Raw genomic sequence first — 72,089 nt, forward strand, 5'->3', positions numbered from 1 at the left:
CCCTCACTCATCCTGCATTCCTGACACTTTGCAGAGCTGCCACTTTATGAGGTAGGATGTGGAAAGACCCCTTCACAAGAGCAATAAATGCCTTATGGCGTTTCTGCAATGCTGGAAGTTTCGAGTTCATTTCTTAACTTTCTTCTTCCCTGGTGGGAATAGGAGACTGAGAACGGAAGGAAGTAGGAAATGGTTTTCAGAAGATCGAATAAAAATCAGCTCTTCAACAAGTGAAGAATGGAGGGGATATGTGGACTTTCCGTCGTGCGTACTTCTGCTCACAGGTGATGCCAGGTGGTTTCAGCTTCATTTCAGAGGGGAACCCAACCAGGAAGTTCTCGGCTGAGCCCCCACATCTCAGTTTTCTCTAGGCATGGAAGGAGAAAAATCTGCTAACAAAGACTGTACCCTGAACGGCTTATTAGTTCTATTGCCCAGACTCCAGTGGACACGTGACCAGGCAGGACTGGGTCGGGGCAGAGGCAGGGAGCGGAGTCCAAGGAAGGAAGAAAGAGAAGGGTCTGGGTAGCACAGAGACAGGATAATTTCCTCTTGCAAAACTCAGTGCTGGTTGTCGGCTCTGATTTCTCCAAATGAAATCTCCACATGATAACTGCAAAGAAAAAATGACTATCATCTCTCAAGACTGCCTTGAGTTATGATTTCAATAAACCCTGGATACCACGCTTTTATTAAATCACCAAATACCTGCAACTTTTGTTGGTACAATAGTGTTATTTCACTGTCATAAAAAAGAACTCTGAAATCAGAATCATGTCCATCTTAAGGCAGACCCAGGGAATTATATGCTTGAAAGTCTCCTTACCTGGAAGAGTTGAGACCATCTCCGTCAGTTGTTGAAAACCCTCCAAAGGAATTGTGTCATTGTTTTTAATTCCCATTTCCGGAGTTCCTAATGATACTGAGCACCTTATATTTACTGGTCATTTGTATTTTTCCCCGAGCCTTTGGCCCGCATCTCTTTCCTCAGCGCTCTCCTGGAACCATTTTGGAATTATTGGGGATTATTAAGGAAAAGATGAGAAGGGAGTGGTTGGGGATGATGCTGGGGGGTGGGCAGCGGGGATGAGAGGAGGAAGGTTCTGAAACCCAGTCTCCTCCCTCAGCAACCAATCACCTCCCACCCTTTTGGCTAATTCCTCCCCACCTTATTCCCATTTTTTCCTCCAAGGCCAAGTCCAGTCTCTTAGGGAAGATCTCTCTTCTCCTAAGATTTATTTTCCCAATGCCTTTCTTTCACAATCATTTGACCTGGAGAGAAAGGAACTTTAGTCCTGGATCCTGACTCCTGTCTTGGGTAGAACTCCGCTGAGGACACCTCATCACCAGGGCATGGTGATCCTGTCTCATTTAAAAAGTGAAATACTAGTATTTTAAATGATATGAAACAAAAGAGGTACCCAAATCCTGGCTTCATGATTTTTCCTTCCCACATGGGAATCACCAAGGCACCTAGAAATGGAGGAGAACCTTAGCAGCCTGGGCAAAAAAGTGAAAGCCGCAGATCAGGACTGTGACCTCTATAAGAAGATGGCCGAGGACTTGGGCAAAGAACTGGAGAGAACCACTTCCTCCCGTCAGAAGATCTGTATCCACGAGAAAAGAGCCCAGCGTGCCGGATGGCGGCTGTGGCGATGGGGAGAAAGCTGGAGGACCTGACAATGACCACAAGTGGCAGATGTTGGCCGGATGGGGTCCAAGTTCCAGCCTTTTCCCAAGGGTCCTTGTGCTCCAGCTGCTCCACCTGCAGCCCACAGCTGCGGGCAAGCGAGGGCGCTTCCTGGACCCCTGGGCCCCCAGGGAATTGGAGGGTTAGGGCCCCGCCGTGAGGGCTCAGGGATCTGGGGTCACCTGCAGGCTTCACTCATCGTCCACAGCGGCCGAGTCCTGAACACTCAGAACCGCAGCACAACATCCTCATGTTTCCTCTTTCAAGCAACCTTGATGTGACTCTAGTTTAGCTGCTGTTTTTTGATGCTACAGTTGCTCTTATTTAAGTAGATACAGCATTATAATCTTAAGATACTATTTTAAAATAAAGCTTAATTTTATACAATTTTTATGAATTCTTTGTCTCAAATTATTTTTAACATAATTCTTATGAATGCATTATTTTCACATCGGACCCTGTAGAATTAGTTAAGTACTACTGTAGTATTTTTACTTAAATAAAATGTTCACTATTACTTTGTCCTTCACTGAAGTTCAACTAACGTGGAAACAGAGATGATTTTAATAATAGAGATGATTTTTGTATGAGCTGTTATTAGAATTCTGTACAAGTAACATTTAACTGAACAAATTTTGATTGATTTTTTAAAAAAACAATTGGGAAAAAAACCCTAAACAGCAACAACACTCCATTCAAACTTTTTAATAATTTTAATAAATTAGTCCTAAAGTTGTAGACTAATCTCGAGGAGTTAAAATTTTGCTGCCATTTTTTTTGCAAGGTAAATTTTTAAACCTTTTCTGTTTTGTTTAAGATATTGTTTGTTCCTTAGAGGGTTCTAAATTTTGCAGTTATAATAAAAGTTCTCTCTTGATGTAACACACACACACACACACACACACACAATGTAGAAACAAGGCACACGTAGTTGTTAAGTCAATCATAGAGAATAATGTAAAAATAGTGTTGCCAAAATTTTTAAATGTTTTTAAAGAAAGAAAAATTATGCTCACATAATTTGTTTCCACACAAAAGATACTTAACTCATATTCGTAGAAAAGGAGAGTTGCCTGGGTTATCAGACAGGATTCCAGCAAGAAACACTTCATCCCGAATGGTGTAGATAAAGAGACTGTGATGAAGGCTCAATACCTGAGCCGGGCAGGGATAAGGGAAGGACCAAGGATGGGAGGGGGGCCCCAGGTGCTAACCAGAGGGGAAGCTGTCCCCACCCCTGGGCCTGGAGGGAGGAGGAAGAAGGTGGTGTCATCAGGGCCCAGTGAGGAGCGGCTGAGGGGACGAGGAGTGCTGCCCACTCTCTCCCCTCCCCTGCTCCACGGGCTGCCGGAGCAACAGCCACCAGCGTCCCAGAGGGCCTGGGTAGTGCAGGCAGCGGAGTCAGCCTCCCGCCACAAAGCAGCCCAGAAAAGGGCATGGAGGAATCTGGAGACTGACCAGCAGAGTTGAGTCTATTTGATCTAAAGCGTGCATGTATTTTGTTGCATTTCTTCGCATCCATCGCGTATGTTTCTTTCATAAGCGTCTATTGAGCTTCTCTGATGCTTTCAGCACTGTCGTAGGTGCCTGGGATGCAGCGATGGGAAAACCACCCAGCGAGGACTGTGGACCCACAGAGCTAATATTCCAGTGAGGAGCAGGGTCAGACAATTAAAACGAAGCAGAAGGCGGTGATGGTGGAGAACCGGGAAGAGGAGGAAGGGGTGGGAAGGTCACAGTCTTGTTCTGAAGCTGTAGCTGAGCTGCTCCACCCTCTGCAGGGACCTGACCCATGACAGAGCCCTCCTGGGCAGCAGCTTCAGAGCCCGGCACGCAGGGCTGAGGCTGTTTCCTTGCCCTGCTTGGTGCTGGAGCCCCGGCCTGGTGCGGAGAGGCTATGCTCCTGTCGGCGGGCAGTGGCGGCCGGAGTGGAAGCCTCACACCAGCCTCACCTGCGGGAGCCTCTCGCCCTCTTGCTCTACATGATCGCTCCCATCCTGAGGGTGTCATTTTGTGGCTGGACCTAGCCTCCTCTTTGCCTGACTCAGCATAGCGTGCCTAAGTCTTGGTACAATCACATGTCAGCTGTGTGCCCTTGGCCCAGTCTCTTAACTGCTCTGTGCATCAGTTTCTCATCTGTAGAATAAAAATGCCAATAAATAGTACCTGTTGTTGGCATGAAGTCACATGATGACAAAGCGCTTTAGATGGTAAAGTACTCAGAACAATTCCTGGCACGGAGCAGAACCTAAGCACACAGTTACAGCAGCAGCAGCAGCAGCAGTTTCCCCCTTGACTGAATGGCGCTCCGGGGTGGCGGGTGAGCCAGACCTGGAAACCAAACAGGCCATCCGTGGAGAGATAGGTGCGTGGGGATCCAGCTGATGGGGATGGGGATGAAGGAGGTGCAGCGAGCCTGGCCTGGGCTGGCTGAGCAGAGGGAGACGGCAGAGGGCAGGCTGGGCACTCAGGGTGCTCAGGCAAGTCTGCCGGAGGTAAAAGGGGGCCACGGGGAAGCTGCTGGGGGCCCCAGGCCACCATGATTCGCTCAGCCTTGGTATCCCAGCTTTTTCAGTAGTCCTCCCTCAGGCTCTCAAGGGTTGGGCAGGGCTGAGCCTGGAGGTTAAACTGCTCTTTGAGGCAGAGCTGGTCACCTGCAGATGGGGCACCGCCAGCCCAGGTGGGATTTGAATGAAGCTCATTCACCAGCGGTCAGGAAGAGTGAGACACACTCTCACAGGTGAGTGGACCCTTGGTGTTACTGGAAGTCTGGCGGGTTCTCTTTTCCAAGCTCTTGAACATCTCTTTTCCCTCATCCCCTGTGTGCCTGGGACTTCTACGCTGCCCTTAGGCTGGCTTCTAATGATCAGCCATTTAAGCCTGACCTCTCCCCACCCCGGGTCGATTTACAAGTCACAGTTTCTTCTCTTTCTTCCACTCCAGTAGCCTCATTCCTGAATACTTATCTGCGGGGCCTAAAAGATGAAACTTAACCATTGGACCCATTCTACACCTCGAGGGGCTGACGGCCAGGAACATTTGTAGTTTTTAAAATGCTGCTGGGTAGCCAAACGGCTGGGATTTGAAGTGTCAAGCAGGTTTTTTGTTTTTTGTTTTTTTCCTGATTCCAATACTTCTTGCTCCTTTTCTCTCCCCATTTTTTTCCTTCTCTCTCACCCCCTGCCATGGAAGGTGTTTCTGCTCCCTAAAGGTGTGCAGCAAGAGGGAAAAGGGGACAAAAGAATTTTTCTTTTTAAAAATCGCACTGCCCTTTCATTTCCACCTCCCTGAGCAGGAATGTTTTTTCAGGCCTTTTTTGTTGTTATTGTTCACTGTGAGCTTTTCTAAAGTTTTTTTAAAAGAAAATTTTCATTGCTAGCTAAGATACCTACATGCAACTGTACCTTACACACAGAAATGTCATACACGTACAATGCAGTGAGTTATCACAGATGGACACACGGATGAAGCCACGGTCCAGCTCAAGAGGTGGAAGCTAAGCAGGGTTTACAGGCCTCCTTCCCATGCCTGCGTCTGTGTTTAAAAATTTTCTATTTGTCTTCTTTTAAGCCTGGCTTCTTTCCCTCCACATTAAGTCAACTTCAGTCAATGCTGCCCAAGTTCTCCAAGGCCACGAGCAGGTTTACTTTCTGCTCAGCAGCCTAAGTGTTACACCTGCTCTGTATCTTTGCCACCAAATGACTTGGTCAGTCTTTCTCATTTTCACTTTTCTGGTGCGTGTCTGTGGTTTATCTTTCAACTTTAATCTGCACTTTTCTGGTGACAAATGAGACTGAGCACCTTTTTATGTATTTTCACTTATTTTTTCTTAACTAACTAAAAATCGTTTTGGCTGTGGCCTCAGCAGGGCCTGATCCACAGTAGATCCGTGACAGGGAACTTCAGATCTAAACGCATTTCCAAAATGTTCTGGGCATCTTTGTGAGTTTCTCTGAGTTGCCATAACAAATGACCACAAACTTTTTTTTTTTTTTGATTTGATTTTCGCTGCTCACTTGGATAGCCTCGTCTGTGGGGTGCCTGCCTATTCAAACCTCTTACTCATCATTTCCTCTGGGTTGTTTTTTGCTATTGTTGCTAAATTAGTAGAGATCTGTATATAGTCTGGATACAAGTCCTTTGTCAGTTAAGTAGAAGGCAGCTGTCTGGTCCCATTCTATGTTTTTTCCTTTCCACTCTCTTCATAGTGTCTTTTGATGAACAAAAGTTCTCCATTTTGGTGAAATCCAGTAAATCAGTATTTTCCACTATGGTTATTGTTTTATGTCCCTCGAAGACATCTTTGCTTCCTCCGATGTCATGAAGACATCCCCCTATTGTGTTTCTAGAATTGTTATTGTTCTGCTGTTCGCATTTAAACCTTCAGCTGCTCTGGAATTGATTTCTGTGTGTGGTGGGAGAGGGCTGGCCAGAGAAATATTTTTCCCTCTGGATAGCCAATTGACCCCGTACCATTTATTGAAAAGCCCCCATTTCTCCTCTGTTCTGCAGCACATATCTTTTGTTATAAATCAAAAACAAAAGTGTTCCTTTGTATGCGTCTCTGTTCCTGAAAACTTGATTGTGTTCCGTTGGTCTCTTTGTCTTTTTGTCAATAACACACTACGGTAATGACTAGCTTGGTAATAAGGCTCGATTCCCGGGGAAGGTAAGCGTTCTAGTGTCGCTGTTGTCCCTTGGATTGTCTTGTCTGTTCCTGAACTTTTGGACTCTCACACACATTTTAGAATCGGCTTATCCATTTTCACAAATATCAACCTAGATTTTCATTGTGGTTGCATTGACTCTACATTATGATTGCATTAATCCATTTGGAGAGAACTGATATCTTTATATTATGGAGGCTTCCAATCCATAAACTTTATATATACCTTCATTTATTAAGCCATTTATTTTCCTTAATAATATTTTGCTTTTTTTCTGTGTAGTGGTCTTGTATATCTTTCATTATATTTATTCCTAGGACATTTAACATAGTTGATCCTATTATAAATGGTAGAGTTTAAATCTTTTCTAATTATTTATTGATTGTTGATTTTTTATATTGATCTTCTATTCAATAAAATCTAAATTAACTTCCAAAAATATCCTTTGCAGTTAGCATCTGAATTTTGTTTCCCGGGGCTGCCATAACAAACTTCCACAAATTTGATAGCTTAAAACAATACAAATTTATTTTCTTATAGTCCTGGAGGCTGGACGTTCAAATATAAGATGTCAGAGGGCTATTTGTGCGCCGTCTGAAGTCTCTAGGAAAGAATTTCTCTTTGTCTCTTCCAGCTTCTGGTCAGCCCACGTGTTCTTTGGTTTGTGGCAACGTAACTCCAATGTCTGCCTCCCTTTCCATGTGGCCTTCTCTCTACGTGTCTCAAATCTCCCTCTCCTGTCTCTTATAAGGGCACTCATCATCAGATTTAGGACCCACCCTGAATCCAGGGAGACCTCATCCCAGGATCCTTAACTTGATAACATCTGCAAAGACTCTATTTCCCAGTAAGTCACATTCACAGATCCTGGGGGGTTAGGACTTGGACATAGCTTTTGGAGGGGATACAATTCAACCCACTATAGCATCCAAGCAAATACATATATTCAATCCTTTCTTCACCCAGGTGACGTTCTGCATCTCGCTTTCTTTTTCTGCTCTGCCGTGTGACTTGAAGATGCCCCCTCAGCCCTTCAAGAGTGGCCTCGTTCTCTCGAGGGCTGCGTGGTTCTGCCCTGTGGGGAACTCCCGCCATTTAAGGGACGCATCCTCTAGGGCTGGGCCTTAGAGCCCCCTCAGTCACAGTCTGGCAGGTGGCTCTGTCCGTCTCGGTCCTCAGAGGCCTCCTCTGAAAGATGGATGGTTGGAGGGGTGGTCGCAGGCTGCCCTCCAGCTGCCAGGCCTCGAGGTCTGCTCCCCTCGCCCCAGCCCCTCCTCCTGGATGCTCCAAAGTGGGGGTCTGGGGGAAGGAGCAGGTGCCCTGACTTCCCTGCTTCCTGCCCGGGCACAGACTGGTGGTGGTTGGTACCCGTGGGAAGGATGTGCAGGAGGAAGCAGGGGGTCTGACTCAGGCAAAGGAAGCTTCCTGAATGAGGTCCAGATGTCCGAACACTCGTACCCCATCCTTCATGTCAAAACCGGAGGCTTGGGGTGTTGGGCAGAATCAGATTGCCAGCTCGCCTCCCTATGCCCACGGCACTGCTTCTCCTTAGAGCACAAACAGGAGGTCCCCCAGCCTTCACGGGGTCCAGGCTACTTGTCACCTTCTTGCCTTTGTTTTATAATCCTCGGGGCCATTCCCAGGCCTTATTATGGTTTGAGTTTCCGAAATCAAAACCAGATGCTTTATGGTCCTGTGAATGCTTTTCTAAAACTGCTTCTGAGTGCCTCATCTCAGACAGTAACCGGCTGTCTCAAGCAGTGTGGCTGTCGGTGGCTCTGGGATGCTCAAGAGCCTGCTGCAAAAATCATGTGTCATAATATTATTCTTTAGCATGAGTTAATTATAGTCATTTTTCTCAGCTGGCAGCGGCTAGAAAAATCCTCTGTGACGTGCGAGGATCCGGGTTGCTGGGATCTGGGTGCAGCTTGCGTTTAATTCCTACTTGCCTCGGCTCACCCGGCCTTGGGTCAGCCTCTAGGTCACCTTGGTCAAGGTCTGTGCAGAGGCTGGTCACACAGTGTAAGCCGGTCTGCCTTCACCCACTGGCAAGTGAGTTCCAGAGCTTTAATAGGGGTCGATGGTCATGGGCGCAGCAACACGTGTCTAAACTGCCTTCCCCTGTTTGTCCTTTTCACCTTAAATGGTTCCCATTTATTGGTAAGAGTCAAGTCTTCAACTGCCGAAACCAAAGCCGAGGCTTCGGGGCCTACGTGGCATGAGTGTGGGTAGATGGCTTGGGGTTAGGACAGACTGGTCTGCTGCCTCTGCTCCAGCGTGAAAGTTCTTGACCTTGGGCTCTACCATTACAGACGCTGAGTGCCTGAGCCTCAGTTTACCTGTGTGTGCATTCAACCAGGCGCCGAGGCTACAGATCAGGCACAATCCAAGCTCTCAAGGGGCTTACAAGCTAAGATGGGAGACAAACATGAAAACCAGGACTGGAGGGCATTTTAGGGGCTTTGATGGGAGTACGTAGGGGTGGCCATGAGGACATGATGGAGGGATAGCTCAAATCTCCCCACGCCGCACAGATGCACAAGACAGGGCTGCACTGAATGTTGAAACATGAGGGGGCATTTCCCCATTAGGCAGGAGGGCACGGGGGTGGGGAAGGTCTGGGGTGCCTGGCTCGGCGTGGCTAGAGCTTGGGGAGTGTGAGGGGCCATGGGGAGTAGGGGCAGGGTCAAGTCTGGGAGGACCTTGTGTGCGCTGCAGGGATCCCGGGCTTTACTCCCAGGGCCCGGGTTCTCAACCAGGGTCATCTTGCAATATCTGAAGACATTCTTGATTGTCATCACCAGGGAGGTAAGGATGCTACCGGCGTCTCCTGGGTAGAGGCTAGGGTTACTGCTGAACATCTAAATGCATGGGACAGCCCCTCATCCCCCAACAAAGAATTACCCAGCCCCAAATACCAATAGTGCCAAGGTTGAGAAACCCTACTCTTACGTGAATGGGGGGGGCTGTTGGAGGGTTTTAAGCTGGAGAGTGGTGCTCACAGCCTCCTTCTTTGGACGATCTCTGCAGGAGCCCCGTGGGAAGCAGACTGATGGGGGAAATCCTGGAGGAAGAAGGATTGTTTCCAGAAAGAGATGCGACGTCCTAAGCGAGGAGGCAACAAACTACGGCCCATGGTCCAAATCTGGCTTGCCATCTGTTTTTGTATGGCCCAAGAGCTAAGAATGGATTTTACATTTTTAAATGGTTGAGAAAAATCAAAAGATGAATAATATATTGTCACATGTAAAAATTACATAAAATTCCAACTTCAGTGTCCACAAGTAGCTCTGTTGGAACACAGCACACTTATTTATTTATCTGTTATCTGGGACTCCTTTTGAGCTGCAGTGACAGAGTTGGGCAGTGGTGACGGAGACTAAATGGCCCACAAAGCTAAAATGTTTACTATTTGGCTCCTTATAGAAAAACTACATCAACTCCTGACTTAAACCAAGGCACTAAGGTGGAGATGGTAGAAAGAGGCCTAGAAATGATGTAAAAAGAGTGGAATTAATGAGCTTGGCCACCAACTGAATATGGGGACAGGGAAGGAGATAAATTTCTAGCTTGGGAGCTTTGGTAAGAAGGAAAAAGGGGAAGATAATGAATTGGGTTTTGGACATATTGAGTTTGCTACGAGACACATGGGAGTAACTGTAGGACATTTGGTCAGATACATAAGAGTGGAGCTTAAGAAAGATCTAGGGGCCAGAGATGAAGATTCACAAATCTTCAGCCTGTGGAGGGTCGATGAAGTCAGGACAGCAGGTGGAACGGCCTCAGACAATGGGTTTTCCTCTTTTATGGATCACAGCACTCTTGGGGAACCTACTAAAAGCTCTGGCCTTCCTACCTGAAAAACAGCACCCTCCAAAATCTTCATAGGGTTCCTGGTTCCAGAATCATAATGAAGTCCTGGGCTCAAGGTTAAGACTCTCCTGCCTGGAATAAACTTGAGAGAAGAGAAAGATGGTCAAAGATAGCCTTTTGGGGGCACATCAACATTGAAGGTGTGGGCAAAGAAAAAGGAGTCTGCGAAGGAGGCTGGTCTGAGAGATGGAAAGAGACTCAAGATGCTCTAAGAACTAAGCCGAGGAAAAGAATGCTCCAAGAAGAGACTGAAGCATCGAAGTGTCCTGTGCTGTGGAGAAGCTCAGCCACAGAGTTGAAGAGATTGTATGAGGCATTTGGTAGTTGTGGTCATGGGTGAGTTTGTCTGGACCTCTCAGGGGAAAGCGGAGATGAGGTGAGGGCTGGAGTTGGGCAAGGGCAGACAGTGAGTGCAGGCTCTTCTGTCGGGGGTTAGGTACCAGAAAAGAAGAAAGCTATGGCAGTAGTTATGGGCGGGGTACAAGGACCTGAGGGACATACAGTGTGTGTTGCTGGTACTGTCTTAATCTGAGATGGACCTGAATTTTATAATATTTTAGCAATGAACCAGAAGACAAGGAGAAGTTGAAAATACAGAAGAGAGCAGAGAAAGCTGAAGCAAGATTCTGGTCCTGGGAGAGACGGTGTAGGTGGCTGGGGTGGGGGCAGAGGGACGGGGAGGTCAAAATAATTCACTGCTGACCTTCCAGGTTTTCACACTCCCCTCCACCCACCGGGCAACACTCTCCCTGTTCGCTATAACCAGAGTCACTTCAGCTGAACGTCTCTAGCCTCTTTTAGTTCTTCCTGACAATCTGATAAACGCTCATCTGGGTGGAAATGTTTTGGGAATTTGTATCCAAAATACTTAGCCTAACTTGAATCTCACCAAAAAGAAGTCTGGAGCCAAAGCAGTATTGAGCTCAAATTTATTGATGCTATGAGCGGCTATTAAGGGAATGACAAGTAGATGTTGGTATCTGAAGAACAGTTATCTTGTTGAGTGGCATATATAAAAGTAGTCAGTTTAAAAACCAATCAAATACACACTATGTCAAATGAGAAGTGCAAATTAGTACTAATATATATATAGGGAACCATTCTTTCACAGGTATTGGTGAATTTCAGAATTCCTATATAGGGAAATATAAATTATATTAGTAATCAACCAGAGTATATTTCCAGATAAATTGCTGAAATATTCCTGTCAATGCTGAGTGTGGGAAATTGTTTCTTTGGTGGCCTCCAGTGAATACCAGACTATCCCAGGACTCCCTCGCCTTGAATCTGGGCTGGCCTAGACCTGCTTTAAAGGATAAAGTGGAGAATAGGGAACACACCCCACAGTGATAGCCAAGGCCCCAGACATACGATCCCAGCTGAAACAGTTCCGCCAGCCTTAGCTGCTCCAGCTACTAAGTTACTGCCATTCGGAGCAGAGACAAGCTCTTCCCCATCAGACGCTAAACAATTGGTAACATCTTGAGCATATAATAAAATGGTGACTCTTTAAGCCACTAAATTTTGGGTATAATATTTTGCAGCCAAAGACACAGAAGCATGGAGCTTTTTGGTACAGTTAAGATTATATATAAAATGAGAGGAAGTCATGCAGAGTAAACATTTGCAAAGAATAAGTCAATAGAGCCAGATCAGTTGATTAGCCTTGGGTGGGGAGGAGAGGGATAAAATTAGATCCTTCACTTCAACAAGAGGAAAATTAATTCCAAATGCTATTTGTATGACACTTCTGTAAGATATCAGAAGACATATCAGCAAGACTGTATGTTTATCGGCTTTTGGTCTACTTTGTCAGGGTGCAGGGGTAGGAAGGGAGCAGAGGCATAAATACTGTATATTCTTTGTATAAAAATCCTGAAGTCCAGATAAGCAAAAAAGGAGAAAATAAAAACTTTCCACAATCCCATCACACAGAGATAACCATTGTTGGCATTTTTGTTTTTATTTTTCTAGGAAATTTTAATGCACGCTAATAATCATAAAAAGTGGGCTCATACTGTGTAATTGTCATAATCTATTTTGTTTAACTCTACACCATATCATGAACATCTGTTCATGTCTATCAACAATGTATGTATTAGGGCCACATAATATAACATCCATGGATATCCAACAAATTTCTGATTGCTGGACATTGAGGCTGGTTGCAATTTTTCAATTACATGGTGAATGTTTCAGTGAACACCTGTGTAGCAAGATCTTTGTGCGCATATATAATATTTCTTAGAATAAATTCCAAAAAGTGGAATTGCTAACTGAATAAGTTTGCATTAGTAAAGGCTTTGCAATATGTGATTTCAAATTATAGTAAAGAACGAGATTAAAAATGTCCACCCTCCCCAGTAGTACCAGAGTAGTCCCTGCGTGTGTGTTCTCCCAAACCACAGGTAATATCACTCTTGTTAGTTTTCAAAAAAGGCACTACTTTTTGAAAATTGCTGCTAGTATTTGACTAACATGTACATAAGCTCCAACTGCAAATAAGTCAAATACCAAGTGGGGAAGAGCCAGCTGGTAAATAATTTAGGCTTTGTGGTCCAAGAGGTGAAATCGAAGATGTTATGTAGGTACTTAAATAATCATTGAAAAATATAAAAACTGTTCGTAGCTTGTGGCTGTACAAAACAGGAGGTGGGCTGGATTTGGCCCTTGGGCCAGAGTGTGCTGGTGGCTGCTCTAAACTGTTGCTCCCTAAGCCTGAGGCAATTCCTCTGATCATTTTTAGGAGTCAGAGAGGCGAGTCCACGTTGGGTAACTCTCAGGGGAGAATTTATCACAAAAGTGGAAGAATTTACCAGAATCCTACGTTGCCATCATTTTCTGTGGTCTATTGAAATACCCCAGCCATGGCTCTGGGATCTGGGTGGCCATGGCCATGATTGTGTAAGTGTGCACTCAATCAGCTAGCAAAGCCTGCGCCGTCACCCCTCTGTTACGAGACGGGGCTCAGTCTCACTGCATAATTTATAATATGCATGTGGGGTTTTTCTGATCACAGACATATTACATATTTGTTTAGAAAGTACAAAAAATTCTTAATTCACTCACCCTTCAGAGATAACCTCTATTAATGTTTTGGTTAATTTTGTTGTACTTGTGTGTGTATGTGTTTGTGTGTGTGTGTATCAGACAGAGAAATGGAGAGACACAGAGAGAGACAGAGAGACAGAGCCAGAAACAAAGACATGATGGAGAAGAAAGAGACACTCCACAACTGGGATTATATTTGAATATAACGTGGTATAGTTTTATTCATTTAGCATTGCGTTATGAGTGTCATATGAGTGTCATAGTTGATACTACATCACACGGATGTACCTTTTTCAAATGAATATCCAGCTGATGGACATTTGGGCTTTTTCCAATTTCCCGATGTTATAAATAATGCTGCAGGAAATATTTTAAAATGTAAGTCTTCGTCCATGTCTTATGTCTCTTATTGTTTCCTTAGAATAGATTCCAAAAGAAAGAATTGCCTTTCTAAGAGTAGGCATGTATTTAAAATCTTTTATACATACTTCTAGTTGCTTTTCCCAAAAAGTTGCACTAATTTATGGCAATATACTCATGTGATCAAAATCACATCCTCAGAATGACAGAATTTTCAAAATTTGTGTGATTTTGATAAGTCAAATGTTATTTTATTGTTGGTTTAAATGGTATTTATTTGATTTCCAGCTATTTTTTTTTACCATTTTGTATGTATAGTCTCCATTTGTATTTCTTCTATGAAATATATATATATATTTGCATTTCTTACCCACTTTGGTAATTTTTTCCACTTTCTTATTTTCTTTTGTTTTGTAAGAATTTTAAAAGTATTAATAATTATTAACCCTGTTGTATATGTTACAAATATTTTGTGATTTGCCCTTTAACTTTTTAGGGTGGTTTTCTGGTGTGGAGAAGCTTTGCGTCTTTATGTATTCATAGCCAGCAAGCCTTTCTTTGTGACTCCTGCTCTTGTTTTTATGTTTGGGAAATTCATCTGTGGGATCATCCTCTAACCCGCTGCACCTTTGAAGTTGTTTTTTTTTTTTAAAATGGCTCCATGTTTTATATTTAATTCTTTAAGCCATCTGGAATTAATTTTAGTCTAGGTTGAAGTGAAGGCTCTAACTTCATCCTCCATCCGCCTCCCCAAAGCTAACCATCTGATCTGGCTTTATGGACTAATCCTTTCCAAACATTCAATGCATGACTTTCTCCCACCCTGCAGTCTTGAGGGTAGGGGAGCGGGATGGGGAAGGAGGGAGGAAGGGAGGGAAAGACACAGAGAGCCTCTGAGCCACCCTCGGAAGCTGCCCGGTAAGTCCTGCGGGGGCTTTGCTCCCAGCAGCCAGTGACCATTTGTACGTCGTTTACTGAAGACCCCGTGCCCAGAACTGCAGTCCTCAGCAAGGACCAACAGCTGGTTGACCGAGGCCATCTCTGGCCCTGGCCCCACCTCGGAGGCCTCTGATACCAGTTTGGCTGATGCTAAATTCTCAGCCTGAGTCTAGGGGACAGCGTCTCCCCTCAGACATTCACATGTGCACCCACAAGCTTTGCTGAAACATTATACTAACTATCCAGGTGAAGACCCCCCTCCAGGCCCCTCTTCCATATGTGTATACATGTGTCCCATTACCCAGGGATTTTTCAGAAATTCGTCTGTCTGGTCATCTGTCTCCTGGAGGCCAGGCCCTTGGCCACACCAGTGGTTAGTTGTGTTCCCCTCACTGGCTGCCACTCTGCCATTTTATTTGTCTAAATATTTATTTTTATCATGTGGACAATGTGGGATGTCAACCAGGACACTTGCCACCTTTGTCACACCCATTTTGCAGACTGGAAAACTGAGACCAGAGAAATGAAAGAACGAGTTTAAAGCCACAGGGCTAGTCAGTGGCAGAGCTGGGGTTTGAACCAGGCTTCTTGGCTCCACGGTCTCCACCCTGGACCTGTAACACTAAGGCTCAGTTTACGGGACTATTGTCACGTGTCGGAAGCATGCCTGGCCGAACTCTAGTAGTGGTAGCTGTTAGCGCAGGCGTTTGTGTCTTCTTGTACGGCCGTCCCAGGCTGTGTCCTGATGGGGCCCTGGCACCTCCCCTTCACAGTTGGAGTCACATGTGGATGTCCACGTGTGGATGGTGTCCATGTTTGGATGCAGGCCCTGTCTTCATGAGCAATGCTAAGCTGAGAGCTGTTCCTGCAGATGGACAATGACCTCTTTCCTTTACCTTTGAGTTAATCCACTTCCAACACAGGCCTCCCTCCTCTTTCTACTCACCTCTGGCCTTCAGGTTGGGCTCCACCTTGGGCCCAGTTCTCCACCTTTTCCACCATGTGACCACCTGGTTCAGAGGCTTCCCAGACGTGGGGCTCTGCTCTTGCTGGCCCAGGGACTGAGGTGCTGCTTCCTTTGGACCTAGCCCTCTGCTTCCAGCAATTCTGTACATCACCTTCGTGACTGGGCCTGGGTCTGGCTGATTTGTCTGGAAGCATCCCCTGCCTGCAGGCCTCCAGGGATTTTTCAGAAATTTGTCTGTCTGGTCATCTGTCTCCTGGAGGCCAGGAGGCCAGGTCATCTGTCTCCATCAGCCTCTAGGACAATTTGGAGCCGAAATGTCCCCTTGGTCTGTTACCAAATCCAAGATTGTACTGCTCACCACACGACAAGCCAATAAATCGAGAGATGAGTTGTTGGGGAAAGGAATAGAGACTTTATTCAGAGAGCTAGCAGATTGAGAAATGATGGGCTAGTGTCCCAAAGAGCCATCTTGCCTGAGTTAGAATTCAGGCTTCTTTTATACTATAAGGCGAAGGAGTAAAGTCAAATATATCCTGGCTCGGGTCAGCCTCGGGAGGGGATGTGTTAATGTCTTCCGTCCTTTGGTCATTCACAAGTGGGCCTGGTCAGGCTGTTTCCTAGGAGCTAACTAAGGTATTTTAGCTTAATGCTTGTTACCTAGGAGGCAGGGTTCCCAGGATGGGCCCTTATGTATAATTTAAGCTCAGAGGCAAAATCCCTTTAATGATTAACTTGTAACAAAAGCAATAGAATACAAAGGTCAAAGTAAAAGAAAGAGATCCGATATGGAGTCAGACTTGTCCCCCTCTGTTGCAGGTCCTCTCTAACTTTGGCAGGGAAGGGCGACCACGGTGGAAAGCCCAAGAGAGAGAAGCCAGGACCAGAGAGAGGAGCTGGAGAGCAGAGGGTGGGAGAAGGCACCTGGGGAAGGGATCCTTAAGCAAGTGAGAAGCGGGTGCTGCGGTGTAGGGGGTGCTCGCGTGGCATGGGGCAGGGCTGGAGGGAACCACTGGCTGTGTTGGGATGCTTTGCCCATCATTGTGGTTCCCTCCGTGCTGCCAGGAAACATGAACTGCCATCCTGCCATCGCCGCAGCCCCGGGTGTGGAAGTGGCGTCTGCAGCTGTAACAGGTGCCTCTCGTACCTTCCTGGCTGAGAGGGCTGCTCTGAGCCAGGGCGGTGCCCAGCTGGTTTGCCAGTTGCACAGGCATTAGGGCTCAGAGGCTCACAGGTATTCCCGTGCATTGTGAGTGGTGATTTGCTGTGAACAGGCACATGCAGGTTAGTCCTGTGTTCACAGTACTGTGGATAACTGAACCTGCAAATAGAATCTCCAGGAGAGCTTATTAAAAAGGCCAATTCCTGGGCCTACCCTGGATGCTCCCAGCTTGATCAAATCTAACACATACTCTGTGCCAAAAGCGGCTCTACGCACTTTACATGTGTTAATTCACTTAGACCTCCCAGAACCATGAGGTAGGTGCTGCTGTTGCCAGCCCCGTTTTACACATGAGGAAACTGGCACAGAGAAGGCGAGTAATGTGCCCTGGCCACACAGCTCGTGAGTGGTAGAGCTGGTACCTGAACCCGGACTGCACAGCTCCAGAGCCCTCCGTCCTGCCGGTTTGCGAGCCTGCTATCTCAGGCAGAAAAGCCCTTCCACTCTCAGGAATAGCTTTTCCATCTACTGGTTTGATCAGTGTTCAAGTCCATCAAGAAAACCTCATGGATCTATAAAATTCATATTAATCCAGCAACAGTGTTCCTTTTAACCAAAGAAGTTGACAGCTTAGGTCCAGACAAATATATGCACATGGATATTTATAGCAGCTTAATTCATAATTGCCAAAACTTGAAAGCAACCAAGATGTCCTTCAGTAGATGAGTGAATAAGTAAACTGTGGTACCTGCAGACAATGGAATATTATTCAGCATGAAAAAGAAATGCACCATCAAACCATGAAAAGACATGAAGAACCTTAAATGCATATTACTAAGAGAAAGAAGCCAATCTGAAAAGGCTCCATACTGCATGGTTCCAACTGTGTGACGTGCTGGAAGAGGCAAAACTATGGAGACAGTAAAGAGATCAGTGGTTACTGGGGGTTAGAGTGGAGGGAGGGATGAAAAGACAGAGCACGGGAGTTTTAGAGCAGTGGAACCACTCTGTGTGATGCTCTGATGATGAACACCTGTCATACATTTATCCAAACAGCATGTACAGTACCAAGCACAAATCCTAATGTGAACTATGGACTTTGAGTGATAATCGTTTGTCAATGTCGGTTCATCGATTAGAAGAGATGTGCCACAGTGGTGGGGGATGCTGATAGCTGAGGGGGCTATATATTCATGGGGGTGGGGCGCACACAGGAAATCTCTGTACCTTCTATTCAGTTTGGCCGTAAGCCTAAAACTGCTCTAAAAATTCAAGTATATTTTTAAAAATCACATTATGTGGTTCTTGGTTGATCAGCCACCTCACTGTCCTCTAAACTAGGTGGAATTATCTTCCCAAATGCTGTGGGAAGGTTATGAATCTATCTGGGAGTCACCCTTTTGAGAATCTGATGAAAGGATGGCTTCTCTCCACATCCAAAAGGCACGCACAAACACATGTGCACATTTTATATGTACCAGCAGAGATTCGCAGGAAACCCACAGGCCCTGAGTTGAGAACCTCAACCTAGGCAAACATATTATTCTCCGTCAACCTTGTCCCCCTGCTCCAGCCCTTCTCACTGTCTCTTTTAAGTTTCTTGGTAAGAAAGAAAGAGTACCTAGGAAAGTTATTTGGTTGGAGGCAAAGAAATTAAGGCACAATTTTACTTTTCTTCGGTGCTTATAAACATTCATCTTAATTAAAGTGCTCATTCTGAGACCAGAGCTCATGTCTGCCAGGAGGCAGGATGAGACAGAATCCCTTGGGATTATGCAAGGCCATTGCTTGCTGAACCTGAGATTCTTGGTACTGAAGTGACCCTCTGCCTCTGGGTAGCTTAAAAAGATTCTATCTGGCAGTAGATGTGGGGTGTTTTTTTCTTTGAAGTCAGCTTTTGCCATAAATTGTAGAGTTATATTACTATGTATTGTTTAATATATGTTCTTTTCTTCCAATTCTACCTTGGGTAAATGTAAGTTAATTAAGAAATATCTGGTGATGGTTAGTTTTATATGTCAACTTGGCGAGACGATAGTGCCCAAGTGTTTAATCAAACACTAATCTAGGTGTTTCTGGGAAGGTATTTTGTAGAAGTGGTTACAACTTATGTAACCACTTATGTAACTGCTTCTACATAAATTGACTTTTAAGTAAAGGAGATTACCCTCAGTAAAGGGAATGAGCCTCATGCAATGAGTTGAAAAGCCTTAGAAGGAAAGAACTGATGCCTCTGGGAGAAGAATAAATTCTGTAGCATCATTTCCTGTCTGAATATTCAAGCTCCCGGCCTGAACTACAAATTTTGGACTTAACAGCCCCGATGACTACATGAGCCTATCTCTAAAAATAAACCCTGTAGATGACAGGTGGATAGATTTAGTGATCTACTGATCCATCCATCTATCATCTATTATCCATCCATTCATCTGCGTGTATTTCCCATTGGTTCTATTTCTCTAGAGAATCTGGAGAACCCTGATTGATACACATCCCAAAGAACCTAGTGATCCGTGTGAATACAGTTGCTCCCTAATAAGTGAAAGGTCTGTGTGTTGTCAGATGCTACCTGCTTATCCACACCCCACGCTCAGAGCGCCTGGCCTCTGCGAGGAGAGACGTGAAGTCCGGATGGTGAACTGGGAGGTGGGCAGTCAACGTGCTGCTCCTCCAGCTTTCCTGGGCAGCAGCCTCACCGAGGCCAGTGCGGGAGGTGACGGGTAGGGAGAGTTTGTTAAAAATGCAGATCCCCAGAGTCCCACCTCCCCAAGTTCTGAATCTGTGGGTCTGGGCACAGAACCCTGCATTTCAACAACTCCTCAGATTGACTCTTCGCAGGTGACCCTTTGAGAAACAGAGCTTACAGGATGGCCTCCCCAGCCCCCAGGCCAGACTGAAGTCCATTCTCCACTCCCAGGACTTCCCACCCCATCCGTCCCTCAGGTTCCAAAGCTGGAAGCAGAGGGTCCAGTTGTTTTTATCCTCTGGGTCTCTTGACAAGATTAGTGCTCTGCCTAGCTTTGCCTGTTGAAGTCCGAATGCTTAATGTTAGGGAAGGCACGTCTCGTGGCTCCCATGGTGCAGCGGATAAGGTTACAGACGCTAAGACCAGACTGCCTTGCGTTCACATCCCAGCCTGGTCTTTCACTGGTTCTTCTTCTTCGCCTTTTTTTTTTTTTTTAACTATTTTTATAGTTGCCTGTCACAGCATTTCTCTTGCCCTGCAGTCGTGATACCGACATATAGTGAACTTGCTTCAATTGCCAGTCCAATGGCAGTTTTGGCTTTTTCCCCCACCAAGTTTAAACAGTAAAATATGAAGGTTTTGGTCTTAATGCCCTGGTGGTTTCACAGTTTGATACTGACCTGCAGCCTATTTTACACTGCAAACCTCACTTAGTAAGAGAGAAAGGAAACTGGGACGCACAGCAGGCCCTGGCCCCACAACCACTGCCGCCTGGGCCTTCCTTCCTTTGCCCAGCCTCCTCCAGTGCACACAGGGTAGCTTGGTCCCTTCTGCAGCCCAGGGGGCTGGCCCATCCCTGCCCAGCCTCGGGGTACGTGTTCTCAGCAGATGATGGGAACGCTGTGGGCCTGCATTTGAGGGTGATGCATGGGGCTGACCTACCGCCTCCCCTTACTGGGAAGAGAGCGGTCAGGATGCTGGGTGGGTTACTGGAGCAGAGGGAGGAGGAGAGTGGGGGCGGCTCTGGTCATAAAACATGAAGGATAAGGAGGCACCGTGCTGGTTCAGGGGATGCAGATCTCCCTGCCCTCACCTGGTCCTGAGCCCCCGCTTGCTCCTCCAGCCCTAGCTTCCTCCCCGCCCTCCTCACCTCTGGCCCCTCCTAGACATGGGCCCCAAAACATCTGGAAAAACAGTGCTGGGCTGCCCTGGCCAGTGAAAGAGACCTGTGGAGTCTGTTTGGCTTTTAAGTCTCGATTTTATCTTGTTTATAAAATCCATCTGGAGAGAGAAGGGAATGGGAGCGAATGCGGGGAAACAAAAAACGTGAGGCTGTTACGGGAGTAGGTGCGCTCGGCAGCTGCGACATGTCTCCTGGGCCGGGGGTTGCTTTGCCTGTTGCGTTGCTCATGGCATCTCCTCGGGACAGCCTGTCTACTCATCTGAGAGCGACTCATAGGAAATCTTTAGTCAAAGAGGAAGCTGAAACTCAAGGTTTAAACTCCAGTGTTGGGACCGCTGCCAACTTCATCATCCAAGCTCGTCCTCTCCAATCAACTGAAGAGAACTGGGGTGTATCTATTCTGGGCTGGGCTCGAAGACTGGTGCTGATCTTTGCCACCTGCTGGTGTGTGACCCTGGGTGAGTTCATTAACTCTCTAAGTCTCCGTTTTCTCATCCAGAAAGTAGGAATGTTGCCTGCAAGGATGGCTCTATCCACCACAGAGTGAGGGCTCAAAAGACGTGAACTGTTTGGTGTCATTTGTGCCTCTGAGCAAACGCCACATTTCCTTTCCTGGCATCACCCTCCTTACCTCATAAGGTTGCTGGAGAATTGATTGTGACTAAAGTTAGGAACACACTTTGCAAACATGATTTGGACTCCAGATTAACCCAAGGATTATGATCATTACCTGCCCAACCTACCCCAGTGCTGTTGCTCATCTTTGCTTCTCTATCTGGAATGCCCTCCTTCTCCCCCATTTTCTGCTTAACAAATCCCTGCTTAACTAAATGTCACTCCCTCCAAGATGCCCTCTCCAGCTGCATCAGATTTTTGGCTATTTCTCTCATTGAACACATGGAGTTTGTAGTTCTAGGTTTACAACATGACCCCACCACTAGAATCCAAGCTCCTCTAAGGGCAGGAACTAGGTCTTATTCTTTCGTAAATCCTAAGGTCTAGCAGAATACTTTGCACAGAGTAAGGAACAGTGAATAAATGGATGGGTGAATGGATGAGTGGTTGGATGGACAGATGGATGGATAGATAAAAAGATGGATGGAAGAATGGATAGACAGATGGATGGATGGAGAGATGAACAGATGGGTAAGTGGTTGAATGGATGGAAAAGTTTTGTAGACATGCCTCAAGAACCACCAACAGTTGATCTCTCTCTTCCTCTCTCCCTCTCTTAACTGTCTCTGAATACTGGGCTAAAACGAGTCCCTTATCTTCAGCTAACACAATCAGTGATCTGTACAGTAAACATAGGACTGATGGACTTTTAGCAAGAGGTTAGTTCACTCAACTTCACACCTAAAATATGGTCCCAGGAGATTCCAGCCTGCATTTGCTCTCCCTCGGGGAAGTCTGCCCGCAGCAGTTTGGGTACTTGTCCCAGCGGGGAGTCACGGTATCTACCCCATTTTTCAAACTCGACAAAAGCTCTGCCATGGCAAACCTGAGCAAATACATCACAGCCTCAGCCATCTGAAAGCGTTTCACAGCATCCTTTATGAACCTCTCAGGCTGTGGAAGAAAATCACTCCCTCTTGTTACGATGGAACATGGTATTTAACAAAGATTGCTGGATTGGAAACCAGGACATCTGCTCGTGGCCTGGTTCTGCCACTAATTTGTTCTGGGATTTGGGGCCAGTCACTTCACCTCACTGGATCTCAGCCTCTTTGTGAAAAAAAAAGGGGACTGTATGAATGTCAAGGCCCTGTTCAGCTCTGCAGAACGTGGTTTTACATTCTGCAGGGCCAGCAGGCTCTGGAGGGACCTCCACCTTGCCCCTCACGACTCAGGGGCCTCTCCCAGCCCTCCTGGCCTGCCTGCTGTCTCCCTGTGGGGAGGACGTAGCCAAGGCAGACCCTGCTTAGCGTGGTGGTTACGAGCACAGAGCTGGGCTCCACCATTCGCTAGCTCTTGGGCAAGTTCCTTAGATCCTCGGGCCTCACTTTCCTTGTGTGAGAGATGGGCTAATGAACGACCCTCCCACCACCGCCACCACCACCACACACATACCCCGAACAGGTAGAGGACGAAAGACGCAGCACACACGAAGTGCACGTCGTAGTGCCTGATGGGGACTGTGCGCTGGGCAGATGCGAGTTGCTGTTACAGAGTCTCGGGAGCTGAGAGGGGACGGTGGATGCCCAGGTTCCTGGCCTTTCAGCCTAGGTCCTCCCGGAGGGATCGGCACCAGGATGCTGAGATCTGTGGGTTCTGGTTTTTAAAGGTGCATTCAGCCTACACACAGCTGGTGTGAACTTAGGCCAAGGGCAGAGCCCCGGTGGCTTGAATTGAACCGTTGTCAGGATAAAAGGAGCCCGTTCTAAAAGCAGGTCAATAGGAGGTGGCGGAGCAGGCTTTCTGGCTGCCCGGGCGCCTCTTTCTCTCTTTCCTCCCTTTGTCCTGTGGCCCCGTGGAGGCTTTAATCTGAGCTGAGGGGCTCTGACTGCTGGCAGGGGGATGGCCGCCCTCTCCCTGCATGATCATTCAAAACTTCAGCAGAGCGGCAGCCTTCTGCACCCGGGAGGCTGCTCTCGCAGGAGGGGCTCAGAGGAGGCGGCTGCCCCAAGGCTGATCCTTTAGAGAATGGCTTTGCCTCCAACCAGCAACCCTTCGGCTGCTGGACCCCCTGCATGCATTCGAAGAACAGGGAGGTAAGATGGGCTGCCACTCGCAGAGGAGGTGATGCGCGTGGCTGTCCCCGTGCAGCTGGGAAAGCAGCCCTGGGTTGGTGCTTCCCTCTGCTCGGGCTGCCCTGACAGAGCACCCCACGCTGGGGGCCGAGACGACACCCGTGTCCCTTCCACAGGTCTGGAGGCTGGACAATGTCGGCTGGGTTGCTGCCTCCCAAGCGCTGTTAGGGAGAAGCTGTTCCAGGCCGCTCCCCTGGCTTCTCATGTTTTCCTGGCACTCTTCTGTGTTCCTTAGAGACGTATCTGCTCCCTCTCTGCCTTCGTCCTGACGTGGTGCTCTCCCCATGTGTCTGTCTGTGTCCGGATGGCCCCCTTTATGAAGACACAGTCATGCTGGATCAGGGGCCACCTTGCTCCTGTATGACGTTGCCATCACGAATCACATCTGCAGTGCCCCTATTTCCAATTGTTGGTCACATTCTAAGGTACTGGGGTGAGGACTTCAACATGTGAATTTTGGGGGGACAGAAACCATTCAACCCATAACAGCTGGCTTTTCCAGAGGGAGGGGGTAGTCCTGGGTGCAGCTGTGCCTGAGTTTCAAAGCTCACGGGAGACCGTGTGTGTCCTAGGCCTCTATGTAGAAAGGAGCTGGGAGGTCAAGGTGTTCCCACCTCTGCCAACTGGTCGCCTCTCTGGCACCCATGCTGGTGACTGTCCATTCTGAGTCTGAATGCCTCTAGCAAGTGGAACTTACTACTACCTTCCCCTCTGTGGGCCACTCCTTAATAGAGCCGAAATCTTTCCCAGTAGCTCCACCCAACTGATCCCATTTCTTTCCTTTGGGTCACGAACAAATGAAGCACCTTTACCGCTGGCCTTCTTAATCCCAATAGCCAACATGTATTGAGCGCTTGCTCTGTGCATGGAACTCTTCCAAGCATTTCACACATCTTACCACAGTCTTACACAAGAGATATTCAAACTCAGAATGGACAGTCACCAGCATGAGTGTCAGAGAGGCGACCAGTCAACAGAGGCTGAAACAGCTTGACCTCCAAGCTCTTTTCTACACAGAGGCCTAGGAAGCACACGCTCTCCTGTGGGCTTCGAAAGTCAGGCACAGAGAAGTTCAGGAGCTTGCCGGCGGCAGCACAGCTGGACGGGAGCGGAGCAGTGTTCGCCCGGGGCTCGTGCCCTTACCTCGACCCCACGCACAGCAGGCCCGCTGGCTTCCCAGTAGGTGGAGGCCTCGGTGGCTCAGTTTTGGGGAAATATGTCAAAATGTTAACAGAGATTGTCTCTAGGGATGGAACTGAGGTGCATTTTCTTTCCTCTTTTTCCTTCTCTGTGTTTTTCATAAATGCGTTACAAAGTTTATGTAATATTATTGAAATAATGCAGGGTATTATTTTGTTTGCTTCACTTTTTATAAATTTTTTTAAAGGGCAGTCAGGAGGCCTGGGGGGACACCCGGGCCCGGGCCCATTCTCTGTGTCTGCGGGGCTGGGACAAGAGTGCGAACAGAGGCCCACTCTCCGCTCTTCTCCCCCCGTCCTGGGCATCCACTGTTTGTGCTTATGTACAAGCACCCTCTGTGCTGTGTGTGGGTCCCAGCCTGCACACACACGCACGCACACACACACAGAGCCCTCGGCCACCCCTCGGGACTGGGGTGTGCGCCCCAAAAGGGTGTCTGCTGGGAAGAGGCCTGTGTAGGCCCTGGATGTGGGCTTGAAGTCACTAGGGCAGAGGACGCCAGGACAGGTAAAGCTGCCCCCAGGGAGTGGCTGGGACCCTGGGATAAAATTGGTGCTTCTAAGGGGCCACTCTGTCTTTTCCTGAGAGGAACAAACCAGTCCGTCTTCAGGGTCCCTCAGCAGCTTCACAATGGTTAGACTCCCTGCTCCCCCGTTTTCACAGGTGGTCCCCTCTGCAGGAAGAAACCCATTATCCCCTCTTCCCTCTTTCACATGGAAGGCGCTGGAGATTCCGCAGCATTAGCCAAGGTTTGCAGAGGCCTCTGGCCCCCACTCCAGGCCCATCTGGACCTTCCCGGAGAGGCTGATGCCAGCTCTCCAGCTGCTTCCAGGACTCCCCGAGATTCCTGAACCTGAGCCGTCTGAGGCCCCATGTGGGAGGCGGGGAGCCCCCCACAGCTATTGTCATTGTAACACAGACCAAGCTGAGTGTGTCACAAGGCCCTGTGTGTGGGAGAGGTGCCCTGGGTGGGTGCTGGAAGATCCTGGATGTGTCCTGCCTTTTTGATCAACTCCAAGAGTATGATGGCTGACCTGGGACTAGTCATCTGGCCTTGGAAAAATGGGACGTTGTAAGCAGTAAATAAAACAAGACACTCAGTGTGGACGGGGAGTAGTGGACTCTCAGAGGAGCGAGGTGACTGCGGCAGAGCTGGGGAGGGCGGGCTCTTGGGCTCCTACCACCCAGGTGACCACGAGCAGGTTACTCACCCACTCTGGGCTCCCAAGCACGGGGTGTGGGCATAACAGTACCTGCTCGAGGGGTTCTTAAAGGTGATGCACGGTGTAGCCAAGGCCAGAAGAGGCGTGGACCGGAAGCAGGAGGCCCAAGCCAGCGTCCTCTCCCAGACACTGGGCACCCTGATGGGGGCCAAGTCACTAGCTCCCCTTGTGTCCCTCTTTCCTCCTCAAAGTGGAGGTGATGAGAGTTGGATCTGAAGTGAAGAAGCACTTGTGACGTGATCTGCAAAACAAGGAAATGCTTTCAATGCATTATTATCTCATTCGATTCCATGTCTGGGGTGGGGGGAGGGAGTTCTTCCCAGCATGCTTTGTGGGTTGGCTCCCCTGCCTGCTGTATCCCCTCTGAAGAAGTGGGGGGGGGCAGGAGGAGATTAAGAGGCACAGAAGGAAGGGAAGGCAGGCAGGCAAGTCTCTCCCGTTCTGCTCCCCTGAGCCTGACCGCTCCCAGGAGGGGCCCTTCATCCAGCTCGCTGGTCTCTGCCCTGCCCTGCCCAGCTCAGTCTCTGCACACTCCAAGCTCAGAGACCCTCAAAGCCTCCCACCCAGCTCCGCCAACCTCCCCCATCCACCTCCACAGGGGAACCGCCTCCTGACAGCTGCTTCGCGCTTGCCCAGCCATGAATGCGCTTCCGTGTAACACTTGAGCTGAAAGTCCAGATTCTCGCTTGAGATCCCTCTCTGCAGCTGGGCAGAGTTGGGCAAAAAAAATTTTTTTTTCTTAAGTCAATATTAGCTTTGCAACTATCTTACAGTAAATTTGCTTTAAGCTAAGATATTAAATCATTTACGAGGTCCTTCCAGAAATGATGTACTATCTATTCTTCCATGGAAGGCAAGCAGTTTGAAAGATTTTTTTAAAGCAAGGATAAAAGAATAAAACATGCCAGCATATAGTGCTAAAAATATGTTTTTCTAGAAAAACAAAAGATATTCTAGTTATAGCATCCAGCTAATGGATATAAAAAATCTTTTCAGGAAAATCTGTGGTGATGTGAAGAGCCATCCCTTTGCTGAGAGCAGTCAGCTCTGTGAGGGGAGGAGGGTGGCTCTCCTGCTACTGACTCACAGAGAGCTGAGCTGGCTGGGACCACCTATGCTGCCCCACCAACCCTTGCATTTTTCCTAGAAGAAGAGACTGCGGTCCAAGTGGTAACTGATGCTTCCTGAGCACCAGATTTTACCTGAATTAACTCAGTTCTCTAATAGCTCTGCATGGAGATATTAGCATCCCCACTTTACAGGCAACGAAGCTGAGACACCGAGTACAACACAGGCACTATAGGACTCCCTGGGCATTGCTCCTTCTGTCCCAGGAACACCTGCACCACAGGTAGAACTTTAGATGACCTCTCTGCCAAACACGATGCTGCAGGAAGCTTGGGCTAAGCCTGTCTCCATTCTGAAAGGCAGCATGTGCTTGGGGTGTGAGCCAGTGGTGGGAGCACAAAAAAGGAGGCTAAGAGGGACTGACTGGAGGGTCGGGGTCAGCCTCCGGGAGCGCCCCCCACTGGTCCTTGCTGTGATCACAGGCCACTTGGAGAGAAGCTTGGGGACAATCTTCATGAGGCCTCCCAGACAGAGCGTCAAGGCGCCCGGGAAATATCGGGCTCCATGGGCCAAAAGCCTGAGGCTGCCTTCCCTCGGGTCCTATTTGCTCCCCAGGTTTCCAACTGTAACTGTGTTCCATCTGTGTGGTCTGCCCCATCGTGTCGTCCCCTAAGGTGTCAACCCTCTTAGGAGCTCTGGTCTCCCCAAGGGTGACAGCCACTCCCACAGGCGGTATTTAGGCCTCCACCAACTCCTCTTGAGACAGAATAATAATCTGTCCGTGTTCTCTCTCCCCCACGGAGGGGGGATGTGCCACAATTGTTTGCCTAATAAGGGACCCCTGCCCCTATCCCCCCATCCCAATAAAGGAGGAAGGGAGAGGCCCTGAATCTATTGCTAAAGGAGGTGCCTGGACAGAATGCACAGAAAAGGACTGGCAAAACAACCAACTTTTCAGCCATGCGACAGAAGGCGGCAGCCCTGGGGCCCTGTGCTACGCCCGGCGATGTCGCCGACGTTCCCCGCGACACTGGGCTGGCCACTTCCCTTGCTGGGATCGGGCTCGCTCATCTTTAACAAGGGCTGAGCACCCCCAGGCACCGTCAGGGGAGCCAAGAAAACCAGGAGGACTGATGCCCAAAGATTGAATGTTTTCGAATCTACAGCAAATAATAATGATGTTGTCCACACGGCTTAGTTATTCGGAGACGGGATCGGCCGTATGAAGCCAGTGACTCTATTTTTCTTTAATTAAATAATTAATTTACACTCTGCCTTGTTCCAGAAAATATTACAACTGGGTGGCTAAAATTTCCATTAATATCTCTTCTTTACCCCCAAAGTAATTCATTTTCAACATAGAAAATTTAGAAAATACAGACTTAAAAAATGCTGCCCATCCTCTCTCTTCATTCCCACACTCATTGTATTCTTCTGTTCTTTTTTTATGCATAAATATACTTTTAAATATTTACTTAAGGAAAACAGGATCTTACCAGATTATTGGCTTTGAACTTTATTCTTTACCTAGTAAATTATATCTTACAATGTCAATAAATAGAAACCTGCCATTATAATTTTTAGTGGCTCCTAGTAGTCCATTTCAAGACCACGTCATGCATTTTCAACAGGCCATTTATTGTTTTGTGTGTCATTTTTTTCTAGTTTTTCATTACCGTAAGTATTAATAATCGATTGAATGTCCTTATGCAGCGTGCAGACCAAGATCTAAAGATAAATGAAACAGTGAAAAAAAGTCATGGTTTCTTCCACTGCATTCCCTTGACTAGTTCAAATGAGGGACTAAAACCAAGAGTAAAATTACAAAAAAGGTGCAACAAGATTCTGGTTTATCTATGATGATAGTTCTCTAGTCCTTTGTGAAATATCAAATATATAATTCTTTTCTTTTTAATTTTTATTGAAGTATAGTTGATGTACAAAATTACGTTACAGGTGTACATTATAGTGATTCATAATTTTTAAAGGTTCTACTCCTTTTATGTAGTTATTATAAAATACTGGCTGTATTCCCCGTGTTGGCCAATACATCCTTGTAGCTTATTTTATCCCTGATAGTTTGTACCTCTTACATCCCCCTTCCCTCTCTTCTACCCCTGTAATTTTTTTATTTAAAAAAAAAAAAGATTTCCTTGCCTTGCTGATGCCTAAACATTTACTTAATTTTATCTCTTTGTGCTTTTATGTCATTGGTTCTTAGAATGACTTCCCCAAAAGGAGACTGCTGGGCCAAAGGATATGAATCTTTGAAAGACTGAAGATTTAATGCTTAATTGTCTCCCAGAAATGATGTGATCAGTTTATATGTTTTGGAGGTGAATCTATTTCTCCATATCTCTTTGCTAATCTTTTAGACCAAAGTGGCTTCTCTTGGTTTTCATATGCATTCTATTAACTAAGAAGTTTGAATGCTTTTTTTTGTTTTTGGTACATTAATTGGCTGTGTGCACTTATTGTAGGAAATTAGCTCTTATTTTATACTAAACTTTTTTCTTTTGTCTGTCAAATATCTTTGTATTTCAGGATATTAAATCCTATGTATGTCACATATGTCATGGCTGTTTCCTGAGATGTGATTTACCTTTCATGTTTTTTTTTTAGATTTATAAGACTACAATATTTTTATAATCATCTCTCCCAGTATGTGACTTTATTGATACTTCCTTTGGTGTTATGCTTAGAAAGCTTCCCTACTACAAGTTTACATAAAATTTTACCTTCTTTTTCCTTCTGGTACTTTTATGTTTTTTTTTAAACATATAAACCATATGTAAGTTATTACTGTGGATATTCTGAGGAGGAAATCCAACTTGATTTTTTCCAAACGGTTAGCCAGTTATTCCAACATGATATATTGAGTGGTTCATTCTTTCCCACTTAATTGAAATTCCATCTTTATCATATCCTGGTTATGTTTAATAATTAATTTAGAGCTGTTTCTGTACTTTTCATTCTGTTCCTTATCTGTTTGTTCCTAAGATAGTATCTTTCTGTTTATATTTTTGTCACTTTAAAACTATGTTTTGATATTTGGTAAAGATCAATGCCTCCCCCTCCTCTTCTTTTTTTTTTTTTAACTGACCAGCTTCACACATTCTGCCAAATCAACTTTAAAATCACTATCAAGTTCCACAAATAATTTTATTGGGGTACAGACTGAAATACTAATGAATGTATATAGTTAGTTTGGGATTTACGATGTTAAGCTTTCCTGATGTAGTCTTTCTATTTATGAAGTAGGTTTTTAAAAAACTTACTCAGTAAAGTTTGTAGTTCTCTGACTCTAGATCCTGTATATCTCTTGTTTCCTCAGCATTTTGTGTTTCTGTTGCTATTGCAAGCAAGATCTCTCTCTCTCTCTCTCCCTCTCTCCCTCTCTCCCTTTATGTTTTCTTAACAACAGGCCAAAACCTTGCTATTGCTTTTATATTCTGTTTTCATGAAGGCAGAAGCTTGGGGCCTGCAGGCCATTTGAGATCATCTTTCTCCCCATTAATGTCAAAGTTGAGAATTCTGGCAGAAAGTTCTTCATAGACTTAGATTTATTGGAAGCTTCTGGGAATTCATAGAACACTCTTTAAGAATCTCTCAGCACCCCTAGACCTAATAAAGCAAGACACAGCTCTCCCGGACACTTCTCATTTGCTCTGTTCCACAGGCAGCCTGCACTCAATTTTCTATTCAGCTTCTTCTTACAGGGAAATCCAGACACCCCAACCTCACTCCGGGATGGCCAGACTGAAGGCTCCTTGATGGTCTGTTTCACACCTCTGTGCATCCGTCACACCAAGCACAATGATGATGGGCACAAAGTTAGGACTCATAACATAAATAGCTGACTTGGGCCACTTGGAGACCAGACTCTATTCAGTGGCTTCTCAACTCTGGCTGAGTATTAGAATCATCTGGGTAATTTTAAATACTACTGATAATTAGGCCCTACCCTTGGAAATGCTGGTTCAACATCTGGGACTGGGCTTCAGTATATTTTAGCCTCCTACCTCCATCCCTACCCCCAGGCACTCTTAGGTACAGCCAGGGCTTAGAACCACTGCTTTAAATGATGTCCAACTTCTCATTTAGAAGCAGCAGGAACAAACTATGGATGATTTCTGAAAAAAAGAATTTATTTAAATAATATTTAAATATTTCTCTGACTTTTGGGAGGGCCAAAGAACAATACAAATGCCCACCATATTATAGACTGGTACAGTGATAACACTACTACCCACTGCTGTACACATACACCTGTAATAGGGAAGAACAAATCTGACTCCATATGGGATCTGTTTCCTTTACTTTAACCCTTGTATTCTATCGCTTTTGCTATAAGAATGCTGCCTATAGCCTGAGATATACAGGATGGCCCATTCTAAGGACTCCAACCTTTAAAGCTTCCATTTGTAGAGAGGTAACATGTTGCAGAGCAGAGCAGAGCAGAGAATAACTTTTGTCTTGGTGGAGGTTTATAGGAACATTGTGACCTGACCTACCTGGACAGCTGTAAGAACAAAGGATACCATTGTGACACCAAGAAGTTTGCAGCAACCAAACATACTCGTTTCACTTTTAGTATAAAGGAGCCTGAATTCTAACTGGGGGAAGATGGTTCTTTGGGCCACTAGTCCATCATCTTCTCTAATAAAGTCCATATTCCTTGCCCCAACAGCTCATCTCTCAATTTGTTGGCCTGTTATGTGGTGAGCAGTAGGAACTTGGTTGGACTTGGTACCCAGAGGCAGATTTGGATTTCAAGGGGCCATCCTTAAAAAAAAAATCAGGAACAGAAAATTAGGCACAAAAACAAATATTTAAAATGAGAGGAAAAAATCACAGAAATTTAAATATTTTAAAAATTGATAGATACCATAAATATCACAAAATCCAGAAATATTACATAATAGTTGAATTATTTGCCTGACACACTGGCTACATTATATTTTTTCCATTTCATTTTTGGGCTATGTATATATTTGTTACAATTAATGAATCAGTATTAAAACATTATTATTAACTAAACTCCACACTTTATTTGAATTTCATTAATTCTTCCCTAAGCTCCCTTTTCTGTTCCAGGATAACACATTACATTCATTTAGTCATTATGCCTTCCTAGGCTCCTCTGGTCTGTGACAGTTTCACAGATTTTCCTTCTTTTTGGTAACCTTGCCAGTTGTGAATTTTATAGGTATTTTGTAGAATGTCCAATCAATTTGGGTTTGTCTGTTTTTCTCATGGTTTGATTGGGATTCTATTCTTCATATACATTTTTTTAGTGGGGGAGGTAATTAGGTTTATTTGTTTTTTTTTCTTAAACGGAGGAACTGGGGATTGAACCCAGGACCTCATGCAGGCTAGGCATGCACTCTACCACTGAGCTATACCCTCCTACCGGGGTTCTAGATTTGGGGAGGAAACCCACACAGATGAAGTACCACTCTCATCCCTTCAGATGTTAACCTTGGTCATCTGGCTGAGATCCAGACGAGTTTTATGTTTTTTATAATTTACAGAAGTTTTTTGCAGCTTCATACCCATTATTAGCAATGTCCTGTCAAGTTGGATTGTCATCAGATTTGGGAATTTTCATTTGTAATCCTCAAGAGTTCGAAAGCTTTTCCATAGCTGAGCTTCTGGCACTGTACATTTGTACATTTCTCTTCCACTCTCCACAGAGTCCCAGGGCCCGGCTCCAGGGACACATCCACACTGCAGTACAAATTCTAGCCGTGCACCTTCACGACCCGAGGCTAGGTGAATTGGCACTGTGGGTAGCAGAAATGTTCCTGGCAGCCATTCTGTCCCCAGGTTGGCTAGCAGAGACTATGGAAGTAATCATAAACCACATAAAAGTGTCACACTAAACCCAAATTAAAGGTACCCTAACTCAGCTTCCCCACAATTAGCTTGTTTGCAAAATACTGCAGCCACTCCAACACCACATAGAACAAAAGGAAGTGTGACAAATGGTGAGCTGGGGAGGAAAGAGACAGTTTTAACTAATTGCAGTAAAAATATCTGACCTTTGCAGATTTTTCAAAAATGTGTCAATACATTGCTGGAACCCCCTTCCAGCCTTTGGAAGAGGCTCATTCGAGTGAGGAGGCCTGGAGTTTGAGTCATTGGATTCACTGTTAATCTGGGTCTGCAGATGCCTCAGTGTGCACTGCTGATCCCATTGGCCCTGGACCTCAAATGCTACAGTTTGAACTAGTAGCTTCACTGGCTCTGGAAATGAGATGTAGCTGCTCCTACAATGGAAAAGACTCTCCCCTGAGCTGGCTTTATGATGTCACCTCCCTCCAATTCCAACTTTGGCTGAGCCTAGATCATATGATCTTGCCCTCGCTGTGGAGAAGGCTGGAGAAGTATCTGTTAATTTGAATTTACAGTTAGGGGACGAGCTCTGACTTCTAGTGTGGGGTTCCCCAAACCAAAGAGGAAGCCTCTTTTCTTGTATTTGCATAAAGAAACAAAATGATGCAAAAGTGGCTACCTCTGGGGAAAGAGCTAATGGGGGAAGATTAGGAGCATGACTTCTTAATGCGAACATTTGCATGTCATTTTGTTTCAAAACACGTGCATGTATTATCTAGTCAAAAATAAAAATTTTTAAAGGGTAATATAATCATATTACCAAATGTCACAAATCAAGGTAACTTCTTTCTTTAATCAACATTCTCAATAAAGATTAAAAATGCGACTCTACAAAGTACACCACGTTTAGATCTGTGATTTAATGCCACCAAATCCATCAGTCCGATCTGCTATCCTCCTTTCTTTGCTTATTTTGGAACCCCTCCAAATGACTCATTTTCACAATAGCACCGTGAATTGGCAGCGATTACCCTCACTAGGGAGGAGGGGCAATGGTGTGGATTTCCCATACAGTGCAATATAATATGACTTGTTTTTTTGTTGGGAGATTTCAGAACAGTTTCTCACGCACAAAGAAGCCTTATCAGAATCAAATACCACATTGGGTCCTGAGGTGAATGAACTAGGGAAATGATTCTGAATATTTGCTCATTGCCCAGAGATGAATCCTTAGGGCTTATAAGTTGTGGGGAAGAAAAAGGTCATCATTCAAGGAGAGAAGTGGAAGGTTCCAGAAAGTGTCCTCTAAGGAAATCTTTGTCCATCAAGCCCAGGACTCCTCTGAGAATAGAAAGCCCTTGATGGAGAGGAACCCTTGCAGGAGAGGATCCAGCCAAGTTGATATTCCAAATTAAAAACTTGTGTGGGATGAACCTGCCAGATCAGAATGTACTCCAGCCGTTCACTTTAGTACCAGGTGTCCAGATGATTTTTTTCAGTCCTTTCCCTAATCATTCACATCAGTATTTTCCTTTTCTTGGTCACTAGGGGTTCTAGAACTCCTCCAAAGCTCTGAAACCCATGGGGATCCAGGAAGAGAAGGTAGAGCAACAACTAGACCCTAACTACTACCCTTCATGGACCAGCCAGATGCCACCATCACATAATCTATATAGACCCTGGACAAATAAGAGAATGTGTACCTTGCACTTAGTGGGCATTCAATAAATGTCTGACTTAGAGTGGAACATAAGCTCCTTAGGAGTGAGCTTTATGGTGATATCCCTGGAGTTAATCCACTGACAGGTACACAGGAAGTGTTCAAAAAATATTAAGTATAAATTGATTAAGTGACTGTGCTGGCTACAGGCTTTGCCAAAGTCTTTTTATAAGCATCTTCCATCTGATTTCTGGCTTAGAGATGCTCTGTGCTCAGTAATCCCATTCCAATCCAATATGACCTAGTCTAAGAAATGGTGGAGGAGCCTGGTTTTGGATTGTTTCTCCTCCTGGCAGGACAGACATGGGTACAGACTCTGCTATTCATGAACTTGTGAAGAATCTTCTTGAGGAAATTTGAATTCACCTGTGGTCACTCCTGCTTCCCAACGCAAGAAGAAGGGGAGCTTTGCCTCTTTGAATGCCATTTGGAGACTATTGTCTACTCCTACACCCAGGCCCTGTGCTTGTCCGTCAGCCTAATTGGAGTGCTAGTTATTTTGGATATAATTATCTGCTCTACAACCAGGTCAAACTATATATAGGTGGAAAATTTCTGGTGCCCAGATTAGTCATCATAACCAATGTGATCCCAAATACCTATTTGGTTGGATATTTTTCAGTTGGACCACTCCAGTCCCAGACTTTTTACCCAGAGAGAGGAACCCAAGCATCATAGGAGAAGCACCCAGTAAGGACAAGCTCTTGGTATCTAAGCCCTGGATGTGACTCCCACCTTCATGTCTGCTCATCTTCCCTGTTCTGAGTTTGGAGCTTTATCTCCTGTGATAATTCTGAGATTGTCCCTTGAATACAAGAACAGCTGAGTTTCTATCTGATGCTCTGCTATGGACTTGATCCTTTGATCTGCCCTGGGGATAGGGCCGCTAATCAAGAATGACCCTTGTGTGTGGTACAGGACTTACCTTGCTCAAAGAAAGGTTGGACCTTTGCCCTCAGCTACTGAGATAGCCTGTAAGCCCTTGGAATGCCCTGCCTGATAAGTATGCCTTGTTTATCCGGGAGTCTTGGGCCATGACAGAAAGTTTATGCTAACAATGTTATTTATGGTGGGGGACCTTGGGCCACGTGGTATTAACTTGACTTCTGGAGGGGCTGGAGGCAAAAGTCAGCCATGCAGTCACCAACCATGTCTACATGACTGAGCCCCAGTAAAAACCCTGGACACCAAGGCACGGGCTTCCCTGGTTAATAATATTCCATGCATATTGCTGCATATCATAAAGTATCATGGAGAATTCGGTGCCGTTGGTACAACTTGCATCTGATGACTCTTAGACCTTGCCTTATACTCTCTTCCCCTGGCTGATTTTAATCAGTATCCTTTCACTTTAATAAACTGTAGCCATGAGTATAATGACTTTTCTGAGCTCTATGAGTCCTTCTAATAAATTATTGAACCTGAAGGTGGTCTTGTAAGCAGATAGGGTAGGGGGTCCCTGGAGAATGAGAACCAGGCATTGGCTTTCTTGACATAAGAGAAGCCATTTTTGGCCAGAGCCATTTTGTGACCTAAGCCACAATGCTTGTTCTTGAATAGATCTCAGTAATTAATGATTTTAAAGAACAAAAGAATGCAGAAACAAATGACTGTTGTTAGGTTAAGAACTTAACAATAGCAAGGATAGCAGTCAATTGTAAAGTCTCCCAGTTCTGGGTCAACTGTAAAGAAGAGCTGAAGAGCTCAACCACCAGATCAACTGGAACCGAAGGGATGATGATGTTGACCTTTTCTGACCCTCATGACTTCTTCCATCAACTAAAGCTTGGGCTCACTCTACCGCCCAAGCCCCTTCATGAATATGTGCATTCCTTTAGCTTCAAACCTCCCCAGTTTGGGAGAGACACTGCTTTGGGACAGATCCCTAGCATCCGCCTTACTTGCTGCAAGTAATACATTTTCTTTCTCCCAATTTTTGACCTGGTTGTATCTTTTGGCTCCACACCCACCAAGAAGCAAACCCAGTTTTCAGGTAACAGTCTTGGCTCAAACTTACAATGGTGTCAAAGTGAAAACGTTCTTGGAGACCCACAACATGTTAGTGACAGATGTGATGGTGGTCCTGAATTTTGCAACCCTAAAAAGTGGAATCTCAGCATTAACCCACCTGGCCAGAATTCCCATGAGAAGCAATCGGCATCTTCATTCCAGACTTTGGAGATATTCCAGTCTTATTCCTGTCCAGGTTGACAGGTCTCCTCTAGTCCTCCCAGGCTGCTTACAGCAGCCTCTTCCCACCACTGACCTCCTAGTTGCCCTTTGCAGCTTGCACTGCTTCATGTCCAAGCCATCCTTCTTTTTGCTTGTTCTCCTATAGAGTTCTTACTTTTCCGTATTACTGCCTTCTCTGATTAGGCACACACCCAGGCTCATACCTATCCAAATGAGATCCTTTTTGTGACAGTCAATTCCTGAAGCTTCAGAATTCACCACATCTTCTGGGCTAGAGTTTGCATATCATACCAGCTTGATGAAAACAAGTTCCATTATACAGACACAAAATGATCCAGTTAAAATAACCTGGGAAATTCACTCTTTACCACACAGCTACATGTGGAGATCTTGATGTGAATGCAGAAAAGCAGAAGGTCCCTGAATTGAACAGCAAAAAAAAAAAAAAAAGACATGACAGTTGGAAAGGACAGTTTTGTAGCTTTTATAAGGCAAACTCATCAAAATAGAGAAAGTTAGATTTTCTATTCTTTTTTTCAGTAGTGATCCAATTAAAACTTGGGTTAAATGCCATTTACAGTACTATCATGTTTCCTTAAATCTCAGATTAAATGTTGGAGAAGTGCGGTAAAAACACAGTAATTTGGATCAATTGGCAAAGAACTCAATACGAGTTAATGAAAGTTAGAATTACAGAATATAATAGAAGAAACACAATTACATTACTTCTAAGCACCTACATAGAATTTTTTTTAATGGTAACTAAGTAAAAGTCTTATGGGTTGATTATAATAAGTAGACAGTTTTCATGTGCCATTTCACATTATTTTAATCCAAATTGATGTTTCTCAAGTGCTTTAATAATGTGGAAAATAGTTTTCATTCTTAATCAGGTTAAATGTTTTTCTCCCAAGCCACATAGGTTGTTTGGTAAACTTTGTAAAAGAGTAGTTCTTATCCCTCATGAAGATAAAACTTGAGGAAAGAGGATGGATGGGAGGGAGACAGGCTTAAATTCAAAAAGGAATTACTTGATTTGGATTAATTGGTATATTACAGATCTACAGTATCAAGAGACAGCTTGCTTTCCATAAATAAGAGTAGGTACATACTGAGAAATGTATGGTTCCAAAAGGTATTATTAATTCTTCATCTGATTTATTTATGCATTTTTATTTTCATGCATTCATTCATTTACCAAACATTTTTTTCAACACCTATCTCATTTCAGGCTTTGTGATTCCAAGAGGTTCAAAGCACTATTTCTGCTCTCAAGCAGTTTGCAGGTTCCAAATGACTACAGTCCAGTGTGATAAACGGCTGTCTGGAGTGTCCTCAGAGAACACAGAGTGGGGGATACTCCCCTTCTTCCTGAGCATAGAGTTACTTATTTCCCAGCCTCATCTGAGGTCACATGTGGTCACAAGACTCAGTTCTTGCCATGGAGTATAGACAGAAGTCATGCTGTCTACAGTTGTCTAAGCCTCAAGAGATGGCGTGTCTATCACACTCTTTCCCTTGGGACCAGGACAGAGTGGTCCAGCTTTGGCCATAGATGAGGACAATGTCCTTGGGTCTATAGGCTGATGGAGCAATGACTTGACAACTTGGAAAAAAATTGAGTCCCTGCCCACAAGCCTGGCACCCCTGAATGAGCAGATGGGACAGAACTGCCCACAAACCTGGCACACTCACTCTGGAACTGTTACTTGAGGTGGAGACAAACAAGTGGAAATTTAAAACCACTTTATAATGGGGTCTTTTTATTTGTTTTTATTACAAAAAATATCAAACATAGAGCAACGTTAAAAAAAAAATTGTTCAGTGGGCAGCCATATGCCCAGAGCTTGAATCTACCATTAACATTTCACTACCCTTTTTTAAAAAACTACAAATCTATCCATCTTTCCACCTAACTATCCATCCTTCAGTCCTTTTCACTTTTTGGACACAATTCAAAGTATATTGCCAACATCTGTATACTTTTCCTTAGTATGTTGGCGTGCATATTACTACTTAGGCTTCAATAACTGTTTTTCTCTTCATGAATATTTTACATACAGTGAAATGCATAAACCTTAAATGCACAATGGTTGAGTTTTGACAAATACACCCCCACATAACCCAAGCTCCTCTCAAGATAAAGACCATTCCATTTCTCCAGACATTCTATTAGGGTATACCTGTTATAGTATTTCAGCTTTACCCTAACTCACTCACAGACTAATCATTTTAAGAATATTTTTGTGAGCTGAACACCTTTTATGGGTCAGGAATTGCATATGCAAATCTTATTTATTTTTCATAATAATGGTATGATGTAGGTATGATTGGCTCCATTCTATAGATAAGAAAAATGTAGAAAAATGAAGTTTAAGAAATTGTCCAGGTTCGCCCAGCTAGTAAGTGGCAGAGGTGGGTGCTGCATCCAGGGTGTCTAACTCCAAGGCCTGCCAGCTTCCCACTACTCTCTGTGCGACTGACCCTGCCTGTAGGGCATGAAGAAATTTACATTTACAGAGAAAGGACATTGGAACTACATCTTGAGCCTCAACCTTTGAAGACTGAGTTCATCTGAAGGACAAAGCAAGGATGGGCCTTCCAGGCAGAAGAAACATCATATACAAGGGCAATGAAACATGGTATACAAGTGGGAGGTTGTAGCAGTTTGAGAGCTATTAATGTCTCCATCTGCCTCCAGCTTAGGGTAATGATGTGGTGGCAGCCCAAGGTGGGAGTTAAAAGTTGACCAGGATTCCAGTGCCTTGCCAAGTGCATGGGACTTGGTCCTCTAGGCAGTGAAGAACCATCAAAAGCCTTTAATCAGGGGATTGACATAATTAGATTTGAATTTTAAAATGCAACTTAGAATATTGTTGGTGATATATAAAATTATATGGGAAAGAAACAGGAGCTAAGAAGACCAACTATGGAAATAGTCCAGAGGCTTGAAGGCCTAAACTAGGGAGGTCACTGTGAAGTCCAAGAGCAATGTTGGGGAAACAGATCAGAGAGTCCTGATCCGGGCTACGCCCACTTCCTGGACAAACTTCATCCCTTCTATATGAACTCTGATGAAGGAAATCCCTATTAGCTTAGTGGTGGGGACTGCTCTTGTTTCCTACAATATTCTTTTCTCCTTTCCATAGTAATAGAAGTTTCAACTTGGTCAATCCAGCTAAAAGGTAATGTTTCCCAACCTCCCTTGCAGCTAAGTATGACCAATTATATGGTCAGTTTCAGGACAGTGGGACATGAGCAGGAACAGAAGGTTCATCTTCTGGGGTGTTCCCATAATAGGAAAGATGCTCCTGCTTCCCTCCTTCCTTGTCCCTTTCACGTGGGCTGGGATGTGGAGATGGTGGAGAGCCAACTTTGACAATCTGTTCAAAGAGAAGACTTTATGGATGGTAAAGCAAGGAGATGGGAAGGTCCTGGGTCCACACACAGTTGAGCTGAGAACCTGCACCACTTGTCTGGACTGTTTCATGAGAGAGAAATAAGTCTTTAGCTCACTGAAGCTGCCATATTTGGGGGGAATATTATTAGTGGAATCCAGTGTGTAACAACAAGATAGTCCAGTGTAACTAAAGAGTTGGAGTCTCCCCATGGAGGTTCTAATCTTGATGGCTCCTTAAGTCCATTCACCTACTGAAGGATATCTTGTTTGCTTTGAAGTTTTGACAACCACGAATAAAGTTTCTATAAACATTGTGTGTAGATTTTTGTGTAGACACAAGTTTTTAACTCCTTTGGGTAAATACCAAGAAACACAATTGCTGGATCTTATGATAAGAGAATGTTTAGTTTTGTAAGAAATTGCCAACTATCTTCCAAAGTGGCTGTAGCATTTTGCACTCCCACCAGCAGTGTGTGAGAGTTCCTGTTCCTCCATACGCTTGCCAGCATTTGATGTTGGTGTTCCATATTCTGGCTATTCTAATAGGTGTGCACTGATACCTTGTTTTAAGTTGTATTATTTCTCCCATGACAAATGATGTGGAACATCTTTTCATATGCTTATTTGTCACCTGTATGGCTTCTTTGGTGGGATGTCTGTTAAAATTTTGACCCATTTTCTAATTGGGTTGTTTGTTTTCTTACTGTTGAATGTTAAGACTTCTTTGTGTATTTTGGGTAACAGTCCTTTATCAGATGTGTCTTTTGCGAATATTTTTTCCAATGTGTCTTGTCTTCTAATTTCTTAATATTGACTTTCACAGAGAAGAAGCGTTAGTTTTAATTAAGTTAAAATTAGCTTATCAATTCTTTCTTTCATGGATAGTGTCATTGTATCTAAAAAAGCATCTACATATTCAAGGTCATGTGTTTTCTCCTGCATTATTTTCTAGGAGTTTTATAGTTTTGTGTTTTACATTTGGGTCGAGGATATATTTTGGGTTAATTTTTACTGCTCTTTTATTTTTCTGCCTGGGATCATTTTCCTGACCACAGTTGAAGAGAGACATGATTTTCATGGATGAATTTCAGGAAACAGACTACCTGCTTCTTCTCTCTCCCTTCCAGCCCAACTTTCTTCTTTGAAGTGTCAGTTGGCTCTTGGTGGGAGAGGAAAACCTTTCCCAGACTGGAACGCAAGTACCCCATCTCCTCCAGAAGAAAGCCCACTTCTGGAGAAGCCCCTACCCCCCTGGGAAGGCTCTAGGAATAAGAACTCCTTTTTTTCCCCCCACTGCAGCTTTGCTATATTCTGATTTTACTGGACAACCAAGTATTTTCTACATCTGACCACCAAAGCATCTGTAGGGGAAGATGAGAGCTTTTGTTAGAAGGGATGTGGGCAGAAGTGGAGGAGGCCAGGATACAGAGAGTTTAAAGGAGTCTGAAAACATGGCCACTACAAAGCTACAAGGGGCACTGTCCTCATGTCCAGGAGGCTCCCTGCAGCAAAGGTCACAGTCAGCAGACTGTCCCAGCCTCATGAGCTGCAAACGTCCCATCACCTGCCTGTGCCCTCACCCTTTCTGCCACCCCCATGCCAAGGGTGGGCTCTTTACCAAGGACCCTCTCCATGGCCACTCAGCCCCCAGGATCCACCAACCTTTGACCAGGAGTGGCCAGCTCCACTGTTATGGCCACCTTCCTCAAGGGCCCTCAACCTCATTCCAGAATCTTGTATCCTAATTTCCTAGAGCTATTACAACAAAGTATCATAAACTGGGTGGCTTAGAACAACAGGAATCTATTAGCTCACAGATCTGAAGGCTAAAAGTCCAAAATCAAGTTGTCAGCCAGGCCGTGCTCCCTTTGAAACCTGCAGGGGAAGGAGCATTCCTTGCCTCTTCCAGATTACAGTAGCTCCAGTTGTTGCTCGGCTTGTGGCAGCATCACTCCAACCTGCCTCCATCTTCACATGGCCTCTCCCTGTGTCTCTGTGTCTTTTTAAAAGAACACCAGTCATATTCGAGTAGGGGATCTGTGTTACTCCAGTATGACCTCATCGTAGCTAATTACATCTGCAATGACCTTCTTTCCAAATAAGATCACATTCTGAGGTACTGGGGGTTAGGACACCAACATGTCTCTTTTTGTTGTTTTTCCAGGGTGGGGGATACAACTGAACCCATAACACCTGGGATGAGGAAGAGTTTGAAATGGAAATGCCTGGGCCCCTAAACTGAGCTAACAAAATAACCTACCTTCCTTCCTTCCTTCCTCCCTTCCTTCCTTCCTTCCTTCCTTCCTTCCTTCCTTCCTTCCTTCCTTCCTTCCTTCCTTCCTTCCTTCCTTTCTTCCTTCCTTCCTTCCTCTCTCCCTCCCTTCCTCCACCCCCCTCCAATGTTTCTCTTGCTTCTTTCTCTCCTTCTCTCCAATCCCCTCTTTTTCTACCATTACCCTGCCCTCCCCAATCTGTCCATCTCCTTAGGAGACCCCATTGAGGGACACAGATGAGGAATGTCAGGCTGCCCATGGTGGCACCAGCTGGACACAGCTCACAGACAGCTCCTGGGCCCCAGGGAAGGGGGAGGAGGCCAGGCTAATCTGAACGTCCTTCTGCTTTGCAAACCTTGTCTCTGCTGCCATTTTTAGCAGCAGCTTAACTTGCAGGGACACTGCCCTGACCCTCACACTGTCATCCCAGACCTGCGGGCGATGCCACGCTCTCCCTCCCTGCTGTCACGGGACACCCGCCACCCTGCTGACAGCCAGCCTGCTTTCCTGACATTGTGAGGCATCTGCCTGGACAGCCGAGGGCAGTGCTGCAGTTTCTGTGGAAACCTGAGTGCCTGTGGGGACTCTAATGGGACTCTGATGGACCACTGGAAAGGTCCTTCTGCATTATATCTTGTCTGTGGCCTGTGAGACATCACTCACTCACCCTCAGTGGGCCCAGCTTGCTTCTCTGGTGAAGAATTACAAACCCTGGCTACTTGCTTGAAATGGGGATTTGGGGCGATATAAGAACCACAAACACAAACTAGCTTTTATAGGGATTACCTTGCCAGTTGCACGGGGGCTCTTGTTTTGCTATCCGTGTGTGTGTGGCTGGGGCGGTGGGGGGTTGGGGTCGTTATACCTGTAGGAAGAGAGTGGTGGGGAGAGGGATAGAGGACAGGAAGGTGCCTCATTCCTCCATGGAGAGAAAAGCACAGGAAAGAAGCAGGAGGCTCCGTTTTGATGAGAGGCATGTTGAATTTTGCAGCCACCTGGAGTCCAGCAGACACAGTAGGGGAGGAGGATCTCATCTCAAACTCCCTCTTCTCCTCAATTTTGTCCCAGGTCACGGGGCAACTCAGGGCCTCTGAAGGTTTGGCTGTCCTGAGTGGGGGACTTTGGGACCAGACAGTATGTGGTCCATGGGCCAGTTCACCAAGAGCATCTCCCTTCTGGATCTGTCGTGCTGTGAATGGCTATAAAAACCTTCGAGTTGCCAAAGAGAGGTCCCAGGGCTGAAGACCATTAATTCTTTTAACTTTGAGAAATATTCATATTTGCAGTTATTAGCCATAGCATCCTATTCAGGGATTTTTAACAACATAGAGTTTTGTTTCTTGATTCATAGGGATGTATATCATTTACTGTTTACTGAGCATGGTTCCCCAGGATCTACCCTCCCTTCCTCGCGTGATGAATAGACCTGCCCAGCTGGACTACATTTCCCAGCTTCCCTTGCGGCCAGCCATGCCCACGTGACTAAGTTCCAGCAAATAGGATGCTGCAGAAGTGATGTGTGTTACCCCCAGGATCTCACCTTTCAGGGAAGTGCTTGCCTGCCACACCATTTATCTCGGCTGGAAGGTGGACTTAGGGAGAGTGAACCAGGTCCAACGGGGATGAGACCACAGGAGCAGCGGAGCAGCAAGAAGAAAAGACCCGCCTCCCTGGCTGACCTGGTGGATCAGAACTGCTGATCTACATCCAGCCCCTCAGACTGCCCTGGACGGCTCAGACCTCAAAGGAGAGGAAAATAAACCTTCTCTCTTGTCTAAGTTGCCCCTAGTTTCATCTCTGTTAAAGCAGCTGAACCAATGTATCCTACCTGGATCAATAAGTCATTTGCTTTTTATCATGCACACGTACTGCTGTCCGAAAAACATGAGAGTTAAACTTGAACCTACTCTTTCCTGTTGAAATATCTGCTCACACGTCTCCTGCTTTTGCCTGTCAGCCATCACAATCCATCACTTTCCCCTGGACAATATCTTTGATGAGGAAGTTGGCCAGAACCCTTTAAAAACTATTCAAATTCTCAAAGAGCCAATGGAAAGTTTAAATCAGAAGGTCCCTCTCTGGAGTGGGTTTTAGGAGTTGTAGGAAAACTTCAGGGCCCCATGATGTTATATCCCAGATTCTGATAACACTTTTAGTTTAAAATATTCTGGCCCAGTTCACATAAGTGTATTCGTAAATGTGTATGCCATGGTTTTTGTCCTCTGACTGTCAACCCCAGAGCGTATGAGCTCAGAAGACTGAGGACCACTCCCTCTGAGCCACTCACCCTGACCTGTTCTCCTCTCTGACTTACTTTTTCTATTCTAAGACTTGAACTGAACTGTACTTATCTGTAGATAAGTGCTTTTTTTTTTTTCACCAGAAATTAAGCTTCTTTAGAGATTAAAGTTTGGCTCCCTCAGCTTCCTTACAAACTCACAGTATTAAAACTGGGTCATAGGAAAATAGTCGTTCTATTTTCTAACGAGACAATAGCCCCAGGCAGTGCCAGGTTCTCCTCCTCTGGGCCTGCCTTCTGGATGGGCCTCTCTGTAACCTCCCCTCCTTCCTGGGCCAAGGGCATTCACCCTCATCACTTAACCAGCTGAAGCTGTACTGTCCCCTTTTTCTTGTCATTAGTAATGTATACTTTTGGTCTAGGGGGCTCCTCTCTGGTCCCCCTTCTCTTCCATGCTCCTCCTTCCTCCCCCTAGGATGCATTAATTTCAAGGGCAAGGGTGCTTTATAGGGTCATGGTGCTAAAGGCTGAACTTTTCGTCTGTCCTCAAGGATTTAACGCTTTGAGACTGTCGTGGATGGTATTACTATTATTCAAAAATATTTACTGGCCCTTCCTGAAGGAGATGCTCCTTCACTGTCCCCCACCTCATCCCCCAACATCAGGCTTGGCAATGCGACTTGCTCTTGCCAAAAATGCAAGCAAAATCATCTGACATGCATCCTCTCCAGGCAAAAGCTTGAAGAACCAAAGCCTGGTTTTCTGTGTATCTTTTCCCTCTTCCACAAGCCAGACAACGATCCAGAAAGAGGCTGCTTCATCAGCCTAGATCCCAAGGAAGACGAAGCATGATGTAGTCTCCCATGATGGACATGAAACTTATGCAAGAAATAAACTTCCGTGGCTGTAAGTCATTGCGGGCACGGGATCGTCGTTACTGCAGCACGACATAGCCTTTTCTGAGTGTTCCAGAGCATGTGTGGAAATGGGCTCAGACTCTTCTTTCTTTGATGCTGTGGTTGGGCTTGGACTGGGCAAGCAAGGAGACTATTGCATCATGAGAGATTTTGTGGAGAGATTAGTCTACCTCTGCTCTAGATCTTAGAAAGAATTTTTCCTTCCCTTTGCTCAGCCTTCTTGTAACCTTGATGTCACCTGTTTCCACACGTGCTCTTGTTTTCATCCCTGGTCCATCTCAAAGCAGGACATAGCCTCTCTTCCCAGGCCCCAGAAAGAGGACGGCATACCAAAAGAACTAGTGAGCAACATTGATTTTACTGAAGATTTCATAGAGGGGATAGAGAGACTTCTATCACTCATCTCAAAGCCAGCTGCCTGGTCCCGCTCTACATGACATGGTGCAGCCTGGAGCCCAAACACTTGAGCTCAAATGCTCTTCCACTTGTTGTGAGGTCTTAGGCATGTTGCTTAAATTCTGTACCTTTTTCTCTTCAGTAAACTGTAGATGAAACATTTCCAACTTCTAGGGTTTGTGAAATAAAATTCATGTTTTATGGCAAGGCAAAAAATATTGAAACATAAAAAATTTCTCTGTCCTTTGGCCTCCTCTCTCCCCGCACTGTGTGTCTGTGTGATTCATTGACTAAACCTCCCCCAGCAGCAGAAATACCCGCTCAACCATAAAGAGCAGCATTCTCCTCACAGCAACAAGACAACTCCTTAAAACTAACATTCCTTCTTGATCTCGTAAGGGGTCATGACGGCGCTCAGATCTGGATTCTGTAAGCTGTCAATTATACATCATTTAGTGCACAGCCCTCTGACTCAAAAAAACTTAAATAACTGTGTTTTGACGTCTAACAGGCAGAACAGTTCTCAGAGCTTTCTGAGATGCTGTTCCCAGGTTATAATCCTCAAATTTGGCTCGAAGAAAATTTTCCACTTCTTTCCTGGATTGGCTATTGATTTTCATTGACGAGTTGTTATTATCGGTATCTAAAAAGGGTGAAAATTAGACTTGACTGAACTCTTCCTGTTGACAACTTGTTCATCCTTTTCTTCTTGGTCACCTGAGATAACTATGTGAAGTTAGGCAGGAGGGCATACAATGCCTGACACGGTAAATACATGGCAATGTTAGGTGTCATTAGCGTTCTTTCTGTTACTGAAAAATCTTCATCAGATATGCTTGCTTTTCTGAGTTGCTTCCTCCCATCATGTCTTTCCTTTGACCTTACTGTGCAGAGCATCCAGCCTCCAGCCTCTTCCCTTCTAGGATATAGCTCTCCCACCCCAGTGCAGTCCTTTGTGTATTTGGGATCCTGGCCTTTGTGTTTATTTGCTCTCTGTCTCTCTCTCTCTCTCTCCTTCTCTCTCTCTCTCTCTCTCTCTCTCTCTCTCTCTGTCAACTGTTCCATCCTGGAGAAATTCCTTGCAGAGAACAGCCTGGAACTCACAGTGAAACTGCTTCCCAGCAGAAAGAGATGTCTTGAGGGATTACATCCCACAGCCCCAGGCACCAGGAATGGAAGCTAGACTTCCCCAGAGCCCCCCCGCCTCCCAAGCTGGGTCTTCTCACCTGCTCTCCCAATGCAGGGAGTCGGCCGAGAATCAGGCACTCCGCAGAACAAAGGATGCTGCCAATTTGTTCCTAGAATCAGTGAGCTTACGTTAAGGTACTATCCAGACCTAGAATGTTTGCATTTCAAAGATTATCTATACTTGAAGAAAACTCTGGTTAAAAGCATTTCCAGGACAATGGAAATTTCTAGTTAACTCTGGCAACCAAATGTAGCTGTATTCGAACATCCGGAGCCAGGCTTGGGTGGGGCAGGTGACAATGAGATGACAATGAGAACATGCCCAGAATTGTCTGAAATGATCACATTTGCTTTTTTTTTTTTTTTTCTCCAGTAGCTCTGTCACAATTTTGGCTCATTTAGTCTTGTGTTCCATTAAGACCCTCAAATTTTCCTCGTGGGTCCCTAGGATTCTGGTGAAATTCAGTCAGGACTTTAAGGTTCCATCTACAACCTTCAACAGATATGGGAACTCCTAAAAATACCATTTCTGCCTGAAGAAGTTCCCTGAGCATCAGCCAGAGCTCGTGAGCAGGGGCCAGGGAGGGTGCTCAATTTTTTACCAATTTCAATTATTACAAAGTATCTCTTCCTGAGTCAAATCTACTCTCTTAAAAATTCCTCCTGTTCTCCTAGTGCATCTTCTGGAGTAACAAGATCAGGACTGCTTCCTCCTCCACATCACAGCCCTTTAATATTTAAAAGCAGCTGTTCTTTTTTTTAATCTCCAGCTCCCTGGGCTAAATATAACCAGTTCCTCTATCCAGTATTTCTACATAATGGTTCTGAATTCCTCACTAATCAGAATGCCTTGACTGGAGGACTCTCAAGATCATCAATGCCCCACCTTAAAATGAGAACCCAGGAACCAAACCCACTGTTAGAACTGGAGGGATCGGCAGGCAACCCCGGGGCAAACACGGAACCATCCTGCAGGAATGCTGTGGTCTGGTGTCCTGACACATGGGCTGCATTCACTTCCTTAGGAGCTGAGCTGCTCTGTGCCTCACTTTGATCTTGACTTTGTACATAAGCTACTGCCACTTATGTTTTCCCTACCCTCTAAACTTGGACACGAGAATTTTTTAAATCAAATTCAGTCTTTTGTATTCATTACTATTTAAGTTCATCTTAATCCCTTCAAAACAAAATTCTAGTCAAATTCAACATGTTCCCTTATGGCGCGATCTTATCCTTTCTATTTCCTATCATCTTCAAAACTGAAGAAAAAAATTTCTTACACATTTGTCTAAGAAAAATACTGAAAAGGAATTGTGCCAGAGGCAGAGAAAAAAAGCATTGGGTTACCCTCTAGAGAGAATTCTCCAGAAGAACGTCCGTTGGAGAGGCATCCTGTCACACTGATTATCAACACATTTTAAGCAGATGGCTTGGAAATTAGTTAGAAAAAGAATGAAGTGATCATCATCAGTCAACTGGCTACAAATGCACCGAGTAAAAGTCCACCACTTCCATCACAAGGGTATCATGGTAGACTCTCAAATGCTTCGTGGAAACCAAATCATGCAAAGGAGAAGTCTCTTGAATTAAAAAATAAAACAAAAACAAAAATGAATGAGGTTGGTTTGTTTTTTAAGATGCATGCTGATACTTAGTAACCACTTTTAAAATGTGAACAAATCATCTTCTTCATATTCAAATCCAGTGGGATTCCAATGGCCGCATTGATTGCTTTGGAGGTGGGCATGGGGCCCAAGCCAGATGATTCAGAATCAATGGAGAAACATTTACTGGAGCCATTTAGAACTATTTATTCCTCTTTTCACTGAACTATCCTCCCACTCAGCTTGGAAGATCTAAACCTGGATTGTCTTCACCAGCACATGAACATAACCTACCTGAGAATAAATTCAACCTGGAGGCAAGCAGGCAAACAGGATGGGCAGCTACTATCTCATGATATTTTTTGACATTCTGATCTAGATGTCTGAAGACAGAGTCTTACTTGGACTTTTCAGTTACAAGAGTCAATAATTCCTGCATTTTGACAAAGCCCCTGACTTTTTGAAATTTATGTCTAGCTCATTTTTTCAGCTCTCCTTGCCCCAACCAATAGATGCATTTAAGGCTATAAATGTCCCTCTAAGTATGGCTTTAGCTGCATTCCCATAAGCTGCAATATGTCACAACTTACTTAGCATTCAGTTCAAAATATTTCCTAATGTCAATTGTGATTGCTTACTGGACCCATGGGTTATTTAGAAGTGTGTTGCTTGATTTTCAAACATTTGTGGCCTTCCTGGGTATTTTTTTCTTGTTATTATTTCCAAGTCCCTCCAGCCTGTAAATATATGCAGAGACTCTCATTTCCTATGTGGTTTTCTTCAACAAATATTTTGAGGACTCCACCTAGGTGTCTTTCTTACATGGGGTCATGAGTAAATTCCACTGTCTCCTAATGCAAATTTGTAATTTAGTGTGTTATCTGCTGCTTATCTCTCATGGAAGCAGGGGCCTAGAGTCCTCTAGATGTAAAGCTGTGCCTCATTCGAGTAACAGAGGGGGAAAGAATGTCCTGTGGTAGAAATATTTCATTTTCCTGCCCAACATCACTTCCTTGGAGGAACTATGCTTCCATTCTTCCATATAGTTCTAATGGGGTTGTCAATCATTGTAAAGCCCTTCCCCCAACACTTTCCTCTGTAGAAATGGGCATGTGACTCTGGGTGGCCAATCAGAGTCTTCCTTAGGAATTCCAAAGGGCTGTGAACAGCTACCCCTTGCTGTTTTCTTCAATGGCAAGGTTTCAAGGTTATGAGTGTGGGGGTGACAGCCCCACAGGAAAGGCTTGCAGAAAGAATAAAGAAACTGAGACAAGCAGAGCTGAGAAATGGAATCAAAGATAGGAAAGAACCCTGCTAACGTCATGTGAGCACTTAGATCCATTGAAAGCTAGAACCTCCCCTATACGTTCCATTTTCATAAACCCACACATTTCCTTTAGCTTATTTAATTTGGGTAGTGTGCCTGTCACATAAAACCAAAAGAGCCTTATACTGCTTATAGTGTGTTGAATGGTGACTTCCGAAAAGGCATGTTCAATTATTAATCCTCAGAACCTGTGAATGTGACATTATTTGCAGAAAACATCTCTGTAGATGTAGTTAAATTAAGGATCTCAAGATCATCCTGAATTATATGGGTCTCAAATTCAATGACAACTATCCTTATAAGGGACACACCAGAGAGAGGAGAAGAAAGCCAATGAAGACAGACAGAGATTGGACAGATGCAGCCACAAGCCCAGGAAAGCTGGCAGCCACCAGAAGCAGGAAGAGGCAATACAACATCCCCTAGAGCTTCTGGATGGAATGCAGCTCTGGCAACACCTTGATTCTGGACTTCTGGCCTCCAGAGCTGTGAGAATAAATTTCCATTGTGTTAAGCCATCAAATTTGTGGTTATTTGTTCTGGCAGCCTCAGGAAACAGCTACATCATTCCACTCAACTCAGAGAGGTAGCCAAGGAGTGTTCTTTGAGCCCTGATGTCTTATAATGTGTCAGACAACAGGGACTGAGCCAACAGCTGCGGTGCTATATTCTAGATTGCTCATTCCCTCTGACCAGCAAAGTCTTCTCACTGGCTTAGTCTGGACGTGCCTGCCTCATTCTTCACTCAGAATGTGTTATCTCCCAGGAGTCACCTTAAAAATAGGTTTCTGGTAAATCTGTTCTCCCTTCCCTCTACCTACAATAGGGAAGTGTTAATAGCTCAAGCATTAGAGCTGGTTAGAATGGGATGTGAATTCCTTATCTCTGTGAGCCTGTGGACAAGTTGCTTTACATTTCAAAGTTCCAATTCTCTCAGTTGCAAAAAGATGATGTCTAACTCACTGGGTGTTATAAAGAGTAGATAATACATGCAAAGCAAGTGACCTGGTCCATGGTTCATTTACTCAGTAAATAATAATAATATGTAATAAATCATCATCATCATAATAATATATTTATAATAATAATCTAAGTGTATCAGTCAGTTTGGGCTGCTGTAACAAAAATATCGAAAACTAAGTGACTTAAACAACATAAACTTCTTCCTCGGGGTTCTGGAGGATGAAGGTCTGAGACTGGGGTGCCAGCATGGTTGGGTTCTGGTGAGGGCCAAGGCCCTTTTCCTGGCTTGCAGACAGCTGCTTTCTGCTTGTGTTCATGTGGAGGGAGTGTGATGTGCAGGGAGGGAGAGAGACAGAGAGAGACAGAGAGAGTGAGTTCTTCTCTGGCCTCTTTGTCTAACAGCTCTAATCCCTTCATGACTCAGTTACCTCCCAAAGGCTCCACTTCCTAAAACCATCACATTGGGGTTTAGGCTTCAGTAGATGAATTGGAAGGGAGGGTATAGCTCAGTGGTAGAGTGCCTGCTTAGCATACACGAGGTCCTGGGTTCAATCCCCAGTAATAACATTAAAAATAAACAGACTTAATTACCTCTTCCCTAAAAAAAAAAAAAAAAAGAGAGAGAGAGAGACATTAAAAATATATATATATTTATATGAATTTATATGAATACATATATATATATATATGAATTGATTAGTGGGGAGACACAAACATTCAATCCATAGCACTATGGTATGTTGCTAGATATATTTGAAACCCATCTTGGGACTTTGTTCAGATACTGAGCAGCAACACATTCAGAGATGGTACACCTAACTTCATGGTGGGAAATCAAAATTTGCCAGGGATGGTTTAGGAGTAGGCTTGGGACTCAGATGAGGAAGTCTGCTAGGGTCTTCCAGGAAAGATTTCCTCCCTGATAAAAATAGGCAAACAAAGAAGCGTCCATCCACACTTTGTGCTTTTGGACACCATGTTGTAAAAATACAGTGCCTAGAGTGCTGGCAGCCACCTTGTGACCATGAGGCAAAAGCCCAGAAAATCTCAGTGAGCAGGCGCAGAGCCTTGATGTCAACAAGCTGCTGAGCTCACCAACTCTGCAAATGCTGACCTGTAACTTCTTGGTGTGTGACTATAATAAACCCTGATTGCCTAAGCACTCTTGTAGCTGAAATCCTCTTTAAATGTTACCCAAGGACTTTACATTTTGTGTAGTTGTTCTTGCTAGTGATACACTGTTTTTACACTTAATAGGTAATACCTTAAAGCAGTTCTGTGACAGCTACTACTATCTGTGACTCTCTCCTCAATGCCAAAACCAAATAAAGTTTCACCTTCAGTGCTCTGTCTTCTGTTGAAACATTTTCCTGTCATTTGTGGAGGGAAAAAAAAAATCATTCTCCACCAAAATCACTCTTCCTATAAATCTCAGCACATGGTGATTAATTTCTGTGGTGGAAATATTTCCCTCATTAAAATCTAATCAGAGCATGTGCTTCGTCTGGGGACTGGGTGAGTTGGAGAGCAACTTTCTAAAACTATGTGCTGGATCAGACACAGTGAGGAGCTGTGTTTCTGAAAGTTGAATTTTATTTGACGGTGAGCTTTGTCTTGTTTCTTTTCAGTCTTCCCTACATAGTTCTCTTGAACAGAGGCCAGATTCTTCCCTCCTCCCCTCAGCACCAGGCAGGTCTCCCTGCAAGGGGCTCACGAGTTCAAGCTGCTGGGTGAAGGATGGTGACTAATTTAAGGGAGGCTGAGGGGAAACCCCTGCTCTTCCGGGCATAAATCCTCTCCACTGGGCTAATGCAGGCAGGACAGGGTCATTCTCCCTGGTTAGAGGAAAGCCCAAGAGAATGCTTTCTACTCGCATAAGAGTTAACCCTTCACTGTCAGGGTTATCCAGAGGATTCAGAGCATTTGGATGTTACAGGGCCAAGTTTCATCTCTTCTTCATCTTTCTCCCCTTCCATCTTCACCTCCTTTTCACCTTCCCCATCCCCATCCTATTCCTTAGACTACTGCCATGGCCTCCCAACTAGTGTCCATATTTCCATTTTTGTCTTCAACAGGCCATTCACCCAGAAAGTGGAGAGCCTTTATAACCAGAAATTACCTGAAGTGACCCTGTCACCCTTTTGCTCAAAATGTGCCAGTGCATCCCCTCTTGCTTAGAATCAAATTCAAAGTCCTCACCACGGTGCACGTGGCCCTGGCTGGCTCTCCTACCAGCCCTCTTCTGCCATCTTGCTTTTCACTGAGACCCTGGTGGGGGACACTTCTGCCTTCCTGTGGAAGAAGGGGGCTGAGAGACAGAAGAGGGAGGTGATGCAGATTCCCAGACTCAAGGACACTTGGTAGGAATGCTTGGGTTTCTCAGATGAAGACTGAAGCAGGGAAAGTTAGTCAACTAGGAAATCTGAGCCAAGTAGTTTGTCATTGCTGCCCTCCTGTTCCCAACAGCAGTAAAACGCCTAAGAGAGAAGGCCTGGATCAAGACCAAGAAAAGAACCTTCTTCCATCATGGGGTCCACCTGGGTGTGATTGAGGGAGGTGAGTGTCGGGGAGGGGGAACGCGTGAGACAGAAAACTCACAAATCCACCTGCAGGATTCTGTTGGATGTTATTCATGGCTCCTTGATGCTGTGGCTCCTGGAACTCCAGAGACATGCCCTGCTGCCATCAGCTGTCACAGAGCCACCCCAGCCTGGCCCTTTCCCTCACTGGAGCCTCCTCATCGTTCTTGGCATCAGCCCCTGTGCCCGAGCATACACTTGCTTGCCATTATCTGGGTCAATATAAGCAAAGGCCACCTCTCGAGCAGAATGTCAGATGGTCATTGCACTTTTGATTTGGCAGAAACACCAGAATGATTTCTCCAAATAAATCTGGCTGTGATGTAACTACTATGTCCCATAAGCAAAAGTACAACTAAGAGTCAAAATCACATGAGGCCTTTTCCATTTCAGAAGGTGTTTATTTTCCATCAAAGGCCAAACAATATCGTTTTATTTTGTTTAATTACATACACATGAAGAAACCTAAAAAACTAGGGGTAACTTGAGGTTTCTGTAAGCAACAGGGCTTTCTCCCATCTAAAAGGTGGATTGTATTCCTGGCTGGACCTGGTCTGTTCTCTGAGTGTGAGATGAGAAGCTTGGGAGATTATTGTCCCTTTGAGGGTAAACTGGTGTTCAGCTGGGTCTGCTGGAATGGGCAGACTCCTGTTTATGGTCAGAGAAACAGGGACAAGACTGGAGCTGCCCGATCCCTTGGAGAAGAAAAGTCACGCCCCATGGCCCAGTCTCTGCCCTGATGCATGTGTATGTTAGACTGGGCTCCTGGGTCCCCTCCCAACTTCGTCCAAGTAAGATGTGTTTGTGTTTCGCTTTGTGTCAAGTACACATTTGCCTCTTCCATAATTTCTGACTGTCTACAGGAATGTTTGAGTCTTTGACTCTTACAGAGGAGGCTATAAATAAGGGTATTGAAAAATAGGATTTTGGAGGGTCATATGTGATTTGGTGATTTTTCCCCTAAGTTTTAACATTTTGTTACATTCATCACATCAAAGGCTATCACCTTAAATAATTTCCCATTATCTTTGGCAATAATTTTCAGACCTTTTTTATATAGGCAGTGGAATTTGTTTTTCTCAAAGGAAATTTCACACAGATCCACAACATATAAAACAGACAAAAGTGCAGCTTAAACTAAGCTCTTCACAAGCCACTGAGAAGACTAGGGCTTTGACTGACTCCAACCGCTCTGAAACTCTAGCAAAAGAACTGAACACACATAAAGATGAGGACCCCAAGTTGAGTCTGGTCGCTTCCATGTTGAAATGATTAGAAAGCCAGAGGGCAAGGAGGGAGAGGGGTTGAGAGAAAGACCATTGCATTTCCTGCCACAGAGCCCCCTCCCCACCAGGCACCCGACACACGGAAGAGCCTTCAGGAAGCCACAGCCCCGCTTCCGGGCTTGGCCACCGTGTGGGAGGCGGAGGGGTGCAGACACACTTGCACATCTGGTTCTGATGACTGAAAACCCATCCATGTGAGAGTGGGTTGAGTTTCCCAGAGCAGCTGTGGCCCCCTTTCCTCTCAAGAAGTCCTTCTCCTCCTCCTGTGAGGAAGGGAAGTGAGTCTGTTCTCCACAGGAAACGTGCTCTCAGTAATGTTCACCATCAAATGAAAACATGACTATCTCTTTGCGCAAGAAAATAAGAACCACTTGCAGTGAAGTTGGGATACTGTGAAAACACAGCATTTCCTTCTCCACTTGGCTGGAGCAGACTAGCATTCTGGAACCCATCGCTGTCTCTAAGAAAGACAGGATGTGTCACTGAGCAAGGGTTTGGCCACACGTTCATGGTGGAACCTTTACAGTGTGGGATAAATTCTCTGTGTCTGAGTTCTCTCAGCTAGAAAGCTAGGAACAGAGTTGGGCTCAAACATTCCAGAATTTCTGATAACAGAGCACACAAGCCTCAGGCTTCAAATTCTAATCTCCTTAAGGCATTTGACTCTAAGGCTGGCAGAGAATGAGCTTACCTTCTGCTACTGGTCTAAATCCCTGTAGGTCAGGTGTGATGTCACCCTGATGTGTCCACTTGGCTGGGCCGTAGCCTCTGGTGATCTAATCAAACTCTAATCTAGGTGTTGTTGTGGAGGCATTTTGTAGATATGCTTAACACGTACAATCAGTTGACTTTAAGCAAGGGGGGTTACCCTCCTTAATGCAGGTGGGCCTAGTCTAATCAGGTGAAGACCTTAAGAGCAAAAGCTGAGATTTCCCAAAGAAGAAACTCTGCCTCAAGACTGTAACAAGGAAGCACTGACTGAGTTTCCAGCCTAGTGGACTCCCTACAGATTTCAGACTTGCCAGCCCCTACAGTTGCATGAGCCAATTCCTTAAAATAAATCTCTTTACGTCAGGTAAGTGGTCCTAGATCACATCATCCCTAAGAAACAGAGACAAGATCAGAGCCCAGATCTCCCTGGAGTCATACTTCATTCCTGTCCTTTCCATCACGACACACAATGCTTCAGTTTTCTCCTCTACAACCTGAAAACTTATTTTAAAATGAACTTTCCTTTTGGAATTTTGAGATTGCTCCAGCTGAACAGCATTTTTCACTGTGGCCTTAGAAATGAGTACATCTAACATCGTAACCCAATACATCCATATGCACCCAGACACATTTAGCAGGTAACAAAACAAAAATGTCCCGAAATGGTATTTTTCAGGCACAATCCCCTTAGGGCATTTTTATTCTATTTTACTTCATTAAAAAAAAAAGTTATATTCATTTAATCACTTGTGTGAGCCCAAACTGCCCTTTGTGGCAGATGTGCCCAGCGTCCATAACACATCTCCTTGAGCCACCTCTGACTTCAGTCACAGCCGCAGTGGAAGGTTCTGTGTGAGCCCCGGCCCACTTCACTCCTAGAGTCCCACTCCAGATCCGCTTTAACCCCTGGGGGCTTGTGGTTGTCCCTTTATCCCCCACAAAAAACAGGCTGGAAGTGCGGGGGACTGAACACACCCTGGGGAAGGTCCTCAGCCAGTGCGGAGAGAAGGTGGTGGATAGGAGGTCAGCCTCCCACCCGTGAAGCAGAACACTGGGAGTGGCATTCTGTATGCATCCCAGGAGGATCCCTTCCAAGGAGGATCAGGCCCCTCCCTCAGCATTGACCTTGATAATGCACCCAACATGAGCTCCTCCCCTTCTCCTCACCCTGGCTCCTGGATGCTTCCCAAACCAATGAATTGCCCCAAATCTAAGCCTTAAGTGTTACTTTAAAGAAAGTCCAAACCAAGACCGTCTTCTTACTACAAGAAACATCTTTGTACCACCAACAGGTGGTGACCCATTATTTGCTGGTGTCTCCAGGGGTGACAGGAGCTCCTGTTGTCTCAGCTAAGTCTCCCCATTGCTGGACAAGGGGACAGAAGTGAGCTGGGGTATCCAGGGCTTTTCACAGGTCGAGCACTATGTATTCTTTTACTCTCCTTGATAAAAAGTAGTTGCATTTTTTTAATAAGGTAAAAACAGGCAAATTAATTTTTATTAATTTTTGGGATACTTACAAATTAAGTAATTCACTCATTTAAATTGTACAACTGGATGGTTTTTCATATATTCACAGAGTTGTGCAACCATCAACCCAATCAGTTTTAGAACATTTCCACCAACTTCCCCTGAAAACCGGTACCCATTAGCAGTTACTCCCCATTTCCCACCAACCACCCAGCCCGAGGCAACCACTAATCTACTTTCTTTCTGTATGGATTTGCCTGTTCTGGATGTTTCCTGTAAATGGAATCATACAGTCTGCGACCTTTTGTGACTGGCTTCTTCCACTTAGCATCATGTTTCCAATGTTCATCCACATTGCAGCAGGTGCCAATGCTTCAGTCCTTTTTATTACTGAATAGCCTTTCATTGTACGGGTTTATCACATTTTGTTTATCCATTTCTCACTTGATGGACATTTTGGTTGTTTCAAAAAGTCATTTCTTATGTTGAACTAAAATTCTGTTGAACTAATTCTGCCTTAACTTTGACCTTGCAGGTGAACCCATGACAAACACCCTCCTTCTTCAGTGGGAACCCTTTTAACATGTGGAAGTTCTTCTCCACGCTAACCGTCCACAGTTGCTGATGTGGTAGATGACCCATAGACCACGCCCACCTCCCACACTGATCATAGAACAAAGTCCAGCTTTACCACAACCCCCTAAAGGTGGGATGGCCAGAACAGAGCATCATAGCAAGCACTTATCCTTTTAACTATTCATTTATTTTATAATTAATGATAAAATGACAAGCTGAATGGGAATTACACTAACAGGCTCTGTCCAATAGAGGATGCATCTAATTTATTATTATTAATTATTATTATTATTATTATTATTATTACTACTACTACTACTACTACTACTACTATTATTAACACACTCTGAGAAAACCAAGTCAGGGCCCACTTACTGCAGTGACATTCCCCCGGGTGAGTAGGAGGGCCCCACTGCAGTAATAAAACCGTTCACTCAGAAAGCCTTTGTGAAGTGACTCCATGACTTTCTTTTCTCAGCTGCATAAATATGACCACATAATTACTTTCCACGAGGGAAGGAGTTTGACAGGGACAGGCCTGCTACCCAGTGTCCAAGAGGATGAAGGGGATGGAGGAGAAGAAAAGGGGTGAAGAGGGTCCCACGACTCCCTTGTGACTCCTCCTCAGCCCTGATCTTCCTAGCTGTATTATTTTTGCTTCAGGAGTTTATCTTCCCAAATCAAAACAAGGTTCCCATCTTCAACATGTCCCTTGTATCCCACAGAGGGCCTGTGACAGCCCCTATGAACCAAGTGTGTGCTCAGTAAACACTTTTGGAGAATAATAGATAATGAGGGATGAACTGGCTAGTTGGGTGGATGATGGATGGATGGATGGATGGTTGATGGATGGGTAAATGGATGGATAATGGATGGATGATGGATGGTGGATAAAAGAATGGATGGCGGGGTGGTTGGATGAAAAGGGGAAGGGAGAGAAGGAGGGATAAAAACACACAACCACAAACAGAATCATCACCTCAGAGGTTAATCAAAAGCTTGTGCTGAGAAGCAGCTAGTCTAGTTTTGAGCATGGTCAGCTCCTGGAGGCTTACCCCGCCTCTTCCAGTTGGTCAAGGAATGTGCCTTTTCCATGTATCCCTATCTGTTTCAGGCCTCCCAGTAGCCTGGGGGAAACTGGGTTGCTTGTCTTAAAAATTCAGATAATGTGCATGGAAGTCTTTGTAACTATAAATACCCATTTCTGCCCTGACCCTTCTCAGGGCTCTGAGGAAGCTGAGGCAGAAAACTGAAGATTAAAGAACATCAGATGGTTAGAGGAGGCTTAAAAAACGGGATCACCTTGCCTAACTACCTCTGTACACATGAGGAAACTGAGGACAAAAGAGGAATGGTTACTTCTCCAACACCACTCGAGTAGTTAATAATTGGTCCAGAATTCAGACCCCATTCACATGATTCCTACTTTCTTTCCCCTGGACTTCCTCTCTAACATCCTTGCTGGACCATTTCATAAAGAGCAGCATTCATCTCAAACCCATTGCCCTCAGCCTTTAATGACAAGTTCCTAGCAACCCCAGCAGAGCCCAGATGAGGACTACAGATTCTCTTCAGTTCCTTATTCTGAGCTTGTCGACTAAACGGTAAGGTCTTTGGGCTCCTTTCAAATCCATTTCTTCCAGAGTGTCCTCTAGCTCCCAGTCTGACCCAGTGGCAATGCGTCTGAGATTTGCTGGTGTGAACGGGTGCCTTGGAGAGCCTTTAAGAAGCAAGTGACGTCTCGGATGACGCACCACCTCATCTCAGGGCTTGGTGGGCTTAAAAAAGCTCTTCCAAATCACTCCAATTATTTCCCCTGGTAGAGATCTGGCCCAAAATATCCAACAGACCATTCCCAGTGCACTTTTCAAAGCTTAGATGCTGCTAAGATAGTTATCTTCTTGGGAAATGCACCTGTTATTGTAAAGTAAGGATTAGCACTTTCTTGTTTTAGCAGATAAAACTGCCCCTGTTCATTGGGGTAGGGAATAAGAACTCACCTAAATGGTACCCCTTACTCAGCTTTGACACGAATGCTTTTTGCTCCAAGAATTCTTCAAACTAGAGATGCACCTCACTTCTGCCTCATTTCTGCAAGCACGTGAGTTTGCGAGTCAAAGACCCGGATGGTGGTGAAACTCAGTTCCCGACTGTGTGAGGTTGGGTGAGGCACCTAATCTGTTTGAATTTTAGTTCTTCTTCGTCTGAAGCAACAACTGTAACAACAGCTCTGCCGCAGGCTGGGATTACAAGCAGTGAAAGAATCATTTAAGTCGAAAATACTGCCAAAGAACGGATCATTCAATGACACTTGTGAAAGCATGGTAAGGAAGACTTTATTCAAGGCGGGCCATGACAACAGGCGTAGGACCACTGGAGTGGGGAGAAATTGAACTCATCTCTGTGTACCGCGTGGGCAAATGGGATTTCGGAACCAAGGAGCAGGATGGGGGGGGGGTGGTCAGTGGACGGAAAATGACTTAGAGGGAACGTGATGGGGTAAAAGGGGATTCTTGCCAAACAGACCAAACAGGATTCTTGCCGCAGGCAGGCCAGAGTGATCAGACATCACCTGGGGCGGGGGAGCGGGGGTGGAGGAGGACGCTCAAATATCAAAGGTAGGGGATTCTGGTTAAACTGACTTAGCAGGATTCTTGCTAAAACTGGACAATGCAGAGACCAACTTGAAAATCCAAAAGTCAAGGCCTAGTTGCAGAGTTCAATGGCAACTGAGTACAGTTTGGTAGAGGAGAAAATCATTGTCTCTACAAATATTAAATGTCTTCCAGTTTGGTTCCTGGGGCAAGGTTGACAGCAAAAGGCGAGTGAAGGGAGAAACTGAGGCACAACCGCCCTTAGAAACCAGCCCAACAACTGGCTTTCCAGCCAATCCCACCCCGCCTACGCCAGAGGGCACACACTGCAAAACCCTTCTTCCCCAGGCCCCAGGTGCCATGAAAAGTCCCCTCAGGATTTATTTTACGCTTTTAGGTTGTGCACATAAGGAAATAGTGGAGCAGAGACTAAATGGTTCAAAATTGCACAGTAAATCAGCTGGGACACATTGGGGATCCGCTGGCCTCCCAGGTACTTCCCACCTGAACCGCAGGAACTCAGGATGCCGCGTGATCTTCACCGGGAGACCCCAGCTGGAGTCTTCCTTCCCTGGCTTGGGATTTTGCATCATGTTTGACAGGCATTCCGAGGTCCTTTGGACTACAGGTATGTTTAAAAATACCCTTCTTTTTAAAAAGCCAGCTGTTAAATCCACTCATTTGTCAAGGAGGCAAAAAGATGAACTTGATTTAACATATCAAAGGAAGCTGAGTTTCCCCTTTTCACCTTTCAAGCCACCCTTCAGCTGGGATGCAGCAGGATGATGCAAGTTTACCTTGTGAGTTCCCGTCTCACCATCTGTGCTCCCCAACACTTCTCAGTTAAAACAGACATATGGATTGAAGAATTCACCCTAAAGAGGAAAAAAGTGAGAGTCAGGCAAAGACGCGCTGAGAGGAAAATTAGATTTCAATGAAAAAATGAGCAGAGCAGACTGCGCGTGTAGAGAGAGCAAGCTGTCAGTCATCACGTGCTGGTTAGTCGTCAGTGGGCACAGCCTTGCGGGGTGCTGAACCCCAAGGGGCCCCGTTGGTGGGCATTGGACCGTGTCCTGCTGGTCGGCCAGAATCTATCGCGTCCACCCTCCCCTGCTCATCCTCCAAGGCCTCACTCTGGGTTACAATTAAACTTTTCAGCTTGGAAGAGAAACATCAGGGACCCAAAGGGATTGATTCAGAGGCCCCATGGAGGTTAGCCTGATGACAGACCAGAGAGGCCATGGGCTGGAGGGAAGGGCAGTCAGAGGGGGGAGGTCTGTGTGCCCCTCTCTGACCCCAAGGCTGGGGCAGGGTCTCAGCCATATTAGGAACCGGCAGGCTCTGGGAGGGGAGACAGAGAGACAGGTTGGGAAGAGATGAGAAAGACAAGTACATAAAAAGAAGAGGGGAGTGAAAGACGAAGGAAGGCGGGGGAGAAAGGGATCATTCGAGGTGCACAACTGAAAGCAAAGTTTCTCACAAGACTTATGAAACCAAAACCACACAAACTTGCCTCCAATTCTCATTTTCTAAAATTAACAGCGGAGTTTCAGAATTAGCCTAGATTCTAAAGACAGCTTTAAAGGGCTCTCCTTTTTTTTTTTTTTTTTAATGTCTAAAGGTCATCCTACCTAACTAAGTGCCTGTATCTTCTTCCGTATCCCAGACCCGACCCCCAAATCCCTGCGGCTCCCCTCCTTTCCAAAGTGGTTTCCGGACATAAACGAGGCTGCCTTTTTAAAATCTTTATAGAAAATTAATATTTGTTCTGCGTCATTGGCTTGTTTTGGCTTTTCTAATGTGCTGATGAGACACTCTAGCGTGAGTTGTGCAGATATACCAGTTTCAGCAGCAATTTGGAAAGTCAGTGTGAAGCCAGAAAGAGCCAGAATTTGATCTAAGGAAGGAGAAAGGTCATTGAGTAGAGGAATGTGAGGCAAACTTTAGCCATCCTTTATGCACGAAAATTTAAAGTGTATCAGTTTTCAGTCAACAGGCTAAGCCTTGGTCTCCTGTTCTATTCAATAGTTCTCTCCCCTAGGGATTATCTTGTGTTTCAAGCATTCTCTTACTTTTAGTGCTTTCTACCTTCAGCTGAAAATCTTGCTCCAAAGGTACGGATGAGATTAAATGACGATTTGAGGTTTCAAAGGGACTCCCAGTAATTCTTAACTCCCCAAGGGGCTGACACCTGATCTTCCAAAGGCCTCTGCCCGAGCACTGGCTCTGGAGACTGGCAAGGGCATCTGCCTTCAACCCACCACTTAACAGATCAGGAAATAGTCACAAGACTGGAATGCAGAGCAGCCCCTTAACATATTCAAGTGCAAACAGCCGGAGCCAAAGTGAAGACTAGACCCTAAGACTTTCAGCCCCTATCCTGCATTCACGCATCTCACCACACTGCCCTTCTTCAGAGAACAAAGCTTCAGTAGCAGCCTTCCAGAGGAACATCTTAAGCCAAGAGGATGGCATCTTTGTGTTTTAAACACAAACACACACACACACACACACACACACACACACAGAGGAACTCTATGTCTGAGGGGTAGGTAAAGACCCCTGAGTATCAAAAAGGAAGCAGAAATTTGGAAGTTCTTAAGATCTGGAGATCCTAGAACCCAGGACAGCAGGGATGTGGGTGGGACTAAAATCAGGGTCAGCATGAGGAAAAGCTCCCAGATCAATGCAGCCAGGGGACTGTCCCTTCCTAACCTGACAGCAAACTGCATTAGAGTTTATGCTCTGGGGAGGTTGACCCCAAGTAACTTTGAGTAGCAGGGTGGGATGAAAAGCCACACTGAGAAAAGAGAGGTTAGCATGTCTTTTCCCTCACTCTTGAGTTCCCAGACATTGGGATCCAAGTTTATACCCAAACCCAGGAAGGAGATTGTAAATTCCTCACTGAGGAAACTGTACTGCCTAATGGGAAAGGCCACTGGACACTGACACTTGGAAATCCCTAGTGAGATGACAAGGTTCCTGGCCAGTGCCCTGGAAGCAGGTCTACCAGTCAGTGGGCCTGACCCATGCACAACAGAGCTCCTAGTCCCAGTGCAGTTTTGTGCTTTGCTCTCTTTTTTTTCCAAAAAATTTTGGAGAGATTCACATAATCTAAAATGACCATTTCAAAATGAACAATTTTGTGGTAGTCAGTACATTCACAATATTGTACAACTAGCACATCCATCTAGTTTTAAAACATTTCATCACCCCAAATGGAAATCCCTCTTTTGACTAAAAAGGGACCACCACGGGGTTACTAGGCACCTGATGGAAAACTTCTAGCATAAATGACAGATGGAAAAAAACCACAGACAAGAGGAACTCAAAGGAGACAGACATTGACCAGAGTAGAAGAGAAAATTTTAAATAAAACTTTCAAAAGTTCTCCTCAGAAAGATGAAAAGGTGTTACATATTTGAAACAAAAAGCTGATGCTAAGAAAAATAGATAATATTTGTAGAACATATAGAATGAGAAAAAGCTCTTGGAAAGTCAAAGTATGAGAGTAAAAAAATTTTTTTAATTAATAGGAAAAAAAAAATTGAAGAGTTAGAAGATAAAGTTGAAAAGATCATCCAGAGAGAAGACAAAGAAGGTAAAATAAGAAAGAGTAGATAAGGTAATTAAAATCTAATCTAATCTGAATCAGTAAGTGAGCCAACATTGAATAATAGGAGTTTTAGAAAAAGAGAAAAGAGAATATAGAGGGGAAAATGTTGTTGAACAAATACAGAAAAAAATTTCCAGCTGCAGGCATTTATCTTCAGATTGAAAGGGCTACATTCTTCTTCAAAGAACAAAAAGGAGACCCACATGAAGGCAAACTGTTGTATTCTTTAGAAGAGCTGGCACAAAAAAATACCCTAAAAATTCAAGAGAGGAAAAAATAATAGGCCACATATAGAGAATTTGGAATCAGAATGGTATTAGACTTTTTAATAGTAATAATGGAATCTGGAAAAGAATAGAACAATGCTTTTAAAACTGATTAAAAATTATTTGTAAACTAAAATTTTATACCCAGCTATGTTAGAGTTCTCCAAAGAAACACAACAAAAAAGAGAGATGATATAGCTCTAGATGACATAGATGCAAATGTAGGTAGGAGGTGCTTTCCTACAGGAATTGGCTCATGCCGTTATGGGGGCTAAGTCCCACAGTCTGCCATCTACAAGCTGAATAACCAGGGAAGCCAGTGGTATAATTCAGTCTGAGGCTGAAGGCATGGGAACTTAGGGACCACTGGTAAAAGTCCCAGAGTTTGAAGGCCTGGGAATCAGGAGCTCTGATGGCCAAGGGCAGGAGAAGATAGACATCCCAGCTCAAGAGGAAAGAGAGGTGAATTTCCCTTCCTTCACTTTTCTGTTCTATTTGGGCCCACCCACCTTGGTGAGGGTGGATCTTCTTTACTCAGTCTATTGAATTAAATGCTAATCTCATCCAGAAACACCCCAACAGACATACACACCCAGAAATAATGTTTTACCAGTTATCTGAGCATCCCTTAGCCCAGCCAAGTTGACATAGAAAATTAAACATCACACCAGCCAACCTAGCAATCGAGTTGGTGGTACAATGAAGTTCTTTTCTGTCATTCACAGACTCCACCTACCAAGATGCTGCACCAACACAAGGAAGTAAGTCTTTCAAAGAAGAACATGTGAGGCCAAGGAGACAAAGGTGCCAACGTGGGAAAGAGCTGAAGGGAACGGTCATGGTGGTAATGAAGGGAAATCCTACTACGAGTGTGAAGGGAAGTGACAGAATTGGTGTCTGGAGTCTTTCCAGGGGTCAGTCTGGGGTCTTTCTGGAAGCAAGTCAAGAAATCATCCAGGACAGATATATCTAAGATAAAAATGGAGCTTGATGTACTGATAGTCACAGGAATTTAAGCTCTGGTAGAGATAAGAAATTAATGGCAAGTACACAGAAAGTTAAGCAAATTTTAAAAATAAGGCAATTACTAACTCTAGGAAAACAAAAGCTCTGTACAAGAAAGAAAAAGAAATCATGATCAGCTCTGTGGTTCTTCTGTGATTATATTTACATGGTCAGAAAAACACAAACCCTGAATACTCTTTGACCAAACATTGTTTCATATATATATAAATAGGATCTTGGGAGGCAGAGAAGTGTAGGTGAGTACTGAGGGAGGGAGGAGTGGGGTATAAAAACATCCGAAGTAGAGAAATCAAAGAACAGAAATATACACATATTATTTAGAAACACAGAGGCAAGCCATAAGAAACATCTTAAAACAGTATTTGGAAGTATTTGCCTCAGGGGAGGAGAAATTAAATATAAGGGGAGACATGGGTCAGGGGACTGCTGTTTTCAATAGAAGCCTTTTAATATTGTTTGACTTTTTAAACTAGGGCCATGCATTTCTTTAATAGAGATACAGATTAAATTTTTACAAAAACCCATTACTGTAACAACTTGGCCCGCCAACATAGATGTAACGTACCGAGTTATACACAATGTCATGTGATGGTCTTCCTTCCTATACGCGATTCACCAAGAAGAAATGCTACTCACTGTCAAGTCTCATTCCTGAAAGATGTGACCTCTTTTTCAACCCTGAGGAAATGGAGCCACTAAATACAAGTCAAATCCGGTTACAGTCAAAATCCAAGTGAAGTGCAGCCAAAATATTTGCAAGCCCCAGGTAATGGCCCAGTTACCCAGCATCGTTTGTTGTAACAGCATTTCGGAACACTAAAAAAAGAGTGGTTGCTTCCACTCTGGGCTCCTACAGCATCCTACTGCTCTCACCAAAGCATTTATCACGCTTTCTTGTACTTCCTCACTGTTGGAACTTCTTAAGTGTTTGTTTAATGCACTGTCTTCATGAAGATGAAGACCACTGCTGATTGATTTTTTTTGTCCCCTGCATCTAACACATCGACTGATATGTGGAAGGCACGGAGTCAGTGTTTGAGTAAATGAAGAAGGGGGAAGGATTGAATGAATGTAAAAATAATAACAATAATTAAAGCAGCAGCCAGTATTGATGTCACACAAGAAAAGCATAGAGGGAAGAGGACCAAAAAGAGGGCTCTGTTAATTGTGGCAATTGCTGCAGAGCCCAAGTAATGACAAGAAGGATGGACTCAGCGCCTGCTGTGCTCCAGGCACTGTTCTAGGAGAGGCAGGTGTATTAATCCAACTAATCCTCAGGATAACCCACAAGGTAGATTATCCCTCTTCCCATTTTATAGAGAAGTAAGTAATTGGCCCCAAATCACATAGTCAGCAAGCGATAGATGAACCAAGGCCAGGACCCAGGCCACCTGGCTGCAACGTCTGTGCTCACAAGCACATCAGACCTGGGGAATGAAGGAATGAAGCCCTTTGGGGTGAACACCTAAGGACATAGCCCCAGAGAGCTGACCTGGCTGGGTACATGTAACTGGTTTGGAGTTGTTAAGAAAGTTCCAGGGATTGGAGGAATTAATATTATTAAAGTGGTTGTACTACCCAAAGCGATCTACAGATTTAATGTGATCTCTATCAAATTACCCAGGACATTTTTCACAGAATAATCTTAAATTTTACATAGAACCACAAAAGATCCCAAGTTGCCAAAGCAATCCTGAGGAAAAAGAACAAAGCTAGAGGCATACCTCTGCCAAGACTTCAGCCAGTCCTACAAAGCTACAGTAATAAAAACTGTATAGTATTGTCACAAAAGCAGACTTATAGATCAGTGGAACAGAACAGAGAGCCCAGAAATAAACCCACACACCTGTGGTCAACTAATCTTCAAGTGAAAAGGCAAGAATATCCAATAGAGAAAAAGTCTCTTCAGAAAGTGGTGTTGGGAAAGCTGGACGGCCACATGTAAATCAATGAAGTTAGAAGACTCCCTCACACCATACACAAAAATAAACTCAAGATGGCTTAAAGACCTAAATATAAGACATGATACCAAAAAAACTCCTAGAAGAGAACACAGGCAAAACATCCTTGGACATAAATCATAGCAATATCTTCTTAGGTCAGTCTCCTAAGGCAAAAGAAATAAAAGCAAAAATAAACAAATGGAACCTAATCAAACTTAAAAGCTTTTGCTTAGCAAAGGAAATCATAAACAAAGCAAAAAGACAACCTACGGACTAGGAGAAAATATTTGCAAGCAATGTGACTGACAAGGGTTAATTTCCAAAATATACAAACAGCTCATACAACTCAGTATCGAAAAAACAAACAAGCCAATCAAAAATGGGTAGAAGACCTAAACAGATATTTCTCCAAAGAAGACGTATATATGGCCAACAGGCTCATGAAAAGATGCTCAATGTTATTAATTATTTGAGAAATTCAAATCAAAACTACAATGAGGTATCACCTCACACTGGTCAGAACGGCCATCATTAAAATGTCTAAAATACTAAATGCTGAAAAGAGTGTGGAGAAAAAGGAACCCTCCTACACTTTTGATGGGAATGTAAATTGGTGCAGCCACTATGGAGGACAGTATGGAGGTTCCTTAAAACACTAAGAGTAGACTTACCATATGATCCAGCAATCCCACTCTTAGGCATATATCCAGAGAAGACGAAAACTCTAATTCAAAAAGATATGTGCATCCCAATGTCCATAGCAGCACCATTTACAATGGCCAAGACATGGGATCAACCTAAGTATCCATCAACAGATGACTGGATAAAGATGTGGTGTATATCTGTATATACAATGGAATATTACTCATCTATAAAAAAGAATGAAAGAGTTCCATTTGCAGCAACATGGATGGACCAAGAGATTATCATACTGAGTGAAGTAAGCCTCAGGCAGAGAAAAGCAAATACTGTATCACTTGTATTTGGAATCTAAAAAATAATACAAATGAACTTATTTACAAAACAGAAACAGACTCACAGACATAGAAAACAAATTTACGGTTACCAAAGGGGAAGTAGGGGTGGAGGCGATAAATTAGGAGTCTAGGATTAACAGATACGTACCACTACTTATAAAATAGATAAACAACAAGGATTTACTGTATAGCACAGGGAACTATATTCAGTATTTTGTAATAACCTGGAATGGAAAAGAACTGAAAAAAATATATATGTATAACTGAATTACTTTGCTGTACACCTGAAACTAACACAACATTGTCAATCAGCTATACTTCAGTTAAAAAATAAAAACATTAAAAAAAAGAAAGCTCCAGGGGAGAAGTGTTCTTCAGTCCTGAATGAGGGCTTGTAGGATGAAAACTACTTGGAGCTTTGGAGTTAGGAGCCCTCAGCTGCTCAGGAGGAAGACTGCCTGTGTCCTCCCAGGTGCTAAGTTGGGTAGGGGGAGAGCCAGCTGATGGGAGGGATTGCCCAGGCACAAGGGGGTGTGGACCAGAGGGTGGAACTGAGGAGCTCCGAGGGCAAAACACTCCAATTGTCCGATGTCCTGGTGCTCTCTGGACATTAGGGGACGTGGGCAGGAAGATTGAGCAAGTGAAACTAAAAGCTGATCAATGAAAGTTTCTGCAGAAACCTGAGAAGACCCAAGGAAGCTCCAGTTGGAAAAATAACAGGACCAAAGACCATGCAATTCACAAGGAAATAGAATATCTTGGCTCCTTCCATGACATCAGAGCACTGTGGCGTCCCTCAACCTGGGATAGACTGGTTACAGAAATGGCTGTAATTCCTCACCACTCCCTGCATCCAGTCCTTCCAGTGTCTCTTTGCAGCTCTGACTGCCATGTCTATGTGACAGCCGAGCCAAGATCAGCAGAGCCGCCTCCCTGCCCTGCATCAGATGGATGAGCAAGCCCAGCTGAGACTAGAGGACCATCCGGCTTACTTATGGACTCGTGATCATGCTGGGGCTTCTTTCTGCTCTAAGCTCTGGATCCCATGTTGATGGAGTCCTTGTCAAATACAAAAAGGGTTCGATGCTGACTGAAACTCCAGACCCATCTCTCGTCTGATCTCTGTTTTCATGGTCTCCAAAGTGTCCAACACATGTGCAGAATTAGGTCAAATTGGAATTACAGAGATGGAAAAATTCACAGAGAACATTTCATTCACTCTAATAATAAATGTGGCTGTCCCTCTCCACTTCAGCCCCGTCTACAACTTGACTTCATGATTGAAGCTCCAAAATGCTACAAAGTCTGGGTAAACTCTTCCAATATGAAGACCTGCATCTCATTCCAAACTCTGGCACCCAGCACCCCCTGGGGAAGACCTCAAGATAAGTATGTGGCATTGAATACCTTTTCCAAAAGAAGTGTCTCCAAGGAAGTCTTTTTAATGCCTACACTCCACGCTGCCAGTCAGGTTTACTTAAGGACACAGACACACGAGTGGGGAGGGATTTATTAGAAGCAGTTGGTACTAGCTTGGCCTGGGCCCCTAGGCTCACCCCATGGCCCCTCATCTTCCAGCAGGTTAGACCAGTTTCCTTACGTGACGTCCTCAGGGTAGCGTTCTGGTTTTGGAAGTCAGACAATGTCACTTTGACTGCATCTTATTAGTCAAAGCAAGTCACAAGGCCAGCCCATTTTCCAAAGGGGGACAAATCCACTCCACTTCTTGAGCTGCAAAACTTTGGGCCAGATGTAACCTGCCACACTATATTTGGGCTTCATTTTTCTTGTTGAATATTATTCATGCCGAAGAGCAGGACCGCTGTCCGTAGAGGAACGCTTAGTCATCCACTCGGCTTCAGCCTGAAGAGAGTAACTAAACCTGACGCGAGATGCTGGGGTCAGCACAGATACACACGATTTAGGGCAGGTCAGCTGAGGGAAGGACCAGGGTGTAAGGCCTGCCCCAGACATGCACCTGAGAACGTGTTCATAAGTGAGAATCAGAGAGAAGCTGCGGATGCTGACAGGGGTGTGGGGCGGTGGGGTGGAGAATCAGGGAAGGGGAAATGGGTTGGACAAGTACCTACCATGTGCCAGGTGCTTGACACACATCATTTCACTCAGTCCTTACAACAACCCATTACAATCCTGATAGCAACCACTCACATCACGGTTACCATATGCCAGGCCCAGAGCTAATTGCTTTCCACATGGTTACTCAGTTAATATTAGCAACAACCCTGAAATAGATACCAATGTTTATCCCTTTCCACAGATTAAAAGAAAACTAAGGCCCAGAGACGTTAAGTACCTAGCCCAAGGGCACACAGCTAGTAGGAGATGAAGTTAGGTTCCACCATTACACACCTAAGAAAACTGAGGCTCGGAGAGATGAAATCACTTGCCAAAGGACACAGAGCTGAACAAAGATTCACACCTAAATCTGTCTGACTTTCAAGTCTGGGCATTTTTCTTGAATACACTATGTTTTCTCAGGGAAAGATTTCCTTCAAGAGGAAGATTATTGCAGACTCTTCCAGAAAGGGGAGACCGGTGCTACGGGAAGAGATTGATCAAGGCAATCAGACTTTCTTAGTGAAACAAAATGACAAGAAACCAACAGTGGGCATTTGTTTGCAAATAGCTGAGCATAGACTGGGCCCCATATAATACAAGTGAAGAAAGGAAAAGGCACGTACCTGGTACTTAACATTGGTTTTCTTTTCTTTTCTTTTGATATTTAATGTCTTGTCAGTTAAGAGAATTAACTGGTTCGTGTCTTGAACAGATAGGGGCATCTTTATGGGAAGGTGTGTGTCAACACAGCCAGCGTTTCACAGGGAGATCTATTGCAGGCGGGTCTCTGTAAATCTCCAGCTGGCCAGTCTTGTGGAAAAGCAGCACTCGCTCCCTGATGGCCCAGAACAGAGCAAAGGGCCAGAAACTCCCCCCACCGACTTAGGATGCTCCAGTCACAGGCAGTGGTGGTGGTGGGGTGTCCCCATGACCCCAAGCCTACTCCTACAGAAGCAGCATCTGCAGGTTCCAGAAGAAGGAGAGGGAAGGAAGGGATGGTTTGGAGGGCTGCCACTCTGGAAGGTGTCGCCAGGAAGGCAGCTTGAACCCTAATCAGACTCAACATATGCCTGATTAGAAACAACAGAGGGCCTGGCATGGGATCCGTCTAGGTCTGTGCTTGGAGAAGCATATCCAGAGGCTTTGTCAGTCTGCATGCTATGTTCCAGAAAATTCCACGTGAGCTCGAGGGATGAGGCCATTCTGTGACGGAGCTGGAAAACACTAAGTGACTGCAGAGACAAGGGATCCTGGAAGGGATCTTGTGGAAGGAGGGGAGGCAGACTTGCCATCCCTGGGAGGGAGCCGGGTGCCCCATCTCAGTCCAGCCTCTGAGTTACCTGTTCCCAAGATGGAAGATTTCAGCTGATGACTTTTTCATGAAACATCTTTTTTTTTTGGAGGGAAGAGGGGAAGCTTGGAGTGCTAGTGAGGACTGGAGTGGAGATCGAGGCGGGTAAGAATAGGCACTGGTGAGAACACGGCAGGATTGCGTGAGAAACCATCTGAGTGAAAGGGTTCCTTCAGCAGAGCTGCAGATGCAGGCGTTGAAGCCTGATGTGTCTACTGGGGTCTCCCCACTTCGCGTCTCCCGTCCCACCCACCCTCACGTCCACCAGCACACACAGGATCCCCAAGGAGCAGTGGGGGGCCAGGGCAAGTCCTTCCAAGGCTCCTTCTCGCTGAGCCAGCACCCGCCCCCCCCTCCCCACGGCTCCACCCGCAGGCATTTCTTCAGCACGTCCAGGCCCAGGGCGTCTGCACACAACCCTATTCCCCTTTAGTAACCGGCCCTCACCAGCATCGGCCCTCTCCCTCCTGCGTGGTCTGGGGGTGGGGGCCTTGACTGCCTCTCACTCTGTCCTCCCTGCAGCACCACCCCAAGAGCCTCAGACATTTCATGCCTCAACAGGCCACGAAGGGAGGGAACAGGCCGCGAAGCATCACCAGCCACCTCCAGGCTCTTGTGCTGGGGCTCTGGTCGGATCGACCCATTTTGGTCGTTTTCCCCCTGAGTCCTGGGCTTCAAGGACACCCTCAGACCTTTACAGCAGCGTAGAGCTTTGGCACCTCCAGGCCCCCTGGGACCTGG

General features: G+C 45.0%; 1 long non-coding RNA gene across 2 annotated transcripts; it reads right to left on the reverse strand.

Annotated features, from left to right (window-relative positions):
* Nucleotides 1-210: 210 nt before the first annotated feature.
* On the reverse strand, nucleotides 211-25,980 carry LOC140700708 (uncharacterized). Of its 2 annotated transcripts, none has more exons than XR_012079287.1 (3): nucleotides 25,779-25,980; nucleotides 10,214-10,312; nucleotides 211-613 (listed from the first exon to the last, which is right to left on the reverse strand). It is a non-coding gene; the product is annotated as an uncharacterized lncRNA (long non-coding RNA). The 2 variants fall into 2 exon arrangements; XR_012079295.1 differs by lacking the exon at nucleotides 211-613 and adding an exon at nucleotides 9,336-9,421.
* Nucleotides 25,981-72,089: the final 46,109 nt, after the last annotated feature.

This window comes from Vicugna pacos, chromosome 1, assembly GCF_048564905.1.
Source record: "Vicugna pacos chromosome 1, VicPac4, whole genome shotgun sequence".
NCBI classification, from domain to species: Eukaryota; Metazoa; Chordata; class Mammalia; order Artiodactyla; family Camelidae; genus Vicugna; species Vicugna pacos.